Here is a 68,176-nt window from a genome sequence, read left to right as displayed (position 1 = left end):
TACACGAGTCAGTATGAAGTATGAACACAGAATGAAAACCGCTACTATCAAAATTCAAGACACAAGGCCTTTTAGGAAAAAAGGCAAGCTTCTTGCAGTGATATGGTTTATAATTTGTTGAAAAGAAAGCTAGATAATACACCAAAATTCCAAATTACTGAAGAAAGCTTCGCTTCAAATAATTTTTACAACTAAGTTTTAAATTTTTTATTTCTAACAGTAACTCTCAACTTTGTCAATTAATTCTTGCTGTTTTATCCTTTTTGAGAACATAAATGCTGATCACATCTAAATCGAAGCCATAACATCCAGATTCACCTGGGTTTTAAAACCCCAAGAGGCTTCTGCTAAATTATACGCCACATTGTGGCTAGGAACGAGGGGAGAATGTTGACAATTTGATAATCAATAGGCTGAAGAAATCTGTAACCAAATACTCATCTATAGAAATGTTCTCTTGGTCAACTAGTAACCAAGAAATGGTCACCTGCCATTGAATTTGATATCAGGGGTGGAGATTTTAAATGGATGTGCTTAATATCAAATCTAAGGGTGACCATGAATCCTTGGTCACCAGGTGACCAAGAGAACGGGACTTTGCTCATATAACCTAACTTAACTGCCTGCTATGAACAAACAAGATATTATACTCGATTCTGTGCTCAATGTTTGAACAGGAATATGAAATATGAAATACAGACATAGCGTATCACACAAATCAGAACCCAAAAACTAGGCAAAACACAAACTACTGAATGAGTAAAAGAAGTTGTGCAAAATTTGAGAGAGAGGCCGAGTGGTCACAAACAAGTTTCATTCAAGAATATAGATGAGGAAAGTAGATCTTACCTCTGAACCAGTTCCGGGAAATCTTTTACTGTAACATCTCCTATATAGGGCCCGAGCTTCATTAACATGACCCAATTCAGTTTCCATTGCTATATAACCTTGCCAGGCTTCCAGCATTGAACCACTAACAGAAGATAAAAATAAATAAATAAAAAATTAAGAGCATTATACAAATGAAAAACAGAAAGAAAAAAAAATGCATTCCAAATTCACAAATTTCAAAATGCCCATACCAGAGCTTAAGTAAAGTCTCCCAAACTCCACGAGCTGCCAGTTCGTCCTTATGTAGATTTAGCTCTAAACGGGCCCAATAAGCATGCAAACGTAGCAAGCCATCCGTGTTCTTCAGGTATGCTGACAAGTAATCTGATGCATTCTGAAGGTATAAATTGTCAGAAATTTCATGCGTACAAACAATACATTATTTCTTTCTACGAAGTGGAAAAAGGCTGCAAAAAAGCATAATCCTTAACAGCATACGGGTTATTTTGCCTGGACACAACCAATGTGATTGCTAACCCTTAAACGTACAGAAAAAACAGACTTTCCCTTTTCTTTTTATTATGAAGAACACACTGGTAATTTAGGACTTCAATTGATCCAAACATGGATATACATGTATTTGTACAAATATAATTTTTTTTTTTTTGAGAAGACATTTTCTTTTTCATCTTTTGAATATGCAAACAACAACGTAACACCTGTAATCCCAACCCTGACCAAACCTCACTTAATTCAGAAGACCAAGAGACAAATACAATCTAATTGCAATTTAGTAATTGTGGTAGTTTAATCCCAACTAGTTTTCCTTGTAACTTCGCCACAAAAATGAATTACGTTTTTATATAAGCGAAAAATAATAACAAACCTGAAAGGTTTCCCTGATTAATGAATACTCCAAGCCATGCTCTCCTTCAACAGCGCATGATATTCTTCTTCTTAAGCCATCTACGCGGGTGAGGTACAAATCTAGGTACTAAAGGAAAGAAGCTCAATGAACAAAGATATTAAAAAATATTGTCACATATTTTTATACAAAGACAGAAAGACAAATCAATTATAAGAACATCTGTACCTCATCAAGGGTTAAAGTGCATAGCAGAGACTTCTCAAAGACCTGAGAATGAGCAACAATTTAAAAGGTACTCTACACATTTTTCAAGAAATCATAATGGAATGTATTTCTATTGGTTCATTTACGTTTATTCATTTTTGGTTTGGTAAAGGCATCCACTGGAGTTGTATTGAAAATTGAGTCTTCACTGGAGAATATTCTGGCTGAGACTAGAGACTAAGTCTAATGAGAAGCAAAGCCCAATAGTAAGTTACCTATTGGCTCTACAGCTTGATGTACTAGTTCCTTAACACATGAAACACGTCGAGTAAAATTTTTGGCATTTCTTTAAATTCAAAGCCGAATAGTGCCCATTCATCCCTCACCGTAAACCAAAACCCTTGCCCTCCTTTTCTTACATATATCATATTAAGGGAAATTTTGAAAAGAAAAGGCAATTACATAACAGCAACGTCAGGAATACCATATTAAAACTTTGTGGACAATACCATCAAACAAACGTTGCCAAGATTCATATTTGCTCATTGAAATAGTACTTCCTAGAATCTCAAAAGAAGGGGAAGAATGGATAGAGAACACCATGAAGCCCAAATGAACGGAGCGAAAATGCTTAAGATAGACTTTATTCAAGACACAAGTCACATATTTAGAGCAGTTCCACCAGAGCAAAAAGAGGCCAGCACCCAGTGGAAAAAACAGGCTGGGACTCAGCCAATCCACTCCAGCCCGTGTGTTTGCCTGGCACCCAACCCAAGCTGGTCTCCAGACCAGCCCATTTTTGACAGACCTGGGGACCGGCCCGTTTGTGTTGTTAAGCCTGGCGCATGTCCTACACGTGCGCGTCCTAGCGAGTAGGAGACAACAAAATCAGAGGCAGGGCCCAGCGGCGCAGGCGCATTAACCTCTCCCCCGAGTGGGCGACGTGGCCCAATTTCTACTGTTGGATTTCCAACGGCTAGTTATTCTAGACCGTTGGATTTCCAACGGTAAAAAAAATTTGAATTTCACTTTTAAACTGGACCGTCCAAGACCTGGGGACCAGCCCGTTTGTGTTGTTAAGCCTGGCGCATGTCCTACACGCGCGCGTCCTAGCAAGTAGGAGACAACAAAATCAGAGGTAGGGCCCAGCGGCGCAGGCGCATTAACCTCTCCCCCGAGTGGGCGACGTGGCCCAATTTCTACTGTTGGATTTCCATCGGCTAGTTATTCTAGACCGTTGGATTTCCAACGGTAAAAAAAATTTGAATTTCACTTTTAAACTAGACCGTCCAATCACATATCAACAATCCACGTTTTTTCCCCCAAAAAATTAAGAATTTCAATTTTAAAAAATACATAAAATTTTTAATAAATTCAGAAATTATTATTTTTTATTATTTTATAATAAAAAATAATAATATTTTAATAAAATGGACTAGGCTATTTTTTTTAGGGGTGAAGATGCTTTGGCCTATTTCTGCTCACTGTGGTCTATTACTGTTCACTTGAGTGGATAAATGGGCTGAGTGCTGGCGCAAAGTCTTTAGGGGTGGACTTGCTCTTAGAATTTAATATGGTCCAATCAGTAAACCAACTAATATAATACAACAGCGTTGGCATACTCCAAGTAACCGTTCAAGGCTAGTTCTTTCTTTCTCTTACAACATATTCTTTAAAACTACTAGGCAAATGGAGATGTATTTCTATCTGCTGTAGCTTAATTACCAAGTCAAAAGCAAGTATTCCAAGTGTTCAGACGTTTAAGAATGGGAAAAATAGAACAAACTTTGGGAATCGAAAAACAAATAACCAAGATAAATAACACCAAGAATTTACGTGGTTCAGCAATATGTGCCAACGTCCACGGGACAACAACAACAATCTTTCACTATATCAATAATGAGTACAACCAATAATCTTGCCAAACCTCTAGAACTAGGACTTGACGAAAAACCTGAAAGAACAAGAACAAGAAATGCACCATCTCTTTTCTTTCTCTCGCACACAGTTCTCTCACTCTAATCCCTTGAGTGGTATACAATTTATTGTTTTGCTCCCTTCTGAAAACTAGTACAATAGCCCCTTTATATAGACATAATAAAGGTCATCTTCAATAAGGATTACTAATCCTAATTGGAATCTAGTTATGAAACCTTCTCCAATTGAGAAACTAACTCCAATTGGGAAAACAATTTAATCCTCTAAGACTATAATTCCTTATAGACGTAGGACAACTTATCATGGGCTAGAAAAAAAAACCCAACAATCTCCCCCTCCGGACCATGAGGAAGGTATACCAAAAAAGAAAAAAAAGAAAAATAGGATTGCTCCTCTTGACCAAACTCCCATTGATGGAACTTTTCATGACCAGACTCCCCTTGATCAAACTACCCATAACCAAGCTCCCCTTGATCAAACTACTCATTAACCAAGACCCTCTTGATTAGACTTCTCTTGACCAGGCTCCCCCTGATCGCAATACCCATCATCATTGGCAAAATCAATTATAGACTTCTTTGCCAGAAAACACCACTTATCTTCATCTTGGTCCAATCAGCATCAGACATACTTGCCGGCTTGCTCTTAACACCTTCAGTAAAGTATGTCCTCCTCTTGATTTCCACGTAACCCAATTACAAAAGGTTGCACCCTCCATTCTAAACAGATATCAGCCAAACCTGGCTCTGATACCACTTGTTGAGAATATCGCATTTAAGAATGGGAAAAATAGAACAAATTTTGGAAATCGAAAAACAAATAACCAAGATAAATAACATCAAGAATTTACGTGGTTTGGCAATATGTGCCTATGTCCATGAGACAGCAACAACAATCTTTCACTATATCAATAATGAGTACAACCAATAATCTTGCCAAATCTCTAGAACTAGGACTTGGACGAAAAACCTGAAAGACCAAGAACAAGAACAAAAAATACACTATCTCTTTTCTTTTCTCTCGCACACAGTTTACAATATTCTCTCACTCTAATCCCTTGAATGGTATACAATTTATTGCTTTGCTCCCTTCTCAAAACTAGTACAACAACCCCTTTATATAGACATAATAAAGGTTTTCTTCAATAAGGATTACTAATCCTAGTTGGAATCTAGTTATCAAACCTTCTCCAATTGAGAAACTAACTCCAATTGGGAAAACAACTACAATTAGGAAAACAATTTAATCCTCTAAGACTATAATTTCTTATAGACGTAGGACAACTTATCATGGGCTGGAAAAAAAACCCAACAATCTCCCCCTCGAGACCATGAGGAAGGTATACCAAAAAAAAAAAAAAAAAAAAAATTAGGATTGCTCCTCTTGACCAAACTCCCATTGATCGAACTTTTCATGACCAGGGTCCCCCTGATCGAACTACCCATAACCAAGCTCCCCTTGATCGAACTACTCATTAACCAAGACCCTCTTGATTAGACTTCTCTTGACCAAGCTCCCCTTGATCACAATACCCATTGTCATTGGCAAAGGCAATTATAGACTTCTTTGCCATAAAACATCACTTATCTTCATCTTGGTCCAATCAACATCAGACATATTTGTTGGCTTGCTCTTAACACCTTCAGTAAAGCATGTCCTCCTCTTGATTTCCACGTAACCCAATTACAGCGGGTTGCACCCTCCATTCTAAACAGATATCAGCCAAACCTGGCTTTAATACCACTTGTTGAAAATATCGCATTTAAGAATGGGAAAAATAGAACAAACTCCGGAAATCGAAAAACAAATAACCAAGATAAATAACACCAAGAATTTACGTGGTTCGGCAATATGTGCCAATGTCCACGGGACAGCAACAACAATCTTTCACTATATCAATAATGAGTACAACCAATAATCTTGCCAAATCTCTAGAACTAGGACTTGACGAAAAACCTGAAAGAACAAGAACAAGAAATGCACTGTCTCTTTTCTTTTCTCTCGCACACAGTTTACAATACTCTCACTCTAATCCCTCCCTTCTCAAAACTAGTACAATAGCCCCTTTATATAGACATAATAAAGGTCTTCTTAAATAAGGATTACTAATCCTAATTGGAATCTAGTCATGAAAGCTTCTCCAATTGAGAAACTAACTCTAATTGGGAAAACAACTCCAATTGGGAAAACAAATCCAATTGGGAAAACAATTTAATCCTCTAAGACTATAATTCCTTATAGACGTAGGACAACTTATCATGGGCTCGAAAAAACCCAACACCAACAAGTAATCAATCAAAGAAATTAGAAGCAAACAGAGATCAATAAAAAATGCTCCAGCCAAACAAAATTGAAATTTAAAACATACAGAGGCAATCTCTTTCTCAGAAGCATGACCACGCTCCAAGGAAAGCATATATCGGACCCAAAGCTCTCCAACACAGGGGCAATTCATTACAGCCCTGGAATAAACGTTGGTTATAACATTGCCAACCTGAAAAGGTTAAAAAAAAATTACTTTAACAGCACAGGGTTGCCATTGGAACAGAAAATATGTAATAAGAGATGCCAAGGGATAAAAACCTTCAATGTTTTGTCCAAATAACGAGTATAATCAAGCCAGAGATAACTGGATATAGGAAAGGCCGTAATAGCACGTTCATACAACGTTTGGACCCGGGCTGGATCTCCAGAAGACTGTTCAAATCTCAAGTAGTTCTGCAGAAAAGAATAATTTATTCTTTCCAGAAACTGAAGATTTACACATGAAGTAAATAAACTAACCGGAGGATTATAATGACAAACCATACAAATGAAAGTAGAAAGGAGGCAGAAAAGACCAGAAACTGAAGATTTACACATGAAGTAAATAAACTAACCAGAGGATCATAATGACAAACCATACAAATGAAAGTAGAAAGGAGGCAGAAAAGACAAACCGTAAGTTCAAAAAAGACAATGGTGCGAGGATATGTAAAGGCAAACCAGTGAATAAAAGGAAAATACAACTGGCATTTCTAACTTAATTTTTGTACGGTTCTACTAAGTACTAGTTCCAAATTATACATACCATGAAATTTTGAAGTCTTTCCGAGTCTGACATATCCTGCAGACAAATCTGTTCTTCAAGATGAACGCGAGCATCATACATTTCCAGTGCCTTTTTGTATGCTGAGGCAACCTGGAATGAAATTCCATCCAGGTCACTAGAGCCAGCATCAAGAATGTTTCCTCGTTCCACCTCCCATGCCTTGTAATCCAAAAGTGTTGACCTCATATTAACATGGGGGACTGACAACTGACGGTGGAATAAAGAGCGGACACGCTGAATTTGCTTTTCTTTTGCCTGCGGTGTAAGAAGAATTTCTTGAATATCGATCTCAAAAATAGTTTAACTATCTAAAGGCAGCATATAATTATCCCAAAAACAATAATTATAATATCATATGAATAACTAAGTAAGTCGTTGGGCATTCAAATCAAAATATAATTTAGAACTTTTACAGGCATTTAGTTATTTCTCTTACAGGTTTTAAAGAAGAGATGGCTGAAACCATAACAAAAATTAGATACTAATCTGCATATTTACAGTTGTATGGCTTACCTTTTAAATACCATTAGTTTATTCGTAGTACTACTATGAACATGTAAATCTGAATTGAGCTATAAGAATTGGCATAACGAAGAAAAAGATTAGACTGAATTGTTGGCCAATGAGAGAAAAGTTACAGATGGAGTTCAACATTTGATTGTCAGTCTCATTCTCTTTTATTACTATAACAGGAAACATAAACTTGTATAGAAAATGAAGATGTACTACAAGAAAAGACGGCCAAGAGATCCATCAATATACCACTACAAACCTGATTGTCTTTCTCGTCGATAGTATGAAATATAGCTTGCTCAAATGACCGATAGGCTTCCCATAGTTTATTGCCTTCAGAAACATGCAAACCAGCTGCAGTAAGAGCACGTTCAAATAGATCTCTGGCCTTCGAAATACCAGCAGGTGAACATTCTCTTACTGAGGGATCATTTTCTTTAACAAAATCTAAGTAGTCACACCAAAGAGAGATGGACTGCAATTGAAGGTCACCAAGTTAACAATCAATATTCCCCACAATTCTTTGATCATTAACAACACAAAAATATGTACAGTGATCAAGAATTGATATGTTGGGTAAAGCTTTAAACTTACATCAAATCTTAACGAGACTAGATACTGGTGCTAGCTCACTCAATGAACAATCTCTAGACTAAATAACCCAATGAACAATTCTAGAACAAAAGTGTGATGTTTCATTACAAGTTTAAAGTTATCTATGTTCTTGCACAACCAGAACATAAACAACATAAGTTCATCCAAGTATAGACAAGGGGTATAAAACTTAGATCACTTTGAACGGAGCACATCCATTTAGAGAATGAAACCCCTCTTGCACAAAAGTTAGGACAAGTTATGTGCATATGAAACAGAAAAATTGTCGATAAGGCATTCTGCTGTTATAACTGAAAGTTTGGATGCCATCCAATTCAAAATCATAGTTAGGTTTGTTTATTTTGCTTCTCATTTTCAATTTTTTCCATAAGCGTCCATAATTAACATAAATATGGCATGGCATATCAAGAAATAACAATTTTTAAATTGCACGTTTTCTAGAATAAAGAAGCATAACCAACCAGATATTCAAAGACTCCTCGCTCGTAAAGCTTTTCAATAGCACAAAAAGCATCAGACCTGCAAATTGGACAAATAGATTGTTCTTAAATAATTTACAAAAAATTAGGCCACCGAAAAGAGGAACTTTCTTAAATAATATACGAAAATTTAAGCCACCGAAAAGAGGAACTACGTTTTCCTTTATGTGTCCATTGTGTCTGTGCCCTTGTGTTTAAATATGACAAAAAATTGAGGCAACCAGAAGAGCGTTGGTAACGAAACGAGAGTACCCAGTGGAAAGAGAAGCTTCGTCCTTAGCCCAATCCTGCCACATAGAAGGGGTTAACGGAAACAGCTGATTCATAGCTTCCCTTGCTTGCCTCAGCCTTTCAATGTCAGCCATTTGCCTCAGAATCTTTATGTACTGTATTCACAATAAGAATTCAAATTTAGATTTTCCTCGGCAACCAGACAGACGGTATTCGAACAACAATGCATAACCCATTAGAAAAAATTAAAAAAGGAGCGAGAATATTGGCAAAGGTAAATACTTACTTGGACATGAGTATCGTAGTTGCCAGGATTGGCAGACAGCTCGGCTTCTAGGGTTTGGAGTTGGAGGTTTTGGTGGGCTTGGTCGTCGCCGTCGTCAGAGCCAGAGTCAGAGTCTGAATCGAAATCGGAGGAGCTAAGGTCTTGGTCAGGGAGGAGGTCTGGCATGGTTTGGTCGCCATTGTTGCCTTCTTCAGAAGTAAGGGGGTTTAGGGTTTCTTCGTCCATATGTGATCTCTATTCGAATTGGTATGAATTCTTTCTTTGTTTCTTGCAGTGAGCCTTAAAACCAAATGGGAGGCTTTTTTACTTCTCATTTTCTGGTGCGAGCGATGGATTTTTACTTTTATGCCCTAACCTGTGCCGACTGCAAACCTGGGCCAAATGTAAAAAAATTGTATTAACTTGGGTTAATTGTAATTAACGATCAAATTGCAATACGTTATGACATTGTTATTCACACACCTTTTACTCGAATGAATTAAAGAAGATAAGGATAAAAAATTAACAAAGGTGTGAAGTAAAAATGTATATGAATAGCTCTATCCTAAGCTATAAGGGTGCGTTTGTTTGCACTTACTAGCATTCACTAGATTGGACTGGATTAATCGGCAAAGTAGTCACGTGTTTGTTACATGCCGGGACAAAGTTTAATGAGACTCGCCCCGACTAAAAAGGGCTAAACTCTTCGCTAAAGGGTCCTAGCGAAACCCCCCAAAATCAGTCGGACTGCTAAGCCCACTCCCCTCCGCTACGCCCTTCCCATCTACCAACTCCCTACTTAGCCCCTCTCTTGTACCATTTTTCAACCCATATCCAGCAAAACTCAAAACAAAAAAGGCAAAATTTTGCAGTTTTTCCATTTTCCAAATCATATCCAAATCCAAAATTCTAAACAAAAAAGCAAAAAATAAAATAAAATTACAAAATCGTTATGCATATGAAATGCATAACAGTCGCTCTAATCACACATGCACCAAGTCCTAACTCCTTTATCGTAGACCTTTGCCATTGATGCCGGAGAAGCAGACCCATAAATACCCGGATGACCCAGATTCTGATCAGGTTCTGATTCACCAATTGGGTCATAGAAAAATTAGGAAGAAAAAAGGGAGATGAATGGAGAACAAAAGGAAGAAAAGAGGGAGATGAACGAAGAACAAAAGGAAGAAGAAGATGGAGATGAAGAAGGAGAGGGACAAAGAAAAATTAGGAAGAAAACAGAGGGAAAGGGGCGGAGAAAATTTAGGAAGAAAGAGGGGATGAACAGAAAACAATTGGGACTGGAATGATGTTTCTGGAATGAGAAAATAGACAGAAGTAATAATAAAATATTACTAAATATTTATTAAATAATATAAAATATTAATAAATATGGATTAAATAATATAATATTAGATTTTGTTATTAATATGTTCTTTAGTCCTAACACTGCACCAAACGCTTCATTAAGTTAGTCTAGCTTAGTCTAGTCTAAGCCAGTCTAGCTTAGTCCCTGCAGCTAGTTCAATTCGAGACAGTCGGTGCAACAAACGCACCCTAATTTTGTTAGGTCTCACTTACCTCCACTCCACATGGTAATAGTTGTCAACGAGATATTTAAGATGACTCTTTTATGTATCTTCTTAATTAGAACACACGTTAGTGCAATTTTCATTAAGTATGAGGATGACACAACAAATATGCATAAGGATATATACCGACCTTTTCGGATAGTCAATATTCAATTGTCTTTTAAAAGGCTATAAACTTTATTTAAGGATTAAGGATGGTTTGGTATTGCTGTGCTTTGAAAAAAATTGCTTATGTTGTACTGTGAGAATAAGCAGCTGTGAAATAAAGCAGCAGAGTGTTTAGTAAACTTTTTTGTGAAAGTGTTTTTGGAAGAAAAAAAAAAGGCAGTATTATAGTGTTTGGTAAACTTTTATGTAAAACAGTTGTGATTGTATGAAATGACCAAAAAATATATAATATTGAATGTACCATTAATTTAATTTTTTTTTTAACAAATAAAGGTGGATTACTAAATTCTCATCCATCTTCAAAGTAAAGCACATTACAACATTGAAACACCAAAACCTCCCAAATCTGCCTATTTAACTGTCAATGCACTTGAATCCCCTGCAAACCCACAGCCAAATCCCAAACAACACGGCGCAAACAAACAAGTCAAGGATCAAAACAACCCAAACATGCCTCCTCCAAACTTGCTTGGCCTTTTGGTGGTCACCTGAATGCAAAAGACCACTCTTTTGTGTTGGCAATGGAAAATCTCTAAACCCGCCGTCATAGCATCATCGCACACATCCACCTTCTTCTCCATTGCAGTCACATCTTTGCAAACATCGCCATTAACCTCCCCAGATAACCTCCTCTTCTTCTTCAAACCTTCGCTCGGATTCTTCCCAAGCAGCGGTGTCAGCACCATTTTCTTCCCTTTACTCGCACCAAAGCTTAGATTCCGACTGGCTGCCGGTAAATTGGGCAACTCCGAGGCCATTACTTTTCGAATAATCAAATCAAACTGGACTTGCAACCAACTAGGAGCAAAATTATCCTGAACCAAGATCGACCCACTTCCACTAACATCCTCAAAACCGGATTTCAACTGGTTCAAGAACGAAAGCGCCTCAGAGTCATCGAGATCGGCATCGCAGATAGTGAAATACACAAAAGGTTCAGAAGTGAGATGCCAGAGCAAGGAAGAGAAGTGAGACGCGAGGGGTGAGGGTAGGATCACCATTTGAAAACTTTCATTAAACATTAGTGTTCACCCGTGTTGCTGTGATAAAAAGCCGATTTTTGAAAGCAGGAAATAGCTGCTTCCCATTTCCAGCTGTTTCTCACAGCAGATTTGGAAGTAAATGCTTTGTTGTTGAGTTACCAAACACAACATTGAACTCAACTTTTTTTCATCCCAACTTAAAAAAAAAATTTAAGCTGTACCAAACCAGGGGTAAGTGACCATTGAATACAAGTCGTCTTGTCTTAACCTCATTTAGGACATTGTTTTTATACCTTCAATCCTATGGACTCATTCATAGCATATTATCATTATGATATATAGCCAAACTCATGAAGAATAAAACTTGCCATTTTATTAGTTAATTAATTTGGAATTGTTACATAATATCCAATATTACATAAATTGGCTTTTCGAACATAACTCAAACAGAGGTGTGTTGTCATAATGACAAGTGTACAATATCACTCAAATTTTATAATGATAATTTCAATGTCGTTCCGACACAGATCATATTAGTTTAAAGAATACTATTTTGATCAAATTAAAAGTAAAAGTAACTAAACTAGATTTACGTTGACAAAATTTAAATATGCAAGAAATTAAGCACAAGTAAAGATGATATTTGATAGAAAACTAAACAAGTTAAATAAAATACTAGGTCATCTAACCGATCCCACCCCAAGTCAATAGCATATTAATCCTAATTACTAATTTACTATTCATGTGGACAATTGACTTTTGTTAAAATAGTTGATATCCGTTTTCAAGGCTCAACCAAAAGTATTTTTGACTAGCAACTGATTCTTTTGCACACAACAAATTTAGAAAATAAATAATCCATTACGACTATGAAAATCCCCAAAAGAAACTGCATGAATCATGTCAATCCATTCTTGACACTTATTCAGGACATGACATTCGTTACAATACGCATACACCAAATCTCTCTTTCTAGTCTCAATCATCAAATCAATTAAATGTTCATTCAAAGCATTGCGAACAGTTACGAACACTCAACATGAAATAATAATACGAAATTAATACTAAGCTACATCTTAACCTTAAGATCAACTCCAATGATGGGCTAAAAGCTAAATTACCTTCTAAAATCTCCGTCCAAACCCACTCCAATCCAAGGGAAAAATTTGGGGTAAATGCTAAATGCTAAACCAATGCCAAATTCCCTCCAAAATTTAGCCCCGAAATCAAAGTGAACTACATCTAATATTTATCGGAATTTAATTTTTTTTAGATTAAAATGTTTATAAAATTAATTTACGATAGTCTACATATTTATTTATTTATTTTTTAAATTAATTTAACAATAAAAATAGCCTAAGTTCATTCTTTAATTATCCGGAGTTAAAATTTTAGGCTAAAACGGTTAGAGCAAAAAAGTTATTTCTGGGCTAAAAACTAAATTTTCCAGGCTAAAAAATTTGACTTTTAGCCCAATTATTGGAGATGATCTAACAACAAAAATTTAGTTCACGATAACTTAAAAGAAAAACAGAATTGAGCTTAAAAACATAAAAAGAAGACACCTAAATTCCAACTTGGTTCACTTCCACGGCCAAATCTATAATATTCAATTCTTGCTCCTAAGTTCTTGGTTACTGGTTCAATATTCTCTCTCTTTTCTGTCTGATATGTGCGCAAGCCTGTCTCATTTTGTACCGCCAAAACCCATTAATCACCGCATCAAATATTTGGATTGATCCCTCACAAGCACATCATGGAAATCATCAGGTTTTCTCCATATAAGCCTCAAATTCCAAGTTCTGTTTCACAAAATATAATTTGTTATAAAACTTGCACAGAACGTATAATGTTTAAACCCAACAGTTTAAGACAAAATCATGACTAAATATTAGAAAAAGAAGTATAAATGTTCATATAAAACCAACCTAACAAAGGGTTAGATAGTGCAATCTCTTCAACAAGTTTCTCATCAATGTTGTTCCAAAAACTTACTAGCTCAATCTAACGTTTTATGACAAATTAGTATAGGTGGCATGTGTAGCCATTCAGGGGTATAGTAGTTGTTTGTTTAAACAAATTCACTTCAAATCATTCAGGGGTTTAGTAGTTATTTGCTTGAAATCCTCCTATACAATATATTACTTCTTTAGTTACATTGGCAGTGGCAAAGGCAAAAAATAAAGGCATTATTCTCACGCAGAAGATAGCTACAACTTATCACACTAATTCATATCATGCCAAAACGTAATATAATATAATCAAGTTCAATGATGCATGCACATTACAAATACTTGTTCTGATTCAATCAATCCCCATATCAACATTACAACACGACACATCATATAACCCTATTGATTATAGCAGTGAGCGCGCTTAATTAGCTTTAACGTACATTACGTACTCAGTTGCTTTCTTGACTTTCATGCGACCTTTGTAGGTTTGACTTCCGCCCCATGATCAGCAGACGAGGAAGAAGAGGCGATGTTGATGAGCTTGGGCTGCCTCTTCTTCTCCGCCGCTAACTTTGGCACCGTAATCTTCAGCACCCCGTCCTCCAGGTGAGCCTTTATCTGATCCAAGTCGGCGTTCCCAGGCAGTCTGAACTGCCTCCAGAACTTGCCGTTTGTCCTCTCAGCGCGGTGCCACTGGTAGTTGTCGCCCTGCAGTTCACCTTCCCGGTCGTCGGCCTTCCTCTCTCCGCTGATCCTCAGTACCCTGTTCTCCTCCACCTCAATCTTGACATCCTCCTTCTTCAGCCCCGGGACGTCCAATGAGATCACGTGTGCAGTCGCCGTCTCTTTCCAGTCAGCACGTGCCAGAGCGAGCGCCTCTTGAACGACTTTAGTAGGGTTTGGGATGGTGAAGGGAGTCTGTTCGAGAGTTCTGAAGGGGTCATTGATCATCATGTGGTCCAAGAGGGAGGAGGGGGATATTGGGTTGTACGTAATCAAGGCATTGGTTTGGGAGGGGGCCATGAGGCCGAACATCATCATCACAAGTAGTACTGACTGCACCACCATCATCACGTTATTCTTCATATGCATGGTGAATGCTGAATGGTGATCGGTCGGTGAGGAAGCAGGAAATTTATTAATTGGCCAAATAACTGAGATGCTTGTTGCGCTTTAATTAAACTGCGGAAAATCTGCAAGACTGAGGAGTGGGTTGGAACTTTGTAACGCTGATGGGAGAAGGTGGAAAGGGCGAGGGTTGGGAGTTTATTTATAGGGCAAATGCAAATATAGGGAGGGAGGGAGGGAGGGAGATGATGATGGTTTTCATCTTTCTAGATGTTTCTTGTGTTTTGTGGAAAAATATAGAACAATCTAGCAAAGTAATGAGATTGGGATGGAAGATTACATCACCGACCCCAAAAAAAGACGAGGTTTATCGAATGTTCCAGATAGTAAAAGAAACAACTCAAGGTAGAGTTGCTTAAGTTAAAATACCAAGTATTCTTATGCTAGGGCTTAACTACGAATGAGATGAGATTTATTCAAAACAATCGTGTGATAATTTTATGCATCTTGTTTCATGTAAATCAATTCTCATCTGTCACCCCGAATTTCTTACCCTAACATCCCAGACCAATATAAAAATGCCTGCAATTTAAGTTTTTCATGCTGTACCTTAACCTTCAATTTTTTTCATAGAATAAATTACTAAGCGAGATTAGCTCTTCAATTTTTTTGAAAGGGAATGAGAGAGAGACATTTCATGAATAATACTATATATATAAAAACGCCTCAAACTATAAAGTCGACAAAGTTGATATGAAGGTGTCGTCACACAAAGTGCCACTAAAAACACACACAAAGTGCTATAAGAAAAATACACAAAATTAATATATGGTATTGATTGAGATTGTTTCAAATATGAATAGGATCGAGATCATGGGAAATTAGGAATGGAATTGGAAGATGTGTATTCAAGAAAATACGAAATTGTAAAAACATTTGAGCTCACTCAAACTTTGGTGCATTCCTTGTGTAAAAGGGCAAATACACATTATACAAGCCTGACTTCCCTAGTGTTGCAATAAAACTTATAGTGGGATCGGCATCCGCATCGGCTTGTACCACAACAGCTCCAACCTCCAGCAATTAAAAGCAAAAATCAGAATCAGAATAAGAATCTGCGAGACATTATAGACTTCAGTTCTTGGTTGCATCCTTAAATTTAGCAATGCAATCCAAAGCGCGCTCGAATTCACTTTCTTCGAGTGCAATGGTGAACCGACAGTAGCCAGGAATTCCAGACCAGGCTCCACTGTTGATGCATAAGCCAGTAGCCTTGTGAATGACTTCCCGGATATTCGAGTCATCAACCTTAACACTCTTGTTCAAGTAGGACAACGGCTTGGCCACCATGGAAACACCGCCACACGGTTCAACCACATCCCACCCGCACTTCTCCAGTGTCTATTACAAACAAAATTAGGAAGACATGGCAAATTAAAACAAGAAAGTGCAAGCTAAAACATTATTGTATAATGTATATAAAGACTCACATACAAATATGTGTGTGTGTGAGAGAGAGAGAGAGAGAGAGAGAGAGAGAGAGAGAGAGGAGGGAGTTCACCTCTTTCAGGCACTTGGATCGACTCTTCAAAGTTTTTATATGTTCTGCAATAGCATCCCACAGATCTCCCGGTTTCTGCTCTCTAAGACTCAGCAGCTTCTTAACAGCATATTTAACAGTGTTATGAGGCTTGCTCAATCCTGGAAAGCTGTAAAATGTATCCACCAAAACAGACTGGTTTAATACAAGGAACCCGAATTTGAGTGCTCCACTCAACATCTTCAAAGATAATCCCCCAAGCAGAGAGACACAAAAAGATGGGTTACTAGTATTTAGCTTTGACAAACTGTCCACCAGATTCCAGCCACCCCAACCCTCAAAGTCATATTCCAAGCCTGAGAAGGAAGTATCTATCACAACTCTAGCCCCAACTTTAGCACACGCAGAGAGTAAAATTTCAATCTCTTTGTTGCTGTATATCAAACCAGTTGGGTTAATTGTTGGTCCAGAAATGTATACCCATGGCTTACTCACAGTCTCTAGTGCCCCAGGAAGCACTTTGTCTGTCAGTTTAAAGCCATCTGCGGGCTTAGTAGGTATAGTTACAATATTTGCTTTCAAAAATTTGGCAGCAGAAACATAGTTCCCATTTGCACCAGCAGGAAAACACAATGTACCCCCTTCTTTAATGCAGCAAAGAACAAGCTTGTTAAACAGAGCAAGTGAGCTGTCAGCATATATAAATTCACTGCTGCTGTCAACTGGGTAACCATAAGTACTCTTGATGAATTGCTTGATGCTAGTGGTGATATCTATTTCTGACTCAGCTATATTCTGTCTAGCAAAACTTTCGAAAATAGCAGCCTTGACAGGTGAGGGTACACGCAAGAAGCTTTGATCGACATCCATGTGAATGAGGGTGCAGTTCTCTGCCTCGCTAATTGACAGCTCTGCATCATTGAGAACTGAGACTGCTGAACTAGCAAACCCGATCATCTCTGCTGATTTAGGCAATGCAGATTCCCTCTGAAGAACATATATGAAAATCAACTGGATAAGCAAACTTGTCTTCATGAATAGAGAAAATGTGGTTTTACTGAAGACTTCAATAAATTTCTCACAGCAAGAACAGGTAGTAAACCACACCACAATTTTTTTCGTGTTAGAAATTATAATTGACATCAAATAAATCAGTGGCAGATCTCAACATCCTAAAGGAGGAAAAAAAGAGAAAAGCTTGTCCTTATGGTAAAGTGATAAATCTCAACATCCTAAATATCAGGTACACCACAGAATTGTCTAAACTACTATGTTCCCAAATTATGACACTAGGTACACATAATATTCAGGTTTTTTGTCAGAAATTAAATATTATATAAAGGTCACTTTTACACTTCAGAGAGAGATTTACCCTTCAGAGAGAGATTTACCGGGCTAAAGAATTTAGATAGGACAAACAAACATTTACTGTGCTTAACAACAATAAACATTCCCTTATTCCCTTCCTAATATCATAAACAGAAAGCAGACTATCTTCAGCAGATAACAGATGATAGACATAAAACAAAAGGCAGAAGAAAAATTTGCATTTTCGAATCCAATCAGAATAACAACTTACAATGTCTTTGAGAAAGTTATCAAAAAATGAAAAAAATGGAAGACTTTAAACATAGAAAATAAATAAATGGTATATTTATTACTTTCTTGGCTGCAAATATCTCAAGTGAAATATACTTTTTTAAGGAAATGAATTACCTGTGCAGGAGGATGTCTGTCAGCAAGCTGAAAAGCTAAAAGTTCATGAAAAAGACAACCATAATAACATTGGCTAATTGGTGCAGTATTCCCTTCTAGTAGTTCAACAGTCTTCGACAAGGCCTTGAAGATGGCCTCCTCTTCAGAAATTACAAAAGCTACTTCTAGATCCGAATAAACCTGGAAAACAATTTTGGCTGCTCTTCATGTGAAGATTTTGCATGGTAAAAAAGCTAAGGATAAATTGATAAGATGACATCTTAACATTACAGCTTTGTATTCAATTAGATAAATAGAAAGCCTGAGATAGCCGGGTTAAGTTGGGGAATTTCTGAATTCAAACTGAAAGAACAATACCTTATTTTTCACCAAGCCACATATAATTGCTGCATGGGATGGCAACACAGTTCCTCCAATATATTTGAGGACTCCATTGGAACCTGGAAGGCTGGATAGCTCAAAGTGATCAGATATGTCCAAGAACAAACGAGATCCAATTTCTCTTGTGATATCTAAAAGGTGCACAAAAGCTGAACTAGTAACAGCTTCATAATCAGCAATCCCAGTAACCACCACCTGTGGCTTCAGCTTCCTTATTAGCTCTATCATTAAGTCAGACTGGCGAGGCGCTTCAATAACTGTAAGTACATCCTCTGAAGGATTATCAGTTCCTGCACACTAAGATTCAGAAATAAACGTAGTTATGAAGAATGCCTCAAGTGCAAAAAGATAATAAGTGGAACTGTGGAACTCATTTCCCATGAACACAAGACTACTTTAAACTTTTATCGGAAACTAAAATTATAGATTTGGGTCCTTCTATACTTCATGTTTCTATATCCTCTCAATAGTTTTTAGCCTCAAAGCTCATAATGCCCTGAAACTCTCGGAATACCATATCAGTCACATCTACAACTTCCCACTGTTGATCCAATAAAATTTTAGTTATTCCACTAAACTGCAATCAACATTGTTTTCCCAGGTTGTCACTTTTGGTGTCTAATACATACTTACAAATTTGTATGATAAGGTTACAAGGGCAGACTTTTGGGTTAATATTACACTTAACCACAAAAGTAATAGAGAACAAATTAAAATAGAAGCACCACAACTATCAAAATACCACACCTCAATTGCTAACGATGTTAACCACTCCCTTGGAAGGTGTCGGGTCAGATGTTCATCAACAATTGCAAGACGAGGCGAGAACAGTCGAAGAGCATTTTCTATCGCCACAGCCCTTGAAGGAAAGACAACCACATTCTTGTACAAGAAAAGAGAGAAAACAAGTCAGAATGCACCTTATACTACACAACAGGAAAGGCACAAACATGAACTTCTGCAGATTACACTTAAGAATGAAAAATACTTAGATTTCCTTTATTTTTGGTATAATTTATTTCTTTTATTTTGCTACAAAACTTAGACTTTAAAAGAAGTAAAAGTATGTTTCTAGATAACTCTTGGCTACATCACTTTGAAAGCAGGAGAGGATCACTATACAGTTTTAAAAACAAATCACAGATAATCTGTGTATACATGTCATAATATCATCGAACTTATATAATTAAACTGAACAGGAAAATCACCAGGCCATCTATTATCTAAACTATCTAATTATTATGACCAATCTTGTGATTGTTTGATTAATTTAGATATTTCATATTTTCTCATCCATCAAAGAGCCATATAAAAGTTGGTTAGCGGGGTAATCAGATTTTTCTGGAGCATTCAGAACTAGGGACACTAAACACAGCCAGTATATTCACAATGGTGATGAGAAACTCATAACCAACATGGAAGAAAGGCTAACTGACCTATGTATCAAGATAACTAACATCTTGAAGACCTCATGCATCATACACTTTATCAAATCAATTAAATTTATACTTGGGGACAGAACAAAGGGATACATCACTGTTACTTGTGTAATCTCAATTCTCCAAGCCATAGGGAAAATATTGACCATAAGTATAATTCAATGGCATTCTTCATTTCTAGGATGTAAATTCATGCTAATTTTCACATTGGGATCTATTTGTCACCTGATAAGTCTAATTCAATGGCATTCTTCATTTCATTTTATTATTTTCTATTTTCTGGGATGATGATAATCATGCAGGTTTGTGAGATCTTCCTACCACTTTTTAGTTAACATGATTTAGTTGAGTAATCAATAACATCTATCACAGAAAAAGTTGATATATGTTTTGTACAAGAGGTTATCATCTTACATCAGCTTTGAGCGGAATGCGGTGATATGTTTTCATAAACCCAGCAATGAGACTACGAAAATGTTTGCTTCCAGCTGGTGGCTCATATGTGCCAAAAGAACCCCCTTTCAGAACACTGGATAGATAAGCTAGGAAGGGAATCTTCTCATCAGCCACAGCATCATCTTCAAATGATAAGTCTAAAGAACTGCTTATATCGTGGAAGCCATTTTCAAGAAACTCAAAAATTGTCTTCACCTGTCAGTTTATTTAATTCAGCATCCATTTAGTTTTCCTATCTTCAGCCGCAATGACATCAACTTTGTTATAATAAATGAACTGCACACCTGATTTGGTTGGCGAAGTTGACAGCTATATACTGATAAAGCATGAGAGATTCGGCCACCAGCATTTCCATAGGCCCAGGCTGTACGAGCACAAATAGGCTGATCTCCAGAAAGCCCCATAAAGAACTCAAAACGGTGTGGACTGTTCTTTTCAATTTCAACTAAGGCTGATATATCTGTATCTGCAGCCTGTAACAATGCACATTTCAAGAGAACTGCAGAAGTTTGAAGGATAAAATTCTTTTCCATAATTAGGGGTATACTTGCCTGGAGAATTTTGGTTTGCCAAAGCTTGTTAACATGGAAACCACGGCGTTCAAACAAGTGCTTACAAACAGCTTGTCCTGGACGACCCCCCATGTTGAAGATCATTATCCCCATAGGTTTAATGACAGCTATTCCTTCCTCCACCGCCCGGGCAATCAGACCTAGGCCAAACTGATCCTCAAGAAAACCCTGCGTAGAAAACAAAAGTTTACATAAAAATACTATTATAGTCTCTAATGATGACTGGACACTGGAATTACTAGAAATCAGTTGGCCAGTTGTCACAAGGCCATACTACATTTCATTAGCAAACAGTTTCCATGTGTAACTAGAAAAACTAATTATGATAATATCTATGTAGCACTGGATGCCTCTTAAGATACAAATTATACAATCAATGCAGAACACACTATCAAGGTTCCGTCCTAACCTGAAGTGCACAATAATTGCTCAACGAATGTAGAAATTCCTCACTTGCATTCTCTGTAATCATTTTAGACATAGCATCTGGATTTGGGTTAAGAATCTGCAAGAACCCAAACAAGGAAAATGAATGAGGAGTCAAATGATTATTCACATGAGGAACCTTCAAAACGGACATTAGACAAACTAACTTTATCTTATTGTAATTGTCGACAATACCTGAGGTATGCATCCAACAATTCGTTCTAGTTGAATGTCATTATCTCTACAATAAGATAGCAGATCCGATTCATGAAACTCTACCCTGTCCAGCAAACTTTTCTTCTCAGCATCATAGATGGGTTGACCTTTTTCGTCCAAAGCATTTAAGTACAAGTTTATCCATGACATCTTTACTGCTCTAGGATTGATATCAAGGCCGTACACCTGAAAAGGGTAGTTTCTTCATCATTCAGAGAAGCAGGAAAGGTTGAAATGTGAACAGAATAAAGACTAATAACATGCATGGTAAAGTAGGACAAACAAAAACCAAAACTACCTTTGATGGCAACCACTTCTCAGCAATGGCAATGGATATCCAACCATTTCCACAACCAAGCTCAGCAACTGACTTGTCCTTGAAGATAGAATCGGAATGTCTGTTTAGTCCTTCAAAAAAAGTAAAAGACCAGTCTTCTGGAACAAAAATACTGGGGATAACCATCATCGTCAATTTCTTCCTACCCTGGTGACCTGTAGTAGCCCAATAACAGGTTCAGACCAGCTGATTCAACCACCATGGCAAGCAAACAATTGTGCGGCCATTAGTGATTCTATAATGCCCCCACCCCCCGTTCGACCGTCCGAAACAGGCCGTATGGAGTATAGCCAACAAGAAGCGTAAATCCATCCATGATTTCAGATTATCATTCGGAAACCGCAATATTCAATTGCGATATCCCCATCGTATGCTACAGTTTATCTGTTCAGAACTGTCCTGTTATACTGTAATCTTATGGCCAACTTCGAACTCATTAAGATTAAATCGACAATTGAAAATGAACAAAAAAAAAAAGACTTGGACGATATTATAAAAATTGTGGTTGTTCGGTAATTAAAAATAGAAAATTTGAAGTCCGCCGCTGGAGAAGGAAAAGTGACTTTGGTTTCCCAGAAACAAACCAAACAAGGAATAGGAATATAGGATTGGTTACTGAGAAAACGACGAGTAAAAGCAAAAAGAAGCCAAATGCCAGAGTACCAATTTTTCGCCATTACGAAAACGCCCACAAAATCAGACACGCACACAAAGCAAAAGGACAGTCAAAAGAACTGAGACAAACAATTGCAGTGAGTCATTGGATAATTCAATTTTGGATTGTTTTATGAACACCTCATAATTTGTTGAATACACCCCACAATTAAAAATTTTCTCGATAATTTCAGTTTTACCCTTCTTTTTGTTACCTTACCAAAAAAAAAAAAAATCTCCCAACCAACCAACCTATCAAAGTATGAAACTTCGGATCATCTGAACCTTTGGAGAGGCAATAAGAGCATTGCATGTACCGTGTTTTCTAAGGAGCTTTTTCTGCAGGTTTCTAGAAACTGTATTAGGAGTTCATTCCTAGCTAATTGCCTTTGATAATGATCTTGAAATTAAAATCATATCCTATTATCCAGGTTTCACGCTACCGCATTAGGGCTTTGTTCTTATTTTGTACTTTTTCTTTTGGATAATATTCATATCCTTGCTTGGGAATTCCTGGTTGGACTTGGTATAGTTCTCAAATCGAAAATTGATATGAATATCATGCAAAAGAAAAAGAACAAAAATAAGTACAAAGATGATTATAATGATGTTGGGAAAATGTAAACAGTATAATATAAATAAAAGGCGAGGATCTGAACAATGGTGATGGACTGGGAGTTTTATTTTATGCAGGTTTAAATGAAGGGTAAATTTGGAATTATAGAAGAAAATTTTGATTATGGGGTGTTAATAAAAAAACCCTTCAATTTTCCATTTCCTACATTATCTCGGTAACCAAACAGAATCGATACTGAATGAGAGAGGGAGAGAGACCTTCATACTGATCGAAGAAGATGTCTTCAATCTGAAAATGGTAGGTGCGAAAACATTGATCGCAGGACTCCTTGGAGGGGAAGCGGTTCTGGAGGTCCGTGAGGAAGATCCGAGCTTGAGTTCGGGTTTTTGGATCCTCGAGACGCTCCAGCACTGATCTCAAGGCGGCGTATGCGGCATCTCCCGACTGCCGACACCGCTTCAAGAAGTCGTCCACCGATTCCAACGAAGCCTCGTTCTTCGCCATTCACTCACTCTGTCACTCACACGATGATTCAGGCAAGCCAAGTGATGAGGGTTCTCTTGTTCTTCTTCTGTAGAGAGAGAGAGAGAGAGATAGAGAGAGAGAGTGTATGAAGATGGATAAAGAGCGAGACAAGGAGGAGAGTGGGCTTTGGAATTTGGTTGTTTATTGTTAAAAGAAAAAAAGGCCAGGTAGCAAGGAGAAGGTTTGTTCCCGGTTGTTTCGTATCATTTTTATTATTAATTCCTTTCTTTAAAAAATAATTTCTTAGTTTCTTTGGTTAGGTCAAGATATTATTCCATTTATAATAATTTGTTTTAGGGAAAAATCGAATATTGTTGTAGGCCTATTTGACTAAACTGTATTTAAGATAAAGAGGGAGAGGGGCCATGGCAACAGAGAGATGTAATTCTGAGGTGTGTGTTGCATCACCCTGCCTTTATTTATAGTAGTAGAATAAGTTAAATCCTTACCTTAATAGGATTACAACTCTAATAGGAAGATACTCTTAGATACACTAGGATTTACATAATCATATTCCTAATCCAATAGGACTGCAACACTCCCCTTTTAAGTGTGCAAATACTCAAATAAAACGTCGCATCAAATCTTTAGCAGATGAGGTAGAACAGTTGATGAAGTCGTTGACACAATAGGTGAATGTGAGTCTCAAATTAAAAAAAAAAGTATGCATGGGTAGTAAAACTCACAAAACCCTCGCTATGGTAAAACCTAAGGTAGGTAAAAACCTATTAACTAAGGAGAAAAGTGAGAAGTATGCATAATGTCTAAAACAAACGTCAAATAGGACAAAAGTAGTGAACTCAACGGAGTATGATCATCTCAGAATGAGTGCCTCATTAAAATCTCGTTAAGTAGCAAAAACCCAGTGGGAAAAATGCTCCTAATTATAGGAAAAAGAGTATATTAAGATCAAGTGAGTATGCGTCTGGATACTCTCCCTAAGTTCGACATAACTTCCAAATAAGAGAACTATAAGAAATTCAACTCAGACAATTTACGCATACCAATTCCTTGGATGAGCTTCTGAAAAGTAGACTTGGGCAATAACTTGGTAAGGAGATCGGCCAAGTTGTCTTAGGAACATATTTGCTTGACTTCAATGTTATGATGTTGTTGTTGCGGGTGAAAATAAAAGAACTTCAGCGATATGTGCTTGGTGTTGTCTCCTTTGATGTATCCTTTCTTTAACTGCTTGATACATGCTGCATTGTCTTCAAAGATCGTCGTAGGAAGGTCAACGACGGAAGTAAGACCACTAGTGCTTCAAATATGTTCCATGATTGCTCTTAACCAAAAACACTCAAGTGAGGCTTCGTGCAAGGTGAGAATCTTAGCATGGTTTGAAGAAGTTGCAACTAGTATTTGCTTGGTAGACCTCCAAGATATAGAGGTGTCTCAAACAGTAAAGACATAGCCTGTTTAAGAACGTGCCTTATGTGGGTCAGACAGATAACTAGTATCTATGTAACCAATAAGGCGAGAATCAACCCGAGGATTGAGGGGGCAGTGATTCCTCTCGAGGATTTATGGGTGTAGAACAAGCCCAAATCCGTCGTACCCTTGACGTAGCGAAAAATATCTTTAACACCATTTTAGTGTTTGCGTGTAAGCGCATTGTTGTATCTAGCCAAAAGATTAATAGCGAAGGAGATGTCGGGTCTAGTGCATTGAGCCAAGTACAATAAAGCACCAATTGCACTTAGGTATGGAACTTCTGGCTCTAAAATATCTTCCTCATCCTTCTTGGGACGGAAGGGATCTCGTTTAGCATCTAGAGTCCGAATGACCATAAGAGTACTCGAATGTTTTGCTTTATCCTCATTAAAACGTTGCAACACCTTTTAGGTGTAGTTCGATTGATGTACTAAGATTCCATCTGAATAATGTTCGATCTCTAGGCCGAGACAATATCAAGTTTTTCCAAAATCTTTCATCTCAAATTCCGATTTTAAGTGAACGACAATTTCCGCAAGCTCTCCAGGAGTCTCGATGAGGTTTATGTCGTTGACATAAACTGCAACGACCGCAAATCTGGAATGTGACTTCTTAATGAACACGCATGGGCATAGTTCGTTGTTCACATAACCCTGACTTATCAAATATTCACTCAGACGGTAATACCACATCCGCCCGGATTGTTTTAATCTGTATAATGATCTCCTCAATCTAATCGAGATAGTGTTTCGTGGTCTAGAACTATTTGAACCAGTAAATGGAAGTCCTTCTGGAACTTTCATGTAGAATTTCGTATCTAGATCCTCATAGAGATACGCAGTTACCACGTCTGTAAGCTGCATAGTCAATTTTTCGCAAACTACCAGACTGATAAGGTAGCAGAACATTGTGACATCCATTACGGGGGAATATGTATCCTCGTAATCAATTCCAGGACGTTGAAAGAAGCCTTACGTTACGAGGCATGCTTTGTATTGCACTACTTCATTCCTTTCATTACGCTTCCTTACAAAAACCCATTTGTAGCCCACATGCATCACATGTGGTGGAGTATAAGTTATATGCCAAAACACCTTACGTTTTGCAAGCGAATCAAGTTCGACCCGAATTGCTTGTTTTCAGTTTAACATTGCTAAGTATGATGTCAGAAGCAACTGTATAAGCAAATGCATCATTGACAATCATCTTATTCTGATTTCAAACCTCATAAAAAATTGCATAATGGACCGAAATCTCACGATTCTCTGGAGGTTGGGTTGTTTCATCTAAGACATCACCGTAATCTATAATAACCTCATGCGTTGGAACAGATGAGTAAGCAATGGTTGAATCAGACTAAGTTCACTAGTTTGTGCCGTTTTCCTCTTCTAGAGTTGTGAATCCTTTGAACCAGGGGGTCTGCCACGCTTCAGGGTAGGAAAAGATGATTAGCTAGTTGCCAGTATACCAGGCCATGTGGGAGGTATGACCGCCCCACCCTCGGGGACGGTCCGGCCTTTCAAGGCGATGGTACGACGTATGTTAAGTATGTTTATCTTTGCATGTGCGTTTGCAGCGGGTATATGTGATATCGTCATCTTAGCTAGATTAGTAAAAGCATTTGGCATGCTTTGAGCGATGTTCTGAAGAACTAGAATACGTTGCACTTCAGTTTCAGACTGAGGGGTGCATGGATCTAAATGAGACATAGTGGGAGTAATCCACGACAATTCGCGGCGTTCTACATGAATGTTAGTGATCTTATCTCTCCTTAATGACGGGAAGACTGTCTCATCAAAGTGACAATTTGCAAAACGTGCAATAAAGAGATCTTCTGCCAACGGTTCTAAGTAACGAATAATGGATGGTGAATCATAATCGACATAGATTCTTATTTTTCTCTGATGACCTATTTTGGTACATAGTGGTAGCGTTATTAACATATAGACTGCACGCCCAAACACACATAAATGCGAGACGTCAGGCTCGTATCCAGTAACCAAATGTAATGGTGAATGAGGTTGGGTATCGATGGGCCTCAGGCAAACCCACATGGTTGCGTGCAATATTGAATGGCCCCAAGCAGATACCAGTAAGTTGGTTCGCATAACCAAAATTTGAGCTATCGTTTGAAGACGCTTTATGAAAGCTTCTGCCAGAACGTTGTGGGTGTGAACATGGGGCACATGATGTTCAACTTCAATCCCAACAGACATGTAATAATCGTCAAAAGTTTGTGACGTAAACTCTCCAGCATTATCCAGTTGAATCAACTTGATTGGATAGTCAGGGTGGTGAGCCCTAAGCTTAATAATTTGTGCTAGGAGTTTCGCAAATACAACATTGCGTGTGGACAATAAGCTGACATGTGACCATCACGTTGATGCATCAACCAACACCATGAAGTATTTAAATGGTCCGCACATTGGTTGGATAAGTCCATAAATATCCCCTTGAATCTTCTGAAGAAACTTAGGGAGGATCATGAATAATCTTTGTAAGTGAGGGTTGAATGTTTAACTTTCTTAGGGTGCATGCTTTGCAAAACGGATGGTCGGGATAAGATTTTAAGTGATGCCCATGAGATACTTTGAGAATACGGCGCATCATATCTCATATGGGGTGTCTTATTCGATCATGCCAAGCATGAGAGTACTTTGGAACCCAGCCATAGGGTAGGCCACGTGATGGGTCTCAATGGCTCGAATGGTTGTTATGTACAACCCACTTGGGAAACGTTGCAGCTTCTCATAAATACGTTTTCGACCATATTCGTAAAAAGTGATACAAAGAAATTCAGAACCATTATCTTAAGTGGTTTCAACATGATATTGATCATCTCGAATATCTCTAAAACTCAGCAACGTTCTGTCAGAACGTGGAGAATAGAGTGCCTCTTTAATGGTTAATTGAATACCATTGGACAACATAATATGGGCCTTTCCGTATCCTTCTATCAGGTTAGATGGGCCTGAGAGGGTTATCAGAGGTGCATTCTTAGGTAAGAAGTTAGTTGAATAGTGTTTCTCATGCAATATAGTGTGCATGGTGGCATTATTAGTCAGACAACTAACTTCCTCACTCGTCATACCTAGAAATAAATTAATTGAATCGGTCACATGCATAAATATAATTCCATTCATTCAATTAATCAATTCGAGAAATAATGTCCATAATAATTATCCATAATTGAAAACAAACCAATCTAAACAAATAATTCCATAAACTTAGAAAAATTGTCCAAAAATTAAACCATAAACCTAAATTTTTTTTTAGGGGGTTTCGGCCACTAGGGGTGTAAAAACACCCTAACATGTCTCAGAAAAATAAAACTTTATTCTTCCATAAGAGGGATGCCTCCTTAAAATATGAAACCTCTAGAATTTTGATAGCATCTTCGGGATGTTCTACATGCACAAAGTTAGCCTTATGACGAGAATGATACTTGGCAATGGCCTTGGGAGTAGCTCGGCATACATAGGACCAATGATCATTTGATCCACAGCGGTAGCACATGTCCATTTCAGTGGAAACCGATTGAACAATAGCTTTTCCCTTGTTCTTGAAGTTTGGGGCCTTAGGGGCAAGGGTGTAACATTCCACATCGCCTAAGGGAGTTGATCCTGTAAGCCTTATATGTATATTCCCATCTCTACCTAGCACAATGCCTTTTGGGAACTCGTTGGCTTTGGGTTCCATCGGAACTCTGAAGTTAAGCGAGTTCGGGCTAGAGCATTCCCAGGATGGATGACTCACTGGGAAGTTCTCGTGTGAGTTCCTAGAAACAAAACCATGAAGGCGTGGTCGGGGTCTAAAGTAGACAAATTGTGCTACAGTGGAGTCGAGCCCAGGATGTGGTGAGGGCCCAGGGTGGGATGTGACAATTTGGTATCATAGCCAATCCCTGGGCGGAAGTGTGCCGACGAGGATGTCAGGCCCTTAAAAATGGTGGATTGTAACATCCCACATCGCCCAGAGGAGTGGATCCTGTAAGCCTTATATGTATATTCCTATCTCTACCTAGCACGAGGCTTTTTGGGAACTCACTGGTTTCGGGTTCCATCGGAACTCCGAAGTTAAGTGAGTTCGGGTGAGAGCATTCCCAGGATGGGTGACCTACTAGGAAATTCTCATGTGAGTTCTCAGAAACAAAACCGTGAGGGCGTGGTCAGGGCCAAAAGTGGACAATATCGTGCTAAGGTGGAGTTGAGCCGGGATGTGGTGGGGGGCCGGGCCGGGATATGACAAAGGGGTTGGCGTTTCTGGGTCAAATTTCCTCACTAGGGTGGGCTTCTGTTTTGTGGACCTTGGGCCCGTAGTAGAGCTTGCCGCCCTTTTTCACGACCACGACTAGATTTATGTCAGTTGTGGTTGCTAAAATTAGTCGCATGCGCTTCAGGCGAAACGTTCGAGCCAGTGGATTGAACTTGATGATTCTTTATCAAAAGCTGGTTCTGCTTTTCAGCAAGAAGTAAAATAGATATCAAATCCAAAAATTTGGTGAACGTTTGTGCCCTATATTGTTGCTGCAGGACAATATTGGTGGCATTGAAGATCAAATAAGTCTTCTCTAAGATATCCTGTTTGGTTAAGTCATTTTTACAGAACTTAAGTAGTGATCAGATTCTATAAACTTTAGAGTTGTATTCATTCACAGACTTACAGTTTTGGCAGCGTAAATGCTGTCAATCATGTCTTGTATCAGGCAAGTAAATGTCTTTTTGGTGATCGAAGCAATCGACCAGAGCGAGCCAGAGGGTACTTGGATCCTTCCCTGTGACGATCCGTCCCGAATTTTCACTGTAATTTCCTTTTTGTTTGTGTAATTTGACATTTTTACCCTTTTTGGGGAAAAGTGTAATCTGATGTGGACTTTGTTTTCGACTGTTGTTTCATTTCCTAGTTTCATACTTAAATTGTACTTGTCACTACAAACGCGTGAGCGTGTGTTAGACTTGAGTCGAATCTGTAACAAAACAAAAGTTACACTCTATTACAGTACGATAACCACAGGTATTTTATACACATGCGTACAAATTATCAGTGTTTGAAACACTGTAAGAAATTAGATTTTATATCCCTAAAAAATGGATCTGTGTCTCCCAATCAACAACAAATTAAATTTGCTTTCCACCAATCATTCCCATCCATTCATTTTGCCCTGTTTCTCTCTTCACCACCTATTTAGATTTTTCCTTCTTTTACATAACCAATCAATGAGTTGCACACTCACACCAGTCACAAATCAATTTTCAAAATTCACTCTCTCTCCCCGAAGGACTCTCTCTTCGCTCTCACTCTACAACTCACTCAAGCGAGCACTAAACCTCATAAACGTGACCTGAAAACTACATGGTTGATCTCCCTTCACCACTACGAAGACAACCGTGTAACCAGATAGTGATTTGACCGAGTTTTGGACGTCGAACTTGGTGAGTCTGGGTTCAACGAATTTCAGGCTAAGTCAAGGAGTTTTGAAGGTCGGGGAAGCTCTCTTACAACTCCCCAAGGCTCCTAGGACAAGTTTGAGGAAACTTTGACAAGAAACAACCCATTTTCGAGAAGTTCCAGTTTTGACCGTGCCTTTCGAGGCTTTTTCAGGCCACCTCCATCCACTTTTTGGACTTCTAAGAGGTATAATCTTGTTCTACTCCTCATAAGCTTCATTTCCATATAAATTTTGTGAAAAATGGTTGAGAAATAAGCAAATTGTGAAGTTTGGAAAAATTTCCCAAAAACTGGCGACATTTTCCAGAATCTGACGAGTTCAGACGGCGGTGACCTGTAAGGACCACCGGAGAAGATGACGGAATATTCCGTCAACTCTGACAGAATATCCTAACGACGTTATTATTTATCGGAATATTTCATCACTTTAACGAAATATTCTTAACGGCCGTTAGGGCCTCCGTCAGCCTCTACCTGCATGTAGTGGCATGTATGGTTGTGCCCTAGGCGGCGCATGAGGGTGCGTCCGACCTCCGTTTTACCTTATATCAATTTATGTAGGTCCGCGATGTCGAGTATTCAATTTCGTATATTTAAACCCTAGGTTTGAGCAAACTATGGGGGTTTTATTTAAGTTTTTGTATATGTGTTATTAATTAATTTAAAATAGTTATTTCACATATAGGGGAAACATATCCCTATGACCTATGGGGTCAGGCAAGGCTCGGAGGCTATAATCCGACGACGTATTTGTGAGTGGGCAATTTGTTTTTATATCTATACATAGTTATAGTTTCCATAAATGCGTATTTACTCCATTTTTTACGCTTATGTTGCCAAGTATCGTTATTGTGATATCAAATGTGATAAATGCTGCTATATGGTTGGGATATTACTGTTATGACATTTATACATATTTGCACATGCTTATCATTGCTGCACCCTGGTGTCAGTACTCGCCACAGGGCCAAGGACAGTCCTTCACGTGTATGTTCACATCGGCACTGTTCGCTCGCCTTGGATCCAAGTTAGGTGCCAGTCCTGTCTTACAAATTGCATTAGGCAATTTTGACTCATATGTGACCATGCTTCGGCACCAGCCTTCACGTGATCATAGTACTAGAGCGTATTGATTACACCCAGCCCTGTTCGTGTTAGAAATTATCTGTACTAATTTGTGTGTCAACTTAGATGAATGAGCACTTGTTTATACTTGATTATCACATGATTATATTACTGCGGCATTAGATATATCATGACTTGGCATATTTCTGGTTATTTTGTTGTTGTACTTTTATTTACATACTTACGTAGTATGTTTTACGGAAACTATACTTGTTTTCCAGCGAGGGGTTACTATGTTCGAAAATAAAGGTTTTTCTTACAAACATTGTTTTGCTGATCCACTCAACTTTGTTTTTCGCCCCTCCAGGACCTAGGTAGCTGTACTCTTTGTGGCATTCTAGGAACCTCCGGCAATTCTGATATTAGCCTTGTTTAAAAGTATGAACTTATCCACTGTTGTGTAATAAGTGTATTTTAACCACTTTGACTACTTTACTGTAGATCCTGTTTGTACGGAGCCTCAGAATCAATTGATCATGATCGTTCACCATAGATTGAACGGCTACGATTCCACCAACCTCCTGTTCACTGCCTTGTTCACTGCCTTCTCTCTTTCTTCTTTCAATGCTTGTCTTCTCTTGTTCCCAAATGGAACGAGTTCACGACAAAGGCATGTTATCAACTCGTCGTAAACTCAATTGGCACATGGAACAAGTTTGCGACAGATGTGCTTCAGTGCATGATGAGCAAGCAGATCGGAGACGACATTTGTTGGGCAAAACCGTGGGGAAGAGAAAGGCGGTGGATGAGACATTGCATCCATGGATTTGGAGGTCCTTCAGTTGCGACGACACGCTTAGATGCTGTGTGTTTTTTTTTCACCATTCAATCTGTGTTGAACGACCAGGATCAATGGATCCCGAGGGTGTGCACAAACAGAATCCAGAGAGGATCTTCTTCCCCATACGAGCCATTAAGTTTTGTTAATAGCTCTCATGAGAAATAAGTTTTGTTAATAGCTGTCATGAAAAATAAACAACGGAGACGGAGTAATGACAGAAGACGTTTATGTTGTTAGACTTGTTTCAACCAATCTCAAGATTGTTGCAAATATATACGGTGCTGCTTGCTGCTTGGCTGAGCCTCAGAGCCACAGAGCCTCAGGTGTATTGTCAGTACTAGGAATGCTAAGTTCAAGTAGATATGTCTCTCAGTTGGGTAGAGTAGAGTCGAGACGAAAATGAAGAATTAGAACTTAACCTATTTCTCTGCTTCCAAATTTGCAAACAGACTGTAATAGTCCCTTTCAAGTTATGACTTCACAAAAGGGGACAAATAATCTAGGCAATACGATGGTCACGAGAAAAAAAAGAAAGAAACACAGAAGATGTCTTACCAACTTGTATCAAAACATTTTGTGAAAAATGCAATGACCAAAAAAGTGATTGAAATCTTTGATGCACTTCTTAGTTTCCGCCCCTAATGATCCTTGCTTTACGCCATGAACAGACACAAAACTTTCCCGTGTTGTTAAAAAAGGAAAAGGCCAGTGACACCATTTGAAACACTAAGGGCTTGTTTTCATAATCTCATTATTAATTGAACTTAGACATGGCTACTTGGTCAAAAGGCTTGGGTTTCATATCTGGTTACCATCCAAGAAGGCAGGAACACCCTCCGCTCTTCAGTCTTCATAAGCAATTTGACTCCCAAAGGCTGCATTAGGAACCGTGGCAATGACCACACTCACAACCATAACCAAATTCAATTATAGGCCTAAAATGAATTTAGTTTAGAAGTTGAAAAATGCAATTCAAAGTAATATACGAATAGAAACAAAACACAAACTTTAAATGATGCAATCTTCAAATATAAGACATTCTGGGAGTAGCGACAACACATTAAAACTCTGCACAAATAAAACTTAAGCCTTCAAGTTTGTTAAGGCCCTAGTGAAGTGAAAACATTTTATTCAAACATCAAGCAGAAAAGGGCACAGAAATATAAGAAACTCCACAACTTTTTCCTCCTGCTGACTCCTGTTGACCACGAGCACCCATCTGCAAGATCAGCTAACTATCAAATAAGAACATAAAAGGACCATACATATTTTTGGAAGAGTTCTTCTATTTAAACACCACTTCTGATCTGAGTTTACCCCGATTTCTATTTACACCCCATTAAACACCAAATCACACCCACCAACACATCAACAGACACCCCCACCAAGCTTTCATTAAATAGAACCTAAGAAGACACTTTATTGTGTTCAGTTTTAGTTGTGGATGTCGATATCAATATGACGCCCTAAGTTTATTATGGAGTTGTCAATACTGTTTCAAACAAAGAATCCAAGCAGGGAACAAAAGATTAAGTTGCTCAGGCTGCCTTCTATAAGGCCATTGCAAGTCTGAGCGTTGAATTAACAGAACCCTAAAAGAACCCAAAAACCTGGTTAGATATATACCTAAATTTTACATTATGATCCCCAATCAACAAGAGTATACGTATAGCATCATCATCATATTGTGCCAATCGACCAATCGACCGCTGGAGTTGGAGCCGATGGCAGCACCGCCGTTGCCATTGGGACTTTGTGGGCTAGTTTGTGGTGCCGTTTGGGTGGATGTGCATTGGATGACTGTTTTTCTTTGTTGTCAATATGTCCAATATAGTCCTATATAGTCTTTTTTGCACAATTAAAATGTTTTTAACATTTTTTGAGTTAAACTCAGAAAAAATGGTGTTTAATAGAAAAACTCTTTGGAATGCAGGAGAGAAAACAAATACATTCTGTCTCAGCTTTAGCTTGCGAGCACTAGCCTTATCAGGTTTCAATTAAAGTACCTGGACACCAATTTAGTTTTACATATAAAGTGCTAGTCCAGACTTATAAGTGGCAAATTTCAGTCAAAGAATATGAACTTTTCATGTTAAGAAGTTATGTATTGCCACTAAAAGGAAGCTAAACAAATTTCCACTAAAACTAACAAGTTGCAAGATTCACAACCACAAAAACTAACAAACGAATGCAGAGGAATCCTAATCAAATTGCCACTAAAAGGAAGCTAAACAAATTTCCCGAGAGATGACAACAATCTCTGCACCTGCCCGTCGGTAAGTAGTTTGTTTAATCTCAAGTATGCGTATGCATACACTACATAATCCTATGTGTATGCATACCATCTTTCCTACAAGATTACAAGTAGTTGTTTCCCATTTCAAAGTTCAACTGAAAGTCCCACATACATATAAGACCACTTAAAAGACCACAACTACAAAACAAACACGAAAAGATTGGCATCTATGACTTGAAAAGTAATGTAGGGCAATAACGAAAACCCAAATGGACAATGATCCCTTAATACATTGTATTCAAATCTAAGTACCAATTTGATGAACTCTGCAATATAAATATGTAAGATTTAATTTTTGATTTGGAATTAAAACCTAGAAATTAGAAACGACTGCTATATGGAATCATTGATTCCATTTTCAGCTGGAATCCCTAACAAACAAATAGAAACCCTAATTGATAACCGAGAAAAGAAAAAGGTTGGATCATGGAGACTGACCTGACCTGACCTGACCTGCTGAATTCTCTTTCTTCAGTGAGTAGCGGAGGCTGAAGTGACGGAATGAGAGTGGGCGTGATGAGAGGAGGAGGAGGATGGAGCGATGAGGCGGTCGTAGACCTGCTCGCCGACGAGGTAGACGCCGAATGCAACGAGAGCGATGCCAAGGCCGGGCGTGGCGTGGCGGAGCTGATTGGAGAGCATCGGATGCTTCCTCCACTCGTCCCTCCTCCTGAAGAACTCCCCTGTCGTCCCCAGCGCCTTCTTACTCCCACCCATTTCTCTAACTCTCTCGATTGATTGATTACCCTTTCGTCTTCTTTCTTGTTTGTTATTCTGTTTAATGAGAATTTCTCACTTGACTTGGGTTCTCTCATCATTTTTGTCATAGGGTGGGTAGGGGTGGGCTTAGTTTGGGCTTAATATGATGAAATACTGGGACTTGATGGAGGCCCATTAGTGATCATTAATCTACCAACGGACCCGCCGTATGTAAATACACAATAATTCTGTTTCTGGTTGAGGTGGAAAAAAAAAAGAAAAAAAGAAAGAAATATTATACAGGAAGCGATGGGTGGTGTTTTTGTCTCCAGGTTGAGGGAATATACAGACAGAATCCTCCTCATCTCTTGTGTTGAATAAAATAGAGAGAGGTGCTGCAGAGACAGAGAGGCACAGGGAAGGAAGGAAGGAAGGGTGAGGTTTTGAGGTCTGTGGGTTGAGACATGGACGTCCTCAGTCTCAAAGTGTCTTCCTCAGCAGCTTTTTCAAATGATAACCTCCGAATCCCACCACTTTCAAAGTCAGCAGCAGCAGGAGGAGGAGGCCTTAGACGCAGACTTGCAGCAGCAGCAGAAGCAGGCATTGGGAATGCAGGCAAAGCTCTTGTCTTTTTGATCTCATTAAATTACTCATTTCAAATTCCTTGATTCAAACATTTGTTTTGTATGCTTAATTGCTTAATAATTAATTAATTAGCTATATGCTTGCATGCTTCTATTGTCTCTCAGGCAAACAATTCAGTTTCAGTTTCAGTTTCAGGCACAAGGCTAAGGCTAAGGCTAAGGCTAAGGCCCTGCATACTAGAATCTCTGCGAAAGTTGCCAATGAAGATGTAAAATCTTCATATTTCCCTTTCTTTTTTGTTCAATTATCACCACCACTTTTGTAAATGGTTTACTTGATAATGCAGAAACCAGAGTCTAGATCAATAGTGAAAGAGAAGAGCGTGTCGGTGATTCTTTTGGCTGGAGGGCAGGGCAAAAGGATGGGTGTAAGTTCTTCACATTCCCCATTTACATCGTCAGATTCTCTTTCTTCATCTTCATTTTCCTGCATAATGCATATGGATGAAATAGAATCCCCATCACCTTCATCTATGGATTTGGTTGTCATTCTAGTCCCACAAGATGATCATGTTTTCTCGTTATGTTTGTGCTACTAGGCCAGCATGCCAAAGCAATATCTTCCCCTTTTAGGCCAGCCAATTGCATTATACAGGTAACTGACTCACACTCTCTCAGTCAAACCACTTGGGGAACTTTTCTGATTTTAGGACACAACTTATCAAACCAACTACAATGCGTTATTTTTTTTTAATTAGCTGAATGTCTATCTGGTTCATTATAATGATGAATAAGCACTTTCATTTTGTATCTTTAGAAGGATTATAAAATGAATGAACCTTGGTGCTTTGGACTATTTGGCTGCAAGACCCAGTTGCTTGTAGATGCCAAAATTTCCCACCGACAATACCAAGTTTGAGTTGGTGGATTATTGGATGCCAATTTCTAGACACAGTTACTCTTTTGTGACCGAAACCTGACCTCTTTGGGTCTTTATAGTTCTAGTTGCAATAGTCCTTTTCAGATTCTCTTGTGTAGGTTTTTTTATTCATGTCTCGTGGAAATATTAATTGACTTTCTACTCTCTTATTTTATTTTTTTCCGGGGATACATATCTTATGCTCTTCTGAATGATATTTCGCACTCCATGCAGCTTCTACACTTTCTCCCAAATGATTGAAGTAAAGGAAATAATTGTAGTTTGTGATCCCTCCTACAAGGATGTTTTTGAAGGTTATAATCCTCACTCTCTAGCCCTCCTTGTAAATGCATTGCCTCTTGGCTTGGACATGCTTTATATATTCGATGTAGTGATGCAGGAGACATTTAAACTAATTTGGTTGGTCATGTTCTCAGACGCCAAACATAAGATCCAGAAGGAACTTAAATTCACACTACCAGGGAAGGAAAGACAAGATTCGGTTTACAGTGGACTCCAGGTGCACAGAGATTCCTTCTTTTCCATTGTTAATCAAGAATTAAAAAACCTCTTTCATTTTGTAAAGGCCTCTCAGTTGTTGCCAAAGGCTCTTTGTAGAAACAAAATCTATCTGATTTAAAATTATAATGAAGTCTTGGCTCTGCTTTATCTCAATGTCTGTTGCATTACCTTACTTGATATATGAAACTGAGAAGGCTGTCTATTGTTCTTTCGGGACAACGCTTCTGTAATGAAACTTTGGTTCAATCATTGAAGTTTGTTGAATGTTTTCTTCTCAGTAGGAATGCAACTTTATCCTATTTTGCAGGATGCATTTTTACTTTAATCCCTAAGCCTCAGTGTGAGAAATGTGAGATTGGTATAGGTAGCCCGGAGCCTGAATTTAAATTTTTCCAGATGAATTTTGAAATCTTCTTCAAGAGCAACCAAAAAATCCTTCTGTAACGACACTCTTTGGAGTGATAGTGCCATTAGACCTATTCTCTGTTTTTTATTTTGAAGTTTGTTCGTTGTTGTTATGAACAAGATACTCTTCCATTTTTCTGTATTGGTCTTGCACTTTGTAACCACCTAGTAACAAGACAGAAGCCAATGATTCTGCATTTCTCACATTGATATATTCAACTGCATTGATCGTTTGGTGCTTTTTTATTTTTATTTTAATTATGAAACTGATGTATGACGATTATTGGGAGCATAAACTTATCTTCGTATGATTGAATACAATTCTTCTGTGGACAGGCAATTGATTTGACCTCGGAGCTTGTTTGTATCCATGATTCTGCTAGACCTCTGGTATCATCAGGAGATGTAGCGAAGGTTTGAGATGCAGATTTCTTTCCCTGCTTATCTAGCGCATTGGCTTTTATTGTCTGTTGACTATACGTACTTAATGGGGCATTGGCCTTTATTATGTAGTGTACTATGTTCTTATGCGTTCGTTCTGGATCATGGTAAAAAATTCATTCATCTCAGTTATTTCACAACAAGAAAAAGACGAAAACAGAAAACAGAGGATCTGTTGAATTTCAAATAGTTAGTTTCACCAATAGGATACGAAGACTTACTTGTCACAGTTGGCCGTTTCCTTACACATTCTGAGTGCTGGAGTCAATATGTCCAGTCATAGTTGGTCCCTCTCAAAAATAAATGAAGAAGAATAAAAGAAATGGAAATTTTATTGTGGGTTCGAGTTGCTAGATTTAGGCATTTATATATTATGTATGGTTGTTTATCTGTTTGTATTCTTAAGTCGGACTCTTCCCTTGGCTATTTAAAAGAATGATTAGAGTTGGAACTGTATGCTTTTAGGTTCTCAAAGATGGTTGCTTAAATGGTGCAGCCGTACTTGGTGTTCCAGTAAAAGCTACAATCAAAGAGGTACTACCTTCAGTTTAGTAATATTTATGCTAAAGCTGTGTCCGTTTAGTATCTCCTTGGTTTCTTTTCAGTGAAACACATTTAATCCGTATCTTGCAGCTCCTAGTTTCATGCTTCCTTGTAGTTCAGTTGTATCAAAGGATATTATGTTTTTTTACCCAACAGTTCAACTCCACATTTGACATAGTAGTGTGACATAGACCTTACAGAAGATTCTTTCAACTAGTGGTAGTTTTCTGTTCCCATCTTTTGTCACCAAGTTACGATGCTCCACTCCTCGGAGGATCGCCATTAATTGACTTTGAAATGGTCTTCCTTGACTCTGTGATGGCCATTACTTCAAGACCACATAAATAATACAATGTCTAAATTTTGGAAAGCGCACTTTGGAAATGTATGGAATTGCAATCATAATTGGGGGTAGCAGAACCTTTTGTTTTATTGTTGCTTTCCAGTCTAACTACGCATTGCTAGACCAAAGAGCAATTTGCCGTGTCAGTGCTCCAAATAACTCAACTTTCGTCAATCGATTAGATTGAACCAAAACTTGATGAGCTTATCCGTGTGCTTTATTTTTCTTTTCCATTTTTATATGCAGGCAAACAGTGAGTCTTTTGTAGTCAAAACCCTTGACAGGAGAACACTTTGGGAAATGCAGACACCCCAGGTTTGCTCCTCAACTTATATATCTTAGTTGATCATTTGAGGACCTAATTTAGAATGCTGATCAATTCCTACAGGTCATCAAACCTCAGTTGCTCAGAGAGGGTTTTGAGCTTGTCAATAGGTACTAACTACTAACTAATTCATGGTGCGCAATTTAGTTGCATACTGATTGTTAAAGAATGCAAAACTAGCGTAATGAGTCCATGTTGATAAATGTTGAGGCACTGAGTAAATGAGAGCGTTCCCTTAAAGAGGCTGATGCTTGTTGTTTATGTTATTTTGAAATTGTCGTCGGTGTACGAGTGAAACATAATATTCTGTTGGCCATCTATAATTTTCTCGATATTTCACTTTTTTTTTTCATGTGGGTTCCTAATTAGAATTTACAAGTATCCTTGTCCTTCAAGTTAAATATGATTGGTATACAAATCCTGAACAAATTGTGCTTCCCACAGAGAAGGGCTTGAAGTGACTGACGACGTGTCTATTGTTGAGCACCTTAAGCATCCCGTGTACATCAGTGAAGGATCTTATACCAACATCAAGGTAGTGAAATATGTATCCTAATTCAAGCTTGATTCTTTGACTGTTGAGCAATGTTGAGCAGTCCAGTTCTAATGTCTGACGTAAACGTTTCTCAGTGTGTTTGGAAAGTTCGTTAATACTATGTAATGCAACGATGCTGGTGTTTTGGTTTTGCAGGTGACAACGCCGGATGATTTATTACTTGCGGAAAGAATACTGAGTATGAACTCTGGAAAGTCTTCTCCTGAATAGTCTCCGTGTACTGATTTTGTGCTAGCGCTTGTAGTTTTGTTCTTCTTTCCTTTCTCTTGTGGAGGCCAAACTAAAGCCGAAAATTAATTTAAGTTCAAAAAATGGTCATTAAAGGGGATGAGATTTTGTGCCACTGCTTCTAGTTTTGTTCTTCTTCCGTATAAATAAGTTGTATCATATTTATACAAGTGTAGTATCTATTAATGTGACTGTGCCCAAGACCAAGTTATAAGAAAATACTGTGATTAATTGAAGCACGTTTCACCCAAAAGTGCTTATATGTGTAATTAGAAGCTGAATATCATTCCTAATCAAATTGAAATTGAACTTGAATAATAATACCGTCTGCCAAGAGATGTCGACGATCAGAGTGGCATTGCCCTGTCCCTTTGCACCCGAGATCGATCTCCTTTTCCTTAGTTGTGAATTTAGAGTAAATTATTAGTGTTATATAAAATTAAATATTAAAAGTCCCAACCAAACAATAAAATCAAAGATTTCAACCTACCCGTTTCATTTAAGAAACTGAATTCAAATGAAACGCCGGGGAGCGATTAGGGAGTGAACTTGCCATCGCCAGACTACTCCGTCCTCAGCCGAACCAAATGATCTGCTACTTCGCGCGCAGGTCCCTCCACGTGTCCCGAACACCCCACTGGAAGCTCCGGGACGAGTACAAGCTCACCCGCCCCCAGTTACACGACCGCATATCCCGCCTCCTCCTCCTCCAGCGCTACGACGCCCTTCACCAGCTCTCCTTTGACTTCTCCGACCGCCTCCTCAGCACCGTCCTCCGCCAACTGAAGCTCAACCCTGCCGCCTGCTTAGCCTTTTTCAAATTGGCTTCCAAGCAGCACAAGTTCAGGCCCAACCTCAAGTCTTACTGTATGATTGTTCATATCTTGTCCAGAGCTCGAATGCACGACCAAACCAGAGCGTATTTGAACGAATTGGTCCGTCTCTGCAGCAACCATTGTTCAGCATTCGTGGTCTGGGATGAGCTTGTTCGCGTTTACAGGGAATTTACGTTTTCGCCAACGGTTTTCGATATGGTTCTCAAGGTGTTTGCTGAGAAGGGCATGACCAAGTATGCACTTCATGTGTTTGATAATATGGGTAAGTGCGGTCGAGTTCCTAGTCTGAGGTCTTGTAATTCTTTGTTGAGTAATTTGGTCAGAAACGGTGAATGTTTCAATGCATTGCTTGTTTATGAGCAGATAAATAGGTTGGGGATTGTTCCCGATGTTTATACCTGTTCGATAATGGTGAATGCGTATTGTAAGGAAGGGAGGCTCAGTAGAGCGGCGGAGTTTGTCAAAGAGATGGAAAGTTTGGGTTTTGAATTAAATGTGGTGACTTATAATAGTCTGATTAATGGGTACATCAGTTCGGGAGATGTTGAAGGAGCCCGATTGGTGTTGGGGTTGATGTCTGAGAAAGGAATTGAGAGAAATGTAGTGAGTTATACACTGTTGATTAAGGGTTACTGCAAGCGGTGTAAGATGGAGGAAGCGGAGAAGGTGCTTCGAGGTATGAAGGAGGAGGGGGACAAGTTTGTGGTTGTGGATGAACGTGCTTATGGCGTCTTGTTAGATGGGTATTGTAAAGCTGGCAGAATGGATGATGCTATTAGGATTCGGGATGAGATGTTGACCATGGGTTTAAGTATGAATATTTTCATTTGTAACTCCTTGATCAATGGGTACTGCAAGGTCGGTCAAGTTCGTGACGCGGAGGGAGTGTTGTTGCGGATGAGATATTGGAACTTAAACCCTGATTCTTATAGTTATAATACCCTTATGGATGGGTATTGTAAGAAAGGTCAGACAAGTGATGCATTGAAGCTTTTTGATGAGATGCTTCAGGAAGGAATCCATCACACTGTTATAACTTATAATACGCTTCTCAAGGGTTTATGTCAAGCGGGTGCTTTTGATGATGCCTTGCATCTTTGGCATCTAATGTTGAAAAGAGGGTTGGCTCCTGATGAGGTTAGCTATTGTTCTCTGCTTGATGTGGTTTTGAAGAAGGAAGATCTTGATGGGGCTATAACTCTGTGGAAAGATATTCTAGCAAAGGGTTTTACCAAAAGTAAGTTTGCTTTCAATACAATGATTAATGGGTTATGCAAGATGGGAAAAATGGTTGAAGCAGGAGAGTTTTTCGAAAAGATGAAGGGGCTAGGATGTTTACCTGATGAGATGACTTATAGAACCCTGAGTGATGGGTACTGTAAAATTGGGAACGTTGAAGAAGCTTTCAAAGTTAAGAGTTTGATGGAAGGGCAAGCAATACTTCCTTCCATTGAAATGTACAATTCTCTCATCAATGGTGTCTTTATGTCCAGGAAATTAAGTAAAGTGAATGGTCTTCTTGCTGAGATGCAGACAAGGGGATTAACCTCGGATATTGTTACATATGGAGCCCTGATCACTGGTTGGTGCAATGAAGGGATGCTGGATAAAGCTTTGAGTTCATATTTTGAGATGATTGACAAAGGGTTCACCACCAATTTAATTATTTGCAGCAAAGTTGTCAGTACTCTGTATAGGCTTGGTAGGATTGATGAAGGAAATAGTCTGTTGCAGAAGCTATTGGATTTTGATTTTTTTTCAGATCAGCAATGTTTTTCGAAGCTTTGCAAAGTTGGTAGTAGAAATCAAGAAATTCAAAAATTTGCAGATTCTCTTGATGAAAGTGCTGAAAGTTTCTCTCTGACCAACCCGGTTGTATACAATATTGCTATCTTGGGGCTCTGCAGATCAGGGAAAGTTGCTGATGCAAGGAGGTTAATATCGTCGTTATTGCTCAATGGTATTTCTCCAGACAATTTTACATATTGCACCCTAATCAATGCCACTGCTGCTGCTGGTAATGTGACTGAGGCTTTCAACTTACGAGATGAAATGCTGAAGAGGGATCTTGTTCCTAACATTACCACATATAATGCTCTTATAAATGGCTTGTCCAAATCGGGAAATTTGGATAGAGCACAGAGGCTTTTCCGTAAACTTTACCGAAAGAAGTTAGTTCCTAATGATGTTACCTACAATATAATGATTGGTGGATACTGCAGAATTGGAAATACTGTGGAAGCGTTTAAATTTTGGAACGAGATGATTCGACAAGGGATTGCTCCCTCTGTTATCACTTACTCTGCATTGATCAATGGTCTTTATAAGCAAGGAAATTTGGAAGAATCTGTGAAGCTTTTGAGTCAACTGATCAAGGTGGGAGTGCAGCATAACCTTGTTAATTACATACTCCAGTTTGGTTCAAAGCATTGAATGAAGGGTGAGGGTAAGATATTAAACTTAAACATACGATGTGTCATAGCTGCTCCTCTGTGTTATTTCTCACCAAAGAAGCATTTATTAGCCTTAAAATACTGAAGGACAAATAAGAAATATATACAACTGGATCGGTGGTGTTTTGTCTTCAAGTTCACGGAATATTTAGACTCCTCATCTGTTGGAATTTAGAATAAAAACAGCTGCAAAGGTACAAAGAATTTGGAATTTGGATCTCAGTGTCAGCTCTGAGTTGTCAAGGTTGAGATGGTGCCTTGTGTTCTTGGGTTGGACCAGTGAGTATTCTTCACACACAGACTTTTCAAGTTATAACCTCCGAATTCTAGCACTTTCAAATTCTAGCATTAGACTTGCAGGCAAGTCAACACCAAAGCTCTTCTCTTTTCATATCATTCAATTCAAAATAAAACATTGTTTGCTTAATTACCTATGTTTATCTTGTCTCAGGCCATCATTTCAGCTTCAGTTTCAGGCACAAGGCTAAGGTAGCTAGAATTGCAATCTCAACCTTCACTTGTTTCTCTGCGAAGGTCGCCAATAATGATGTAAAATCTTCAAATTTACCTTTCTTTCTGTTCAATTATTATTTACAATTCAGTTATGGAGATGATGATTTTGATAATGCAGAAAGCAGAGGCTAGACTAGTGAAAGAGAAAAACGTATCGGTGATTCTTTTGGCTTGAGGGAAGGGCAGGATGAGGGTAAGTCTTGTTGGATACCATGTTGTTATCTCCCTATATTCCCCATTTGATCATCAAATTCTCATCTTCATGTACATTTGCCTGTGTATGAATGGAATATGAATTCAAATGCTTTATCATCTTTAACTACGGCTTTTGTTGTTAATTCCAAGTCTACCAGATGACAATGCTCTTTTATATGTTTGTGCAACTAGGCCAGCATGCCAAAGCAATATCTTCCGTTGTTAGGTCAGCCAATTACATTGTGTACTATGTGTTTGATGAGTTCCTTATGGATTATGGTTTAGGCGGTGCTACTTATCTTGACATATCACTGTTTGAATTTTTTTTGGTCAAACGATAGATTTTGTTAGATTAGGTGTTAGATTAGCTGCCGACGAGGTTTGAACCCATGCCTTCGTGTAAGGGCTCAACACCTTTCCACCACTATGGTAAGGGGCCACTTGCACTGTTTGAAAATATTGAATACATGTTAATAGTCGGACGTAATGAAATTTTGACCTCAATATACCACTACTGATCTTTAACTTTTTTCTTATACTACTTGTTAGACCCTCTCTACTTGTTTCTCAATTGTACAGTAAAAGTAACCTTCTATTTCAGAAATGACTGTACAATAATAGCCTTTCTCCTCTTACAAGAATCCTAGTTATAGTAACTAAGAAAATACTCAGCTACTAAGTAAACAGAATACTCACCTTCTTGGTACAGATGCAGAGGCAGTGATTAGGGTGGTTAAGAATCTGAGGGTGTGCTGGGATTGGCATGCAGCTATCAATATGAGGGATATTAACAGGTTCCACTGTTGCAGTGATAGGGTATGTTCTTGCGGAGACTATTGGTAATGGGTTTTGTTAATTTGTCATTTTCATGCTAATGAGGACATACCAAATTGCTAATGCTCTGGGCAACTATGCCAACATGGCAACATGCCAGAGCAATATCTTTGGCTTTTAGGCCAGCCTATTGCATTGTACAGGTAGATTACTGCACTCTCATTCTCAGCAACCTAATTGGGGAACTTTTATGATTTAGGAGAGAAGCTTTGATACCAAGTAAGTTGTCCAACTAGTTGTGAATACCATGTATTAGATTGCCTTTAGAGTGTACAATGCTTTTTAATCATATCCCTTGAGAATTGAGATGGATGGATACTGTTTTGAATTGGATGAACAATGTTAAAACAAGGATTGTAAAGTGAATGAAACTTTATGCTTTAGACATGTTTTGCTCTCTTGCCTTGCCCTGCCCTCCTTGGAAATGCATTGGCTCTTGGCTGGTTGGTCATGTAATGTTCTGACACCCATACCTAAGATCCAGAAGGAAGTTAAATTCACGGTACCAGGGAAGGAAAGACGAAATTATTTCTTTTTCTGTCGTGAGTCGGGAATAATAAGAAAGTCTCCATAATTATACACAACAGGAGTGTCTATCATTTGTAATGGTCTCTCTGTTGTTGCCTAAGGTTCAATCTATCTGATTTAAAATTATGATCAAGTCTCAGCAGATGTGCTTTTCCGGATGTTGCTGGAAGCAGTGTGCTGATGCTATTTCAGAAATGTTGCACTGCCCTCTTATATGTGATTTCTCTCTTTCTTCATTACCTATATCCATCACCGCATAGTTGTGTTCCCGTGAACTAACTTTCTAACATCGCTCCTTAGAACCCAAATGCATTTGAAAGTTGTGTTGAATGAGGAAAATAAACTTGTCATTTGGGTGTATATATTTGTTAGCACGCAACCAAGAAAGAAAAATGGCTTCAATATCATATGTATATGTATGCTCATGAGTCATGATCACCCAAAGTAGATTTCTCCGCCTTGCACCAAATTTGAATAATATTTGATGCGAAATGGAATAAATAAAATAAAATATAAGAAATAATAATAATAGACAGAAAGATTTCCAGGTAATTCCACGTTTTTTGCAAAGTTAGAGGGTAGGGCAGCAGAGCTAGCTCAACTCCTTTGACTTTGATTTAGTTTGAATTCAAAGTCCAACCAGCCAAGTAACACGTAAGAAAGCAGCCCACCCACTTGCTTACTCTTTACTTAACACCCTTTTACAAAAGAAAAGTGAAAAATTAATTGGAGGCGTATAATCCGGAAAGGGATCCTATCCGTCTAATCCCGATGAGATCCAATTCCGTCCAATCCGTATATAAATCGGACAAGAAAGAGAGAGAGAGAGGGAGAGGCCAGACACGAAATACGATATTGGAACAAGAAGAAAAAAGAGAGAGACAGAGAGTGGGTGCGCTTTCATGTGCAATCACGGAAAGCGAATGGAGTGGTGGGGTAGTAGTAGCACAAGTAATAGCAGGAAGAAGAAGAAGACGACGACGGAGACGACGACGTTGAGAAAGTTGGAAGAGCTTCCGCCCTACATGAAAGACAACGAGTACATATTGGACTATTACAGATGCGAGTGGCCCTTGAAGGATCTCTTGTTCAGCGTCTTTGCCTTCCACAACGAAACCCTCAACATCTGGACGTACGTACGCATCTCTCTCCCTCCTCCATTCATTTTCCCTCATTTATGTATCGTCATAATCCTCTATTCAATTAACTCAATTACTTAGTTAATTCTGCCCAACTACCTGCAAATTAGTCATCATATTGAATTAATTAAGAAATTGGCCTACTTATAATTACTTGTGCTGCAGCCACTTGGTGGGGTTCTTCATATTCCTGGGACTGACTCTCATCACCTTGACGGACAACGACTCACTCACTGTTGCTGCTTTCTGTTTGGTGGGTAAATATGGCAGGGCTGTTGCGGTTCCTGGTCCCTTGATCAATGTCTCCTCCTCCTCGCACAATGTAAATGCATTTCTTCCTCGTTCGCCGGTCAGTCTCTTTTTTCTTTTTAAATATTATTTAACATTTGTTTTCGGGAGTTGGGAATAACTTTTTTTTATATTTTATTTTATTTATATTTTTGGAAAGTGAAGGTGGGAATAACTTTACTCGACCACGGAATCAAAATGATCAATACTACGTGTGGCGTGGGTCTCACAAAGTCTGTCCCCTTGCTTGTGCGTACATAAGTTTTTATTTTGGGTTTTTCTATACGCTTCCATTTGTTTTCTGCTTTCTTATTCAATAAACTATGCACATGCTCACGCCCGTGCATAAGACATTTTTTGAATCATGTCATGTTATGCATAATTTACACGTTTTAAATCTATTTATTAAATCTTGTTAGAAGAAATCTCTCATAAACCTTTCTATATAATTAAATTAAGAATAAAGAAAATAATATTTAATAAACAATTGATTGAATTACATTATTGCTAACTCATTATGAGAATACGCTCACCCCCTTCCCCGTATATAATATCGTTTGTTAAAAAAAAAAAAAATATTTGACAATTAATTTAATCACATTATTATCCGTGCAAAAGATATTTTTTATAAAGAAAATAATATTTGATAAACAACCGATAAAATTACATTATTGTTAGTCCATTGTGAGGTTAAGTCTACCTTCTCCTTGGTATAGATAATTTCGTTTATTAAAAAAAAAAAACATTTGATAGCTTGTTTAACATTATTATTTGCGTGTGAAAGATTTTTTTTATTTTATAATCGGTAGTACATTTATCTTAAGATGTTTTGAACACAATATTCATGATTTTCCTTATTTTTTATTATATTTTTCTTTCCTCTTCACGTGGGCACCATCAAGTTTCATCCTTCCATTTTTTTATTTTTTCTCTCTCTTCACACTTAAACTTATATTAGATTTTATGCTAGCCAAACTACCAAATTACCATATTACCCCTGCATTACTTGATATATTATATCGAGTTACTTTTGGATTTTTTTGGTTGAGAGGCAATTTGATCCTATTATTTTTGTCGAACCCGTGACCCCAAATTGGGCCTCAGGCTTTATATATAGATAAAGAGAAATAAATAGGAAGCATTATTTGGGTTTAGTAGACTTCAAATCTCAAACCTTTTACTTATATTTATGAAGGGAAGTACCGCATGCTAGAGTGCATACAAATACAATCAGTATTAGCAGATCAAAATGGTAAATACCGAAATAACCTAAAATGAACTAGTTTACAATTATCGTATTGTTCTTTTTTAAATTCATTATTATTGCTTTTCTAATTAATCATATTTTGTAAAAGAAGACAAAAATAAATGTACCCTTGGTTAACTAGAATATTAGACAAAAAAAAAAAAAAAAGTCAAATTGACCAAGGTTAAATTCATTATTAGTGCTTCCTGAAATTGCATAAGTTATTTAAAAGCGCTTAAACATGTGCTTATATGTGTGGTCTTTCTGTAGTTTGGGAGGCAGGACTCAGAGAGATATGCATCATCAATCATTCATGCAAATGGGAATGCGAGTGCGAACCAAGAAGTTGATTACGATGGTATTCTACTTCCAATGTGGCCGTGGTTTGTGTTCCTAAGTGGGGCTATGGGATGCTTGGTTTGCAGCTCCCTTTCCCACCTCTTCGCTTGTCACTCTAAACGCTTCAATTTTTTCTTCTGGCGCCTAGACTATGCCGGCATCTCTCTTATGATCGTCTCTTCTTTCTTTGCTCCCATTTACTATGCCTTCTCCTGCAACCCTTACTCTCGCCTTTTCTACCTTTCTTCCATATCTCTGCTCGGGATCCTTGTCATCGTTACCCTTCTTTCCTCTAGTCTCTCTGCACCCCGTTTCCGCTCTTTTAGGGCTACCCTTTTCCTCTCGATGGGCTTCTCCGGAGTCATTCCTGTGTTTCATGCCCTAGTTATCAATTGGGGCCATCAACATATAATCATTGCTTTGGCTTATGAACTTGCTATGGCCATTTTATATGCTTCAGGAGCAGCATTCTATGTGATTAGGATACCAGAACGGTGGAAGCCGGGCAAGTTTGATGTTGTAGGGCACAGCCATCAGATCTTCCACATCCTTGTTGTGCTAGGCGCACTTGCACATAGCGCTGCTACCCTGGTTGTTATGGATTTTCGCCGAGGATCACCAACGTGTTCATATTAGGCGGCATTTACGCTGGCAACGTACTGGTGAGGGGTACAGCCGTTGTGGCACCACACGAGGGTTTGTATTAGTTTGTTTAGCTTTGCGTATTAGTAAGAGAATGGCTGCACGCAACGCATGTTTACTCGAAAATGTTGTACTTACTTTTAACATCCATAATTGATTGACTGATTGTACTTACATTATGGAATGAATGCGATCGAGTGGTGCATGCGAATTAATTAAATAGTACCTGAGTACAGCATGCAAAAGTGTTGGTGTTACATTTGAACTGCATCTCAGACACAGTCCTATGTGCGATTTTGAACTGCATCAGACAGAGTCCTATGTTCTGAATTGTGCAAAGACAGAGATACCTTTCATCATCACACAACTTCAAAAGAAACAAAATAAAAGAAACCGAGTCAGAGTCTCTTTTTACTTTGGTAAACGAAAAACCTCTCTTCAGTTCATCCGTGATTCAGTGTAGAGCCCCACCCCCACCCCGCCTTACTCAGTCAGAAGGGGAGAAGCATGCATCTGCGCTTGCTCATTACTTGCTCAATCAAGAGAAACTGCATAATCAAAGACTGACCTTTCCAGCCACACTAGGAGATCCTTACGTTGGAGCACCTCTTGTTTGTAACAACCAAAGCCTTCACTCCCGACTCAGCACAGCAATTTCTTAATAACATGATACAAATGTGGCACATCCACTCATTCCCCAAACTTTGGTACATCAGTAACCAAGCCAAATCTTCCAGCACAACTAGATTTCTTGGAGAAACTTACCCGAAAAGCAGCATTCACAGTTACTCCACGACTGCACAAAGAACTCGCTCAACATCTGTGCTTTCTTATAAAACACGTTATTGTACTAGTACTACTAAAACATAAAACTAGCCAAGAAAATTAGAAGACAGCAAGGACAACAAAGCATGTAAGCTGCACTGCAAACAGCACGTAATCATGCATAAATAAACACGTCCACTAAATGCATCAAACATCAAACCAGGAGACTGCACGGACATATTTATAGCTTACTATTCATATTAGAAACAAATTCCTGAGAAAATTTGACAGAACAATAGCAAGGAGTAGCAAAACTTAGAAGAATCCCATTTGCAATCATTCAAATTCATCAACTAAGATAGACAACTGACTCTGTTTTACTCCAAATTGTAATGATAGTTGTAAACCCTCATCTGCTTTCTTTGATTGGTGTTTCTTCTCCACATTCGGAACCTACATTTAAACTCTAGCCCTCTTGCTACTGCAACTTGGGCACTTGTACTGCTTGATATGCTCAGCCTTTGCGGGTGTAATCTTTACACATTTTCCATGGAACCATCTTTCGCACACATCACAGCAAATCCAGAACTCATCAGCCCCATAATTGTCTCCACATGCCCCGCAAGTCGCACCTTGTTCATCATCTTCTTCTTCTTCCCCGCTTTCATCCTCCTCTTTGGGCAGCGGAGACATTTTCACTCCTTTGCTCTGCAGGGGCTCAGACTGCCGAGACTGCTTAAAGGCAGCACCAACAAAGAAAGAGCTAGGATTAATTATAACGTGAAAACAAAGGCTAAAGAAGGAAGATGTATAAACAGAAAATCAAAATCATATCATGCAAACTAGTCCACTGCTTACCACCTTTCCACTGGATCTGTTCTTGCTACTGTTGTTGGGAGGAGTAGACTGGTCTTTTGGTTGCTTAGCATTTCCTGTCACAACTTCAAATATGGTGGGGAGATCATTTATCATCTGAAAAAGCCTCTTCCTGCAAGTTTCAAAGCCAAATGAAATTAGAACCACCTTCATATGATATTATCCACTAAAGCTTCAGACAAACTTAGCTCCTATCACTTGGCTTTTGCAGAAAGGGTATATTTCCTTATCCTACAGCATGAACGGCTCTACTCTGACATTCTCAACCCCATCAATAACAAAGAAATCCACTCGTCCAACACCTTAGGGATTAGATACAACTGGTACTGAATTGAAACTATTAATCATAAAATTATTAAGTTGACATTATAATTTTGCAAGTCAACTTTAATCTCAATAATTTATTCATCTGCAATCAGTTCCCACACCACCGACCCAAGAAAAAGAAGTTTGCACAACATTTCTTTATGGCATTCTCAATCTCCAGGATATCTTCAGAATACCCATAATCACCAAGCAAACATGATTGTAGACAATAGCCAAACATCACAGATGTATGATAAGGTAAATAACAATGCAGACATCAAACTATGTGTCTTCACTATTCAGACAAGATTCAAGGCTAGGCCTGTAAGGTATCCAGAAGAATATTCAATGACAGTCAGCCAAAAAATGAGGAAAATTGATTGGAAGTATACGGAGTAAGATTATCTGAAATCAGTATCGATATAGTTACACAAATTAACTAAACCCCCAAGTTCCCTGCACATACAGGAATACATACCTATACATACACATCTACACACACACACACACACACACACACACACACACGCTCGTATATCTCGAGATATCGTAAAACAATTGTAATTTAAGGATTTTCAGGTAGCCAAGCAATGAAATTTCTCAGACAGTGGTCTCTGAGAAGGTCAAGCCAAATTGAATCCCAGCCACCAATTTCCTATAGGGTAATGCTAGGGAGACCAAGTATTTAGACCAAATTTCATAGACCATTGTGGTTGTTGACGATTGGATTATTACTTAAGTGTTGATTAACGTGCTTATTTCCTATTGGTGACACATTACATTGCTTGTAAATTTGGCCTAAAATGTTGATCTACATAGCATTACTCTTTCCTATATCATAAGAAATTAAATCTCTTCTCAACAGAAGAAAAAACCATAAATGTCATCAGGTACAGATAAAAATACCATAACTATCTCTTCTCAATTCGTCTATCATTCTCGCATGTCAGCACTCGTCTAATGCAGGTAGATCATGGCCTAAAGGTGAGCTACTTAGATATGAAGACAGGAAAGCCTTGAAAATTACTAAAAGAAAAAAGATAGAAGCCTTCATAAATGAAAGGACATTGAGGCTTATTCTAAGCAGTTTGGTTGCAGAACTGCAGAAGGGTTGTTTGAAAATTCCAATTATCGATTGTTAAAACCCTTTTAGCATCCTGAATCAAAAGGGGCAAAAGAGGCAGCTGATTGCTCCACGAACATAATTTTTCACCTACTACAACCAGGAATACTTAATTAGGCCAAGGAATACGGTGCAACCTTTCTAGACCATGCAATAAAGAAATTCCCTGGCTTCCAATGCAGCCTAAAAGAGGCCTTGCAGTGGTGCAAGTGAAAAAAGCACCACCTAAAGTGTATGCAGATATCTTATATTAAACGATGTTCCTGTGCAACAAAGAGCAGAATATTAGAAAGCAGAAAGGGACCTCCAATTTCATCTGCTTGAACACAGTCCATGCAAGAAATCTATCAGTATTGCTACATACCTAGCATTAGTTGATTCTTCAACATAATCAAATGCTAGTATTTAACGGATAGGCTATATAAACCATGAGGATAGCAAACAAATGATAAGCATCTTCCTTGGAATAGCCTAGAAAGAAAAAGAACGAGGTAGAAAACTAGGTTTTTATAAGTATATGCATTAAATTTATGAATTAGCTTTAAAGAGAACTTCTTGAACTTCTTTACTTTAACCAGCCAGATAATGTCATACATGGATAAAGTAACTTATTCAAACATGCATACAGAATATGTAAACAGCTTAGCACATCATATGCAAGGTAACCATCAATAATAAGATACCACAACCTGCAGGACCTGATACCAAAAAGACATATAGTATTCAGTTGATAGATATGTCAACAGAAAGTGCTGACTCAATGTTTCATATGGCAGGTAAATCTTTTCTCTACTGCTTTTCAAAACTGCCATTAGAGGTTGTAATATGGAAAAATAATAATAATAATAAATTGGGGCTCTAGCAACTTTTGTTAAAGTAGAATACATTCTGTAAGAACTAAGAAATAAAATTCAATACACCAAACAACAGCGTGATCTCTGTACTACAGACTTTGGATAAATTTTTAAACAAAGTTTCAATATGTTTGCAGAAGAAGAACTAAGGATGAATAATTATATTCAATACTAGGTGCTACATAGAAATATTACATATGATAACAAAAAGAAGATAACTCATCAGTACAGCCTGTGCATTTCCCAATTGATAATAGGATATGTTTAAGAGGTGAGTTGTTTTAAATAAAATTTTACAATATAGATTATACAAATACAGAGGAAAACCAAGTTCGTACCTTTCATTCTTACCAAAACCAAAGCGTGCACCAAAATAGAATGCAACAGCAAGCAACCATGAATCACTGTGAACTGCAACCAGTGACAACCAGTCCTTCTCCTGCATCCCATCCCTAGCAAAGTTTATACCTAATGCTGGCTCGGGAAGTTCAGGAGGAACCTCCTCAACAGGCAGGTTAACTTCCCATGTCTCATTTGGTAGTCCATATAGACACAAGTTCTCCTTCTCTGCAAGCACAACATATGTTAAAAGAAACAAACAAAACGAAAGACAATCTATTTTAACCGCGTTGTAACTTGTAAGTGACTCCACATCCATCAAATACTATTTTGGTTATGTGTTCAACTATAAATTAAAAGAGAAATATAGAATGAATTTTCATTCAAACTTGAAGAAAAGAGGCAAACTTGATAATTATCAAAACTTATTTATTAATTTAATCAATACTTAATAACTCCAAAGTCCAAATACATGAGGTAAGGAAAGGGCATAAATTGGTCCAAAAGAAAAGGAAAATTCTTGTTCCTACTCAGCATCCAATAAGAAAGCATGACGCAGAAAGATCCACTGAAAAATTAAATGTCTACGCTAATGTAACCAAATGAAAAAAAGAGAAAAACACAACAAAAATAACAGTGAACCCCAACCTCAAAGGTGGAAAATTCTCCTCCAATGATCTAATAATTGATTTACGGGCCATGAACTTAGTTCCCTGATTGGAGATCAACTTGAAAAGTAGGTACTCCATCTATACAGAAACCCACCCAAAAAGCAAGATAAATCTCAAATACATACTTTTGGACTTAAGTTTATAGAACATTTGCAATACCATAGCAAGAAGTCAAACAACCTAAAGCAACCAGGAAATTTATAGCATTTTCCTTTGGCACCATCGCTCCACAACAGTAGGCCAGTGTAATAGGTCTCGGAGGTCATAAAATTCAATGCACCGTCGAACAGGTTAATTTTGGTAAGTAAACTTCTTATTATAAAGAATGGTGCCTTAGCCTCTATATACCAAAATGGGGTATTTTAGTAACCGAAAGCGGGCATATGATGTTTTGTGTTTAAAGTGCTGCACAAGAGGAGTTACTTCATATCTATTTTACTTTGGTATACAGCACAAAACACAGCTGAAATGATTGGGTATTTTTATCCATGCTCATGGTGCAGCAAATTCACGTTATAAATCAAGTTCAACAGTTAGAAATTACAACAAACAAACATATGAATGGAAAAGAACCACAAAGATGGTCCCTTTACTCAAAAGAAAGAGAACATAAACGTAAAAAAAAGAAAAAGAAAAGAGAACTCACCAGGATCGCACAGTTGATAAAATTTCTGAACGTCTACAAAAATGAACCAAAAAATTTAGTAAAACCATGAAAGGAAATTCACATACGAAAGTAGAGAGAGATGCAAAAGAATTAAGAGGTTAAAATAACAAAAAATGAGAAGCGGGCAAACCATTGGTGAGGGCCTTAATCAAGCCGGCGCGTCTGCCTCTGAAGTCGCTGAAGACTTCCTCCACTGTTCGAGGTATTGGGTGCGGTATGCCCTCCATTATGCTATCTCTGCCTCAATTTCAATTTCTTCAATCTCAATTTCAATCTCAACTGCTACCTATTGGAGAGAAATGGGTCGCCCGGGAAAATCAGAGGGACATGGTGTTGGAATTGAATTGGATTTTTTTTCTTCTGATTAGGAAATTAGGGTTTGCTGGTCTGGTGAATTGGGAATTCTAATTATTTGTTGCTGTTGATAAATAAATTTTAATTTTGTTTCAGACGCCAAAAAGGTGTTGCAAGCAAGCGGAGACAGAATCGAAGAGAAATATAAATATATGAGTCGGACTCGGATTAGGATGGGAGGATTTAAGGAAGGGTTGATATTTCATATTTGGGTGGGTGGTAAGGGCCCGTTTGGTTATGTTTCCGAAAACACTTTCTTGTTCCCGAAAACAGCTTTTCATTTTTATCAAACAAATGGTCCATAACGTTTTAGAAACTCATCAACTTTTGTCTCTCAATTGATTCCACACGGAGATTGCCGCAACGAGAACAACTAATCATGTTTATCCACATTGGTGTGAGTTCAATTTTCACTTTTTTTCTTCCTCCTTATAACTAACTATTTAACATATTATCGCTATTGCTTGCTAGAAAAAAAAGGTTTCAAATTGATTAAAAAAATATAGCCCTTCGAGTATGCTCTTGACACCATCTTGTTAAAAACAGCTTTTCAGCCACAAATTTAAAATTCTTGTTTGGTAAGCCTATTTCAAAAGTCCAAACTTATGAGATACTAAAAAACAACCTATTTCTTTGAGAAGACAAAAAATGTGTTTTTACAGTTAATTTTTTTCTTTCAGTTGTGGAATTGTCCTCCAACCCAAACAAAATCCCAGAGTACAAAATCTAGTTATACATTCGATCTACCTCTTGTTGTAATTAAACTTCCGTACCTCCATATATAGATTTAAGAACCATCACCACTAACATGCAAAAGAAAGTAGAGATCGTAAAGAACCTGTGCACCCGCATGGTACCGGTCAAGGTTTCTCTAACGATCAAGTCAATAGGAGTGTCTTTAAAACTTAGATAGTAGGCTCAAGAACGATAGTATGATGTGGGATCATAATTTTCTGAGACTAGAGTAAAGGCTAAACGGATCAACGATGCCACCACATCTAGTTGGTTTCCAAAATGGTAGGCCAACCAGCAAGCCTCGTCGAGATCGACCATACTTGCTCTGCAAGATACAAAAACCTGATCTAACTAAGGATCATATTGGTTTCTTGTATTTTTGGAGATTCATACAATCTAGAGATTGGTGTGCGCCGCACGCTCGCAAGTAATTACAATCCTCAAATGAAGCAATTTGTTTTTGCTGAATATCTTTAGGATTCTTTCGATTTAATACAAATTCTATATCCTGAAAGGACTCTCTTCCGACTATTATAAATACACTCATCTAGGACTCATCTATGGTAACACACATATCACACACTTCAGTCTCTTGCCTACTACTTAAGTTATAAGATTTTATCCTAACTTGACATTCGGAGATCCTTTGGCGGTACCACACCCAGCACCTTTAGTTAACTATGGTTGTTTGTTCTTGTCTGTAGGTGGCCGTTCTCGCATTCTTTATGATCAGCAGTGGTGCAAAATTTTAGTTCCAACATATGTGATACATTTGATATGAACCCTATGGGGTTTATATATACTAGTTAAAGAATACTCCTTATAACTTTTAAGAACAGTAATCTTTAGTCAACCAGGTGAATCTTAGAGGAAATCTTTTCCTTTTAGGATGATGATTGCTTGAGACGCACGTCAATCTCGTTACAATAAGAATTTTTAAATACTCGAGGGATTTCCCTAATCAAGTTTTGATTAGGTTTTCCTTTCATGGAGGATAAGTAGATATTTCTCGATGAAAGGAATCTCGCCTACCAATTTGGAGCGTACCAGAGAAATTTGGTCCGACAATTTGGTCCGGTGAACTTGATCCAGTTTGAATCACCCACACCGGAGTTTACTAGCCACTCCGGGCACTCCAGATGCTGCATCCGAGACTCCAAAAAAACAGTCTCACACCTCTGTCTCTCTCTCGCTCTTTTCGTTGTTGTGCCCTTACAAGTCAATGCAAAAAGATCATTAAATCTGGTGATGTGGTGTAGATCTCGTAGATTAATGGTGGATTCAGAGTTAGGGGAGAAATGAGGTCGTGCGTGAGTGCCAATGGATCTTGTAAGTGAATTAGCGCTAAGTAAAAAAGGGAGGTCGTGGCAAAGGGGAAGAGTTCAAGAGAAATGGGTTAATATGGGAGGTTGAGGGAAGAGGAAAGGTACGATGGGAGTTCTTTGTGGGTGTAGGTATTTTTTTATTTTTTATTTTTGGAAACTCGTAAGATTTAAAAATAATTTTCATTTTTATACCAGATAGTTTTTATTTAAAATTTTCTAATAAAAACATATCTTTTTACTAAAAATAATATTTTTTAAGTTCGAGTTTCTAAGTAGCAAATCAAACAGGTCGTAATATTCTTGAATTAGGGAGTGAACTAAGATTTAGAACATGTTTAGTATCAATTAATACTTTGTTCAAACAAAAATATACATCATCCAGATGAGGTTATCCGATTTTACGTACAATATGGAACACATAAATATAAATAAACAACACAAGTAATCAAGTCTTATTTAAAAAAAAAAAAAAAAAAAAATCAGCCATCATACTTTATGTTGAGCAAAAATTGCAAAATCTTTCGTGAATGAGCCTTCACCAAAGATATTTCCACTCTTGTTATAAAATTAATTAATCGTATGACTGTAAGATTTCTTACTGGGCCTTCAAATAAGTTTTGAATTTCCACTCCAATTGAGCTTATAAATTGTTGCGCACGACAACTTCAATTACACATCCCAAAAATGCTCAATAACACTTAACCGGCGGCCATACATAGCAAGGCTAGAGTTTTCGCTCAAGTGTAAGCTCTTTACAAAGGACTTTAAGTCTCTTGCCTTGTTTAGGGCTTTAGTGTTTCATTCTTGTAGAGAGAACATCTCTCCTCTTCCTTTAAGACACTAATGTTGAGAAGAAGCTGCTAGCATCATTGTCTCCTCAAGATTCATCATCTTCTTTGGAAATCAACTTGGCGTACGTGTGGAGATTTAGATCTCATCTCCCTGGGTGACTTTTCGAGAATCATTTCATGGTTCAAAGAAAGTATAGAGAAGCTTTGATTGGTGACATTTTATCCAAGGTGTAGGGTTTGGTTTTAGAACCAAAGTGTGGATTTTGATTAAATGATTTTACTCCCTTATCTCTTTAGAAACTAGATTCGTTATGCCTTGAAGATAATGAGAAAATCATTTTGTTTTATAAATATATGATGATCTAGCTTTTGTTGCCTAACCTTTGTTAAAAGCATGAGTTATTCAAATAACACCTTAATTATTTCAAAAGATTTCCTTCACATGTTATCCAAACTCACCAAAGACGATCAAGCATTCATACAAGGCTTTACTGAATGCAATGCCAATATTGTAGAAAGACAGACCCAAAGAGGGCAGATCACGTTAAATCGGGATAAGAAAAACGCCTCTATGAGGAGGGGAAACAACCGCTTAAACATTGTGGAAGACCAAAGAAGGTCCAGATGCCTCATATCCACCAGCATGGCCAAAGCACGAACAATAAACAAAACCACCAAGATTATTAGCATCTCCTCTTCGCCTTGTTCTATGATAGAGCTTCTATACCAAGCCCAAGATCTACCAATATCAACTAAGAGCACCAAAGAGAAGACCCTAAAACAACTATGGAACGAAAAGCAAAACCTTGCAAATGCAAGGAAAATATAAAACTAGCCCCAAAGACTAGGGGAAAAAGCTCTCCACAAGATTTCAACTTAAATTCAGTCTCTAAATAAATTGAGTGCAATCTAATTATCTGTAATGACTAAAAGAAAAATGTATTTTGATGATGTAGTTCTTATGGCGCAAAAATACTAATAAAGCTGGAAAATACTACTAAGGGCGGAAAATGGTGAGTAATAATGTCTAATAACGTGTAAATAGTGTCTTTTGAATTACATAGACGTGTGACATTCAATGTGTGCCGTTGAAAGTTAAGGATGACATCTAGCCTGTTGAAACATGAGTACTTATTTTTCTTTGTTATGACGGTACGGTTTATGGCTTCTCTTGACTATGTGTAATTTCTTCTTGTTTTATTTAATAAAATCTCATCTCGTACCGTTGGAATTTCTCATTAAAAATGATTTCTCTTTAGTAAAATATATCATCTCACCTTGTACCCCTTTTAATAACACGCGCTATCATGCCTTCTCCGCTTCATTAAATGGAGAGATTTTTCATTGTGACCGGTATACAGGATGGTACACCACGTGTCATTATACAAATGGTGGGATATGTGTGCTAAAAAGTTAATTACTTAAAAAACAAAATTTCTCATCATTTATATTAAAACATGTGGTGTACTACTTGTATTCCAGTCACAAAAAAATTTCTCCATTAAATGAATGCGTTCAATGACGCATATTGGGTGTGATAGAAGGACTTTCCTGTTGTCGTGACATTTTGGCCAAGAAATGTACAAAGAACTAGAGAGGCCAACAACTAATTAGGTCACGTGAAGACCTAGAAGCATTGTTTTGTATTTATGCTGGGGCCTGGGCATTGTGCAAGGGTAGTGCTACACACGTTTTTACTTTTCACACATCCTTTTTAATATTTTATTTTCGGATCTAATGTATTGAAGAAAATCAATGACAAAAAATTAACAAAAGTGTGTGAGAAGTAAAATAGAAATGTGAATAACACTTTCCAATACCACAAAGCTAGCTAGTGTGGCAAAACCATCATACCCATGGACCTCTTTGGACTAGTTTCTCTAACAACAAGAGAATAAATTGTATGACACTGGTATATCGTTACAGTAACTTTTTAATTCCAATCATGTAATAATATGTGGAGAAACCTTAAAACATATTATTGCATTATTATCATGAAAAGTCATTATAAAAGTGTAACCATGTCATATTAATATTTTTACTCAAACAATCCACGAAAGCCGAGCTCAGCATGACGCGTACTTGCCCGCAAAGTTGCACACATGCGATGCACGCCTCATTGACTTGTCAGAGACTTAGAAGTAATAATTAATATTCCAACCTACTAATTCACAGATATACCCTAAAATATGAAGCTCTAGTAATCCCATTGAGAATGCTGGCTATTGAATACTGGTGCCTACCCCCCTCTCCCATGCTTCGGATGTAGTGTGCGTGTACCGTGAGAGAAGGTCTGCACCCAGCTTCCTGTATATATCACATGAAGAACAATACATCGATGCACCCCTAAAGTCTTAAGAAATTATTATAATATGACGAATATTGGCGGCTTGGAGTTGCACTAGAATGCAGGCCCTCATCCATGCCACTCCGATCCATCAAATAATGTTTGATTTACATCTTCCCCTTACAATTTATACACACACGCACGCGCATACATGTATTGTCACAGCACCAAAATAAAATCAAACTTGTTATGTACAGTCACGGCTGGTGGTGTAGGAGATTTTTATAGCGTCGTGGCAGAGGCCGAGGCCAAACGTGCTGGGTTGACGGCCTGTGTGGAGTGGGGAGGTAGAGACACATGCAAAGGCGGTGATAGATATCTAGGGTTTAGGGTAGTCCCACATTCATATTCTGGCTTCCTGTTTGAGGTCCGTTGCATTTAGGTTTTCTCCTCTGAAGTGTAATAAAGCCGCCTCTAATTGAGGTGGCTGCTTATATTTTTAAGTGGTGTGTTTCACCGGGATGATTGGGAGCCAATTTGGCTCTTTAACATCCTAGAGGCTATGTTAATATTTCGATTCGTATTCGATAATTAATAAATCAGATTATCTTTTGAAAAAAAAAAAAAAAAATCTCTGTAATATAAGAGTATTATACTGGAATATAAACATTATCAACCTTGATTAACTCTTCTAAAACTAACCAATGTAATTTAAGATTATCCTCGCTCCTCCATTCTCTGTTTAGCACTCAGTACAAAGTGTTTGGGTTAATATTTGAATTTTGGACTGCAAGTGTGTAGGAGCCCAAAAACACCGATTAAAGGAAGGCTTGCCCGAAGCCCAGCATCAAGCCTAGAGACAAATTGCAGCCTCTCCATTAATGCATAGGGCATGTGCCTATGATTTAAGTGTCAAGTGATGGGGACTAACTCATAATCAACCCAAAATCACTTTTCGGTGGTAATATAAGTAAAAAGCTAATGACTCACTACCCTTCAATTGCTTTTGGGTAGGAATAAAGCTACAAAAGTTGGGCTAATCTGCCTATAAAAGGAGGAAGAGGCCCCAGAGACAACACTCAACCAATCAAACAAACAAACATACAAACTCTGCTCTCAAGCCAGATTTGTATCTAAAAGCTGTAATCAACCCAAATCTCAATCCTTTTCAGGATCATCCCCCACAAAAGCCATCTTTTGTCTAGTTTAGAAGCTCTGCTATCACCCCTAGTGGCGTAGTATCGATTTCCATGTGTAAACTTGTTTACCATCCATCCCTTCTTAGCATATAAACCCTGTGAACTCAAAAGAGAAGTGATTGCAAGAAGTTCAACCTTGCTTGACAAGGTGAAATTTTGCTCAAAGCTCTTTGTTTGTTTTATAAGTTAATAGATCTATTGTTTAATGTATTCTCTAGCATGTATTCAAGTTATATCCATCTGTTTTCCTACTTTAAGAGTCTAATTTGTGCTTGGATCTAGTCACCTAAATGAATATGCCTTCATTTAAAACCAATCAAGAACCCAGTAGATGACTTAAGGGGATCTGGACTCCTTTCACTCGAACATACAAGACTATGAATTGAAAGTCCTTTGTTAAAAGGCAAGAAAAAAAACTTAATGTGGACCTAATCCATCCACGACAATCCTTTGATAACAAGAAGTCTGAGTAACTTGGGGTGCAAGCAATCAACTAAAACACACTTGTTCTACATTTGCTATACTAAGATAGCAGTGGCACGCTTAGCACTCAGTTAGTTTTGATTGCGAGCCTCAAGGCCTACACCTAAGGCCCTACAAAGGCACCTTTCAAAACTAACTCTATCCTCTTCTTGCAGTACATTAGCAAGCAAGAGCCTGACTACACATCCAAAGTGCCAATCCCTTGGGGAGCTGTGCTGAGAGCCGAGGAGCCATCTCCGGAGAAATCTTCGTCCGAACACAAAGTATACGCGTACCTCACATGTTCATATAGTATGTATAATAACGCTTACAAATACACACACACACACACACACACAGCAATAATTTCTTTTTTCTTGTCGTCATTGGAAATAAATATTTACACCTGAATCGTACACAATGAAACTTTTGATAAAGCAAAGAAGTGATGTTGAGGAATTTAGAGAATAACACATGACCGGGAACCCTAATCAGCACTTGATCTCCAGTTAAGTAATAGGATCTCTGAACTACTTGAAATCATAAAGAGAATAAGAGACGACGTTCACAAAAGGAAAAGAAGATTCAGTGATTCACCCATACGATTTACTTTGAAACCCTAATTAGTAATTCATTAAGCACCTTCACCAATGCATGCAGTCGTAGTGCTCATATATTCATCCAAAACAGTTCTAAGGCTAGCGCTATCACATGTTATAAATAGAGTGGCCATAAAGAGAAGGCAGTTGGGAATAATTCAATTAGACTTACTTTAACCAAAAACCCGGAAGAGAAACTATGAAACAAGATACATATTAGTCATAACATTAAAAGAAAAAAATAAATAATTATGAGCTTAATGAGCTAGAACATTAAGCAATTAGATTTCTAGACTTAGAACTTATTAAGGGTAAGCTAGCTAGCTAGCTAGCTAGCTAGCTAGATAAATCATTCATGAGGGTAGATAGCTAATAGCATAACTAATTAAGAAGTTTATCGATAGAACTATTATCGATCTATATGTAAGAATAACATTGGTCATCAGCACTTTAACAATATATATATATATATATATATATATATATATATATAATTGATTGATTACTTGAACGGATTGTTGTAGTCCGGCCGGTTTGGCTCTGATATTGGATTCCAGTCCCATAGGCGGTCAGAGAAAGCAGTTGGAAGTACGTTGGGGGGGAGCTGCTGCTGCGGCTGTGGCTGTATAGTTGATAGTGCTGCCGCTGCTGCAGGTAAATTTGTGGAGAAAAAGTTGCTGGGTTGGGGAGGAGGATGATGGTGATGATCATAGTATTGTACTAGATGATGGTGTACATATTGTTGCTGTTGGTAATGATTGGGAGCAGCCTGCTGCTGTACGTGTACAGGTTGGTAATTCAAAAGTCTATGAAGATCATCAATTGCATTCATATTGGAAGATGAAACAGAAGAAGAACCACCGGTGAAGAGCGCTGCACATGAATTGCCAGTACTTGAGATCCCCGAATAGCAATTAGCAGCAACTTGCCTTGAGTTTGTTAATTGGTGCAAGAAAGCAGGCATCCCTTCTTCCTGATCCACAGGATGAGTTGGAGTACCCAGTTGTCCAAGTGCGGCAGCGGTACTAGTACTACTCTCAATGTTGTGAGGCTGGTGGTGGCCGTGATGGTACACCTTATACTTGGAAAGTCCCAAAACTGTTGTCACATCAGAATTTCCGCTACTACCTTCAGTTTCGATGCTAATCTTTTGATCCATCTGATGTTCATGATCATGATGAATTTGCTGCGATTGGCCTTCATTGAAAGCTTGGATTTTTTCCATCACAGTATCAATTGTGTTGGTATTATTGGTGTGCTGCTTTTTATTGTCTGACATGGTCGTCGATTGATCTACTAGTACTGATGATCCAGACGTGGATGCCCTGGATGCTGGGAGACAACGAGGGAGTGATGGGTGGTCTTCAACTCCCGCTCTCTTGTATACTCGGCATAGCGATATTTCTCCCTGAAAATTAAATTAATGTAAATTAGACATCGATTCACCCAAAGCAGAATCAAAGGATCAATCCATATGTTGAATAAGTAGGATGCAATATTGATTTATTTGGAGAAAATACATGATCCGTTTCAAACTAGCTAGTGCATGTCAAACTATCTAGTCCGTGTTCTTAGAAGTTTTCTTATCTTCTGTCTTTTCTAATAACTTGTACGTCTTATGCCAAATTGTCTATGATATATAAAAAAGAATTAAGATAAACTCAAGATCTATAATCTGGATAGTGAGACTAGCTAATTATATTAAGCTATGTATATATAGTGAACTGATCAAAGTTTAGGTAGTAGTGAAGACATATGTCTCATGTAGTTTCTCTCATATATGTTGAAGATTGTGAGTTGAGATATGACAAGCAGCAGTCCTACTCGCTCACCATCAGTACTCGAAAAGTCCCAAAGGCTCTGGGTAAATAGAGAAAGAAGAAATCCCGAAGAGCCAAATCATTTCCAAATGAGTTTGAAAATTTAGTTTTAATCTATATATGTATATATGTACCTTTTGATATCGTTCAGTTTCATGATGAGGCAAGCGATATTCGTTCATGATCCAACTACTTCGAAGACCCTTGGGAGCTTTCCCAGAGTAAAAGACTAGGGTTTTCTTGAGGCCGATTGAGCGGAAGTTTTCGCTTCGGATCATGCGGTCGGCTCCAGTTGCCTTCCAATACCCAGAAGTAGTTACCCGGTTTGGCCTATCGCCGTTGCGGTACTTGCGGTCTCTTGGTACATAAAAGAACCATTCCTTCTCCCCGATTGCTGCCATAGCTGCACAAAATCATTCATACAAGTTGAGATAAAATAAAATTATCTTAAAGAAGGTGAGTTGAATTTCACATATATGTACTGCTTTGTATATGGCGAATCCAAATGATTATTTGGATCGATCTGTGTGTGCGGTGTGTGTGAATATATACCTGGAAGTTCCCAAGGGTCATAGCGATAAAGATCGAGAAAAGTAATGAGTTCGACATTGAAGCGCTTGCCCTCAACCTTACGGCGTAGGTAGAACTCTACAAGTTCCTCCTCAGTAGGGTGGAAGCGAAAGCCCGGCATCACCATGTCGTGCTCATGCTCATCAACATGCTCATCATGCTCATGATCATGATCATCGGCCTTGTTGGAGTCGTCGTGGCTCATTGTTGATGATGATGAGGTGTTTGTTCTTGTTGCTGCAATTGCCATAAACTGATTAGAAACTAACTAATTAATTAAAGCTAGCTAGTTCGTCAAGCACTAGTCTGTACTCGTTATTCCTCCTATACCTAGCTTGGGCATCCCGCTGCCCTCTTTATACCAAAAACTCACTCAACAACAGTTATATTGAAAGGTTATTAACTGGTATATGCAACTGCGCGCAAGTGGTAGGCGAGGAAAGAGAAAGGTTAATATGTCATTCCATGCCCTTAATTAAAAGTTTTTTTTTTTTTCTTGACTAATGTTATTCATACCATATTTTTATACTACATTTTTATACCACCTTAGGTGGTATCTGATATGGACATCCACATCCATTTGAAACATTTGCAAAACCCAAGGAAATGAAGAAGAAAAATTCCTCGTATACCACAATCATTATTTAATTAATTAGTTTTTTTTCTTAATTATTAGTTTATTAAATAATGAACTAAATTTAAAAATTTGATTAATTTAAATGATGTAGCTGTTCATATCAAATGCCATCTAAAATGATATGAAAATATGATACAAAAATATGTTACGAATAACATTACTCTTTTTTGTTTCATTTTCTCTTTCTTTGTCTCTCTCTCTCTCCAGTTTAACAGGGGAGGAAAGGAACAAGGAGGAAAAAAATAGAAAGAGAGAGAGAAAGAAAAAGAAAAATGTAGAGCGTAGTTAATAGAAAGATCTACAAAAGCTTTGAGGCCCCACATAGAAGAGGTATGCGCGGTGTTTAAGATGAGAAAGTGACATTTCGAAAACAAGACAGGGTGGCCACAGCCCCTTAGCGGTGCCCCTGGACTTTTCTTTCATTATCGTTAAAAATTAATTTTATAAATTCCTTTCGTTTCTTATTATAATTTTCAAACCTAGGCCTATTTTTCACTCCACACTTGAACATGCTCAGTGATGCGATGCTAGGGTAGGGGTGTATTATTTTGGGAAGAGATCCTCTTCCTTCAAAGTCACCGAATCAAGTGATCCGAATCTTCTAAATTTCATCTAACGATAAAAAAATTATCACAATTTTTAAAGAGTCAAAATAAATGGGTCGTTAGATGATAATTACCTCCCTCCTTGACAAAAATAAGAGATCGTGTAAAAATTTAATCAAATTTAATCACTATGATAATTACCTCCCTCCTTTTCTTCGTCATCCACTATGTAAATTTCATTTTTGCAATATGAGAATTATAAGGGGGCAAAATATTAATTTTTTTGTTCAACGGGAAACATAAGATTCAAATTTGAGATCTCTTACAAATTGGAATGGAAAAACCAATAGAATTAAGAACTAGTTAGTAAGTTACAAAACATTTATGCATATTTACTAAAATAAAATTGTTAAGTTTCAAGAAATTTTTTTTTTTAAGGGGTGAAGTCTATGTTTCTATATCATTAACCCGTGTCTGAAAATAATAGCCATATATACGCACACATGTATTCATGCATTAGGAAGAACACATATGCATGTTAAGGATAATCAAGGAATCTATCTCGTTTTCATGCATCCAAATTTGTATGAAAGTAATTGGCTGGGAGTGGTGATGTGGGGCTTGACAGGAGTAACGCATGCATATGCATTATAGGTTGGGGTTGGAACATATATATACAAGGAGGTTCATAATGTGGGTGATAACTTACAATTATATATTGACTCATAGATACGTTTCATATATTCTAGGCCTCAAAACATTTGGCTACGTGGGTAAATAAATTGGCAATATAAAGAGCAGTTCAACTGTTTATAAGCACATGCAATATAAGTTCTTGTCTTTTTTAATATGAAATTCATACTTTCAATATGCATCATTACGTGTGGTGAATTTCAAACTTAATACGTGGACAATAAAAATTGAGTGTCATGAAGCATATGTGGTCGTTGAGTTTCACAATGGGACAACTTGATCTTATACCATAGAGAAAATTGAGATTTTACCATAAAACAATTTTCTATATGAGAAGTAACTCAACTACTTATAAACAAGTACAAAGTCCTTTCTTTTTCCGATAATAGATTCATAATCTAAAAAGAAGTATATATATTTATTCAATATGCATGTAAGGTTATATATATATATGTTTTTATTATACATAGTTATCTATGATGACATGCTGAGTGCATAGGTGAGTCAAGAGAAACCCGTGACCATTCTCTTTTTCTTATGTCTGATAATCACATAAAGTGGTTGTTGTTTTGTTGCTTTTGTACATTCATATCTTGAAAATTACAGTATATAATCTGATAATAATAATTTCTAAACCAAAATCTAATAATAATTGAGTTATCACAAGCGACTCTTGTATCTCAGTTTGATTAGTATTAACTTTTGCAATCGAGTTAAGTTCAAATCCGTTCGTATAAATATTTTGTAGAGTCATATTTTCTGATCCCACTATTAGTTTGAGAATTTCATCTCTCATATGATCTTCTAACACTAGAGTATTGGTTTCTATAGATCCTCCTCCTTTCATTTTGTTGCTATATCTGAGATTATTAATTGATTATGCTGCAGTTTCACGTCTTTGTTTGCAAGCACACTCTTATTCGGGTCATGTTATTCATTTTGTGCCATTTTCATGAATAAAATAGAGATGCTAGAGCCATCTTTTTATTCCCCATTAAAGTTACTTTTATGAAATACATGATGTCTCTATTATTCCCATTGAAGTTACTTTCTCCATACTCTCTCTAGCCGCATCTCGCTTTTCCCTTTCAGTTAAATATAGGCCACAACACGTTCATTCACTGCGCTAAGGAATCTAATGGGAAATTCTCTGCTACAAACTAGTTCACCAATATAATCACGCAATCAGGTTCTTAAAAAAACAATGGTTTTAATCTCGACATTTTATTCAACCATGATTGCATGAACCTTCATCA

At 37.8% G+C, this 68,176-nt stretch overlaps 9 protein-coding genes, 1 long non-coding RNA gene and 1 pseudogene across 24 annotated transcripts in view; 3 read left to right on the top strand and 8 right to left on the bottom strand.

The window, feature by feature from the left end:
- LOC137713826 (uncharacterized) overlaps window positions 1–9,408 on the bottom strand; it is a 14,345-nt gene extending 4,937 nt beyond the window's left edge. The window contains exons 1-11 of one of the 2 annotated variants that reach the window (XM_068453185.2): window positions 9,057–9,408; window positions 8,792–8,925; window positions 8,522–8,579; window positions 7,705–7,920; window positions 6,912–7,187; window positions 6,425–6,559; window positions 6,210–6,335; window positions 1,925–1,966; window positions 1,718–1,825; window positions 1,083–1,225; window positions 850–973 (exon numbers count right to left, since the gene is read on the bottom strand). In XM_068453185.2, coding sequence (XP_068309286.2) covers window positions 850–973; window positions 1,083–1,225; window positions 1,718–1,825; window positions 1,925–1,966; window positions 6,210–6,335; window positions 6,425–6,559; window positions 6,912–7,187; window positions 7,705–7,920; window positions 8,522–8,579; window positions 8,792–8,925; window positions 9,057–9,281 — 1,587 coding nt within the window. In that variant the 5' untranslated portion in view covers window positions 9,282–9,408. Of the gene's footprint in view, window positions 1–849; window positions 974–1,082; window positions 1,226–1,717; window positions 1,826–1,924; window positions 1,967–6,209; window positions 6,336–6,424; window positions 6,593–6,911; window positions 7,188–7,704; window positions 7,921–8,521; window positions 8,580–8,791; window positions 8,926–9,056 lie in introns of both variants that reach the window. The other variant, XM_088684898.1, reaches the window with a different exon arrangement.
- A 1,685-nt stretch (window positions 9,409–11,093) lies between these two features.
- LOC137713877 (phytolongin Phyl2.2-like) lies at window positions 11,094–11,960 on the bottom strand (annotated as a pseudogene).
- A 2,053-nt stretch (window positions 11,961–14,013) lies between these two features.
- Window positions 14,014–14,971, bottom strand: LOC137728444 (18.1 kDa class I heat shock protein). Its single transcript, XM_068467230.2, has one exon. It carries the CDS (start codon window positions 14,823–14,825, stop codon window positions 14,202–14,204), a length of 624 nt encoding a protein of 207 aa, XP_068323331.1. The 5' UTR covers window positions 14,826–14,971; the 3' UTR covers window positions 14,014–14,201.
- Window positions 14,972–15,613: 642 nt separating this feature from the next.
- LOC137713860 (methionine S-methyltransferase) lies at window positions 15,614–23,857 on the bottom strand. Of its 2 annotated transcripts, XM_068453223.2 has the most exons (12): window positions 23,373–23,857; window positions 21,846–22,039; window positions 21,527–21,733; window positions 21,315–21,410; window positions 20,885–21,073; window positions 20,618–20,806; window positions 20,292–20,528; window positions 19,186–19,320; window positions 18,415–18,735; window positions 18,058–18,237; window positions 16,363–17,328; window positions 15,614–16,202 (listed from the first exon to the last, which is right to left on the bottom strand). In XM_068453223.2, the coding sequence occupies exons 1-12, from the start codon at window positions 23,617–23,619 to the stop codon at window positions 15,936–15,938; spliced, it is 3,228 nt and encodes a 1,075-aa protein (XP_068309324.1). In that variant the 5' UTR covers window positions 23,620–23,857; the 3' UTR covers window positions 15,614–15,935. The 2 variants fall into 2 exon arrangements, with proteins under 2 accessions (XP_068309324.1, XP_068309317.1); XM_068453216.2 differs by having other exon boundaries at window positions 20,618–21,073.
- Window positions 23,858–33,417: 9,560 nt separating this feature from the next.
- Window positions 33,418–35,513, bottom strand: LOC137737448 (NADH dehydrogenase [ubiquinone] 1 beta subcomplex subunit 3-A). 4 transcript variants are annotated; one of them, XM_068476936.2, is made up of 2 exons: window positions 35,168–35,513; window positions 33,418–33,647 (listed from the first exon to the last, which is right to left on the bottom strand). In XM_068476936.2, exon 1 carries the CDS (start codon window positions 35,439–35,441, stop codon window positions 35,196–35,198), a length of 246 nt encoding a protein of 81 aa, XP_068333037.1. In that variant the 5' UTR covers window positions 35,442–35,513; the 3' UTR covers window positions 33,418–33,647; window positions 35,168–35,195. The 4 variants fall into 4 exon arrangements, with proteins under 4 accessions (XP_068333037.1, XP_068333046.1, XP_088542832.1 ...); XM_068476945.2 differs by having other exon boundaries at window positions 35,173–35,513; XM_088686706.1 differs by having other exon boundaries at window positions 35,178–35,512.
- A 171-nt stretch (window positions 35,514–35,684) lies between these two features.
- Window positions 35,685–40,542, top strand: LOC137745984 (2-C-methyl-D-erythritol 4-phosphate cytidylyltransferase, chloroplastic). 2 transcript variants are annotated; one of them, XM_068486028.2, is made up of 12 exons: window positions 35,685–36,038; window positions 36,173–36,276; window positions 36,355–36,435; window positions 36,607–36,662; window positions 37,161–37,240; window positions 37,364–37,446; window positions 38,190–38,267; window positions 38,760–38,828; window positions 39,427–39,495; window positions 39,569–39,615; window positions 39,950–40,040; window positions 40,197–40,542. In XM_068486028.2, exons 1-12 carry the CDS (start codon window positions 35,888–35,890, stop codon window positions 40,269–40,271), a joined length of 984 nt encoding a protein of 327 aa, XP_068342129.2. In that variant the 5' UTR covers window positions 35,685–35,887; the 3' UTR covers window positions 40,272–40,542. The 2 variants fall into 2 exon arrangements, with proteins under 2 accessions (XP_068342129.2, XP_088542828.1); XM_088686702.1 differs by having other exon boundaries at window positions 35,703–36,044; window positions 36,179–36,276.
- An 86-nt stretch (window positions 40,543–40,628) lies between these two features.
- Window positions 40,629–45,507, top strand: LOC137707525 (Pentatricopeptide repeat (PPR) superfamily protein). Of its 3 annotated transcripts, XM_088686699.1 has the most exons (4): window positions 40,629–43,938; window positions 44,030–44,127; window positions 44,210–44,284; window positions 44,996–45,507. In XM_088686699.1, exon 1 carries the CDS (start codon window positions 40,877–40,879, stop codon window positions 43,556–43,558), a length of 2,682 nt encoding a protein of 893 aa, XP_088542825.1. In that variant the 5' UTR covers window positions 40,629–40,876; the 3' UTR covers window positions 43,559–43,938; window positions 44,030–44,127; window positions 44,210–44,284; window positions 44,996–45,507. The 3 variants fall into 3 exon arrangements, with proteins under 3 accessions (XP_088542825.1, XP_088542826.1, XP_088542824.1); XM_088686700.1 differs by lacking the exon at window positions 44,996–45,507 and having other exon boundaries at window positions 40,629–43,857; window positions 44,210–44,410; XM_088686698.1 differs by lacking the exon at window positions 44,996–45,507 and having other exon boundaries at window positions 44,210–44,410.
- A 534-nt stretch (window positions 45,508–46,041) lies between these two features.
- LOC148690310 (uncharacterized) lies at window positions 46,042–47,081 on the bottom strand. Its single transcript, XR_015957154.1, has 2 exons — window positions 46,942–47,081; window positions 46,042–46,843 (listed from the first exon to the last, which is right to left on the bottom strand). It is a non-coding gene; the product is annotated as an uncharacterized LOC148690310 (long non-coding RNA).
- On the top strand, window positions 46,166–49,522 carry LOC137713944 (heptahelical transmembrane protein 2). 4 transcript variants are annotated; one of them, XM_068453309.2, is made up of 4 exons: window positions 46,166–46,780; window positions 46,953–47,136; window positions 47,241–47,324; window positions 48,592–49,522. In XM_068453309.2, the coding sequence occupies exons 1-4, from the start codon at window positions 46,551–46,553 to the stop codon at window positions 49,294–49,296; spliced, it is 1,203 nt and encodes a 400-aa protein (XP_068309410.2). In that variant the 5' UTR covers window positions 46,166–46,550; the 3' UTR covers window positions 49,297–49,522. The 4 variants fall into 4 exon arrangements, with proteins under 4 accessions (XP_068309410.2, XP_088542827.1, XP_068309424.2 ...); XM_088686701.1 differs by having other exon boundaries at window positions 46,171–46,780; window positions 46,953–47,109; XM_068453323.2 differs by lacking the exon at window positions 47,241–47,324 and having other exon boundaries at window positions 46,179–46,780; window positions 46,953–47,109.
- Window positions 49,523–50,305: 783 nt separating this feature from the next.
- On the bottom strand, window positions 50,306–55,593 carry LOC137713977 (PHD finger protein ALFIN-LIKE 7). 4 transcript variants are annotated; one of them, XM_068453347.2, is made up of 5 exons: window positions 55,034–55,593; window positions 54,883–54,915; window positions 53,565–53,793; window positions 50,929–51,055; window positions 50,306–50,799 (listed from the first exon to the last, which is right to left on the bottom strand). In XM_068453347.2, exons 1-5 carry the CDS (start codon window positions 55,128–55,130, stop codon window positions 50,527–50,529), a joined length of 759 nt encoding a protein of 252 aa, XP_068309448.1. In that variant the 5' UTR covers window positions 55,131–55,593; the 3' UTR covers window positions 50,306–50,526. The 4 variants fall into 4 exon arrangements, with proteins under 4 accessions (XP_068309448.1, XP_068309440.1, XP_088542829.1 ...); XM_068453339.2 differs by having other exon boundaries at window positions 50,926–51,055; window positions 55,034–55,502; XM_088686703.1 differs by having other exon boundaries at window positions 50,306–50,802; window positions 50,926–51,055; window positions 55,034–55,474.
- A 6,467-nt stretch (window positions 55,594–62,060) lies between these two features.
- Window positions 62,061–65,509, bottom strand: LOC137719267 (uncharacterized). Its single transcript, XM_088685285.1, has 4 exons — window positions 65,376–65,509; window positions 65,028–65,282; window positions 64,610–64,878; window positions 62,061–64,063 (listed from the first exon to the last, which is right to left on the bottom strand). Exons 1-4 carry the CDS (start codon window positions 65,386–65,388, stop codon window positions 63,158–63,160), a joined length of 1,443 nt encoding a protein of 480 aa, XP_088541411.1. The 5' UTR covers window positions 65,389–65,509; the 3' UTR covers window positions 62,061–63,157.
- Between the last annotated feature and the right edge of the window lie 2,667 nt (window positions 65,510–68,176).

This window comes from Pyrus communis, chromosome 15, assembly GCF_041283825.1.
Source record: "Pyrus communis isolate YQ-2024b chromosome 15, ASM4128382v1, whole genome shotgun sequence".
Lineage (NCBI taxonomy): Eukaryota > Viridiplantae > Streptophyta > Magnoliopsida > Rosales > Rosaceae > Pyrus > Pyrus communis.
The sequence above is the reverse complement of the archived record's forward strand: the minus strand, read 5'-3'. Positions and strand labels throughout refer to the sequence as shown.

Coding starts and splice junctions, on each gene's coding strand:
- LOC137745984 (XM_068486028.2), top strand. CDS start 35,888: ATGGACGTCCTCAGTCTCAAAGTGTCTTCCTCAGCAGCTTTTTCAAAT. Junction 39,616..39,949: donor GGTTTTGAGCTTGTCAATAG/GTACTAACTACT, acceptor TGCTTCCCACAG/AGAAGGGCTTGAAGTGACTG. Junction 40,041..40,196: donor GATCTTATACCAACATCAAG/GTAGTGAAATAT, acceptor TTGGTTTTGCAG/GTGACAACGCCGGATGATTT.
- LOC137719267 (XM_088685285.1), bottom strand. Junction 64,879..65,027: donor TGACCCTTGGGAACTTCCAG/GTATATATTCAC, acceptor GATTTTGTGCAG/CTATGGCAGCAATCGGGGAG. Junction 64,064..64,609: donor AAACTGAACGATATCAAAAG/GTACATATATAC, acceptor TTTAATTTTCAG/GGAGAAATATCGCTATGCCG.
- LOC137713860 (XM_068453216.2), bottom strand. CDS start 23,619: ATGGCGAAGAACGAGGCTTCGTTGGAATCGGTGGACGACTTCTTGAAG. Junction 21,074..21,314: donor GCAATTATTGTGCACTTCAG/GTTAGGACGGAA, acceptor TTTTCTACGCAG/GGTTTTCTTGAGGATCAGTT. Junction 17,329..18,057: donor ACAGACATCCTCCTGCACAG/GTAATTCATTTC, acceptor TATGTTCTTCAG/AGGGAATCTGCATTGCCTAA.
- LOC137713944 (XM_068453309.2), top strand. CDS start 46,551: ATGTGCAATCACGGAAAGCGAATGGAGTGGTGGGGTAGTAGTAGCACA. Junction 47,137..47,240: donor CATTTCTTCCTCGTTCGCCG/GTCAGTCTCTTT, acceptor TGGAAAGTGAAG/GTGGGAATAACTTTACTCGA. Junction 47,325..48,591: donor CAAAGTCTGTCCCCTTGCTT/GTGCGTACATAA, acceptor GTCTTTCTGTAG/TTTGGGAGGCAGGACTCAGA.
- LOC137728444 (XM_068467230.2), bottom strand. CDS start 14,825: ATGCATATGAAGAATAACGTGATGATGGTGGTGCAGTCAGTACTACTT.
- LOC137707525 (XM_088686699.1), top strand. CDS start 40,877: ATGATCTGCTACTTCGCGCGCAGGTCCCTCCACGTGTCCCGAACACCC.
- LOC137737448 (XM_068476936.2), bottom strand. CDS start 35,441: ATGGGTGGGAGTAAGAAGGCGCTGGGGACGACAGGGGAGTTCTTCAGG.
- LOC137713977 (XM_088686703.1), bottom strand. CDS start 55,130: ATGGAGGGCATACCGCACCCAATACCTCGAACAGTGGAGGAAGTCTTC. Junction 53,794..54,882: donor TTATCAACTGTGCGATCCTG/GTGAGTTCTCTT, acceptor TTGTGCTTGCAG/AGAAGGAGAACTTGTGTCTA. Junction 51,056..53,564: donor GGTTTTGGTAAGAATGAAAG/GTACGAACTTGG, acceptor TGAAACTTGCAG/GAAGAGGCTTTTTCAGATGA.